The sequence below is a fragment of the Capsicum annuum genome, chromosome 7 (assembly GCF_002878395.1).
Source record: "Capsicum annuum cultivar UCD-10X-F1 chromosome 7, UCD10Xv1.1, whole genome shotgun sequence".
NCBI lineage: Eukaryota > Viridiplantae > Streptophyta > Magnoliopsida > Solanales > Solanaceae > Capsicum > Capsicum annuum.
In genome coordinates, this window is record NC_061117.1 from 123641264 (window position 1) to 123713352 (window position 72089).

The window sequence follows — 72089 nt, forward strand, 5'->3', positions numbered from 1 at the left end:
ATTCATTGCGATCGAGGTTTCCTATTTGGAGTTCTAAAGTCCGGGTCTTCTTAAATATTATTATCAATAGAAATTGATTATCGGAAGGTCCATTTCTTTAACCCGTTCTCTTTTCTTTATTTTAATTTTTCGAATTGGCTATGTTTGAGATTGGATGATTTGGTGGATGTTTGATATCATTCATGAGAAATTTGTATGATTACCATGCTTTAATTATTGTTATGTCTATGTTGTTGATATTGGATTCTGAGTTGAAAAAATTAAATCGATAATCGAAACATGTGTTAATCATTGGTTGAGAAGGGAATTTGGGGTGGAATTGTGAGATTGATAAAAAGGGTGGATTTAGTTAATGTTGGCTTGTTGTTATTTTGCTTAATTCAAAATCAATATTAAGTTTGTGAATTCGATAATATCATGACAGGTCGATTCGGATAGGAAAATGTAGGTTCGGGTAGGCAAATTTAGAACTTGTGTCTGGTTGAATGTTTGAATGTGCGTGGAAATATTTCTTTCTAGTTTATCATATTTTATTCAAGTGTATTCATTTGGCCGGAAAATTCCTCGAGTTTTTATGTATTTATTCACTGAGGAATGCCCCGACGTATTATATCTTTGAATGAAGTTCGTGATCAAGGCCCGAGGAATTGGGTAAAGAATTGGAGCTTAGTCTAGGTCTAGTTTAGAATAGGTTTTATATTTTTCGCATTTTTAATTTTGGACTGTATAATTGGACTGGACACTAAATTTTGGATTGTTTTATTTTGTTTGCTTGATTGATTGTTTTGTGAGCTTTGTGTAGTTTATACAATCGTAGTGTCAAAATTATCCGATACATTCCACCAAGCGACTGTGGTCAAACCACAGGATTGAGGGGTGCCTAACAACTTCCACTCGGTCAACAGAATTTCTTAGCCGGAATCTCTGTTCACAAACCAATTTCAAAGAGTCAAAAGGTTTGGAAAAGAATTTTCCAAAGGTGACTTGGCACACGGGATTATGCCAAGTGGCGACTCTGAATAAAAATGTAAATAATTCTTTTTCTAAATGAACTTTTATCTTTTGTCACTTTAATAATAAAAACCCTTTTCAAACTTTAAAATATTAATCTTTTGGTAGAAAAAAGGGTGTGACACTAGTTTATTTCTTTGTACGCATCTTGGTTCCATTCACCAATGGTAATGGTAAGCCTCTGCTCATTAGCTTAGGTAAGCCTTATAGCATGCAAGTTTTCAGGCATTCCTCATACATGTATCAAGCATTTGTTCACTTTTTTTCACGCAGAATATAAATGAGCTCCTTCCTTGTGACAGTCATATCAGCATACAAGTGTTGTTATTTAGTCTTTGGTTGAAAAAGATATCTATGTGAAGTTCTTAGTGCAACTACATAAGTTGATCCACCTTTTAGAGACTCCAACCTTTACTTACTTAGGATCTAGGTGTTTTAAATTATAAAAATGTTCATACTGGTGAAGCCGGATACTGTCCTCGTACCTCATCCTGTTGATATATTTCTTTGTATTGGATTGTGAAATCTGTTATGTTTTCATTTTCTTAAGGTCATCTTTAGGTCATATGTTTTTTTAGCACCCAAGAACTTATTTCAGTAGAATGATTTAGTTTTGGTCCTTTTGAATATACATATAGATGGATCTGTGTCATCCCAGTATCATCGTTTTCGTTTTGACCCTGAAGCAATTCTTCTTATTGTAGCACGTCCCATGAAGGGTTAAATACATAATTAAGCTAATAGATATAATGGTCACATAATTCATTAGGTCTAAGATGTATGCAGCACATCATAAAAGAAGCCACATGCTTGGCCGATGTATCAAATATTTTGCCTACATATGATGGTCACAGAGAAGTAATTAAACAAAACGTTCCTTTTCTTATTGAGACATCATTCAACAACAACCACCTTTGGCCATAATGAATATATTGCTTGTTAGCTAACAGCATATGTAAGAATCCTTTGTGCTATTACAAACCAATAGTGGATTTTGGATTATGTATGTTCTGGAATTTTTTTGAGATATGGGATCAACAATTTTTCTTTGATATTGCTCTTCACATTGCTCATACGTGACCATGAAAGTAATGACATATGTACAACCCCTTGACACCCTACATCTCATTGGGTGCATGTTAGAACATTTATGGAAATTGCTTGCAACAGTTGAGGTAACCTCAAATACAAGCTAGTTTCCAACCAAATTAGTCATTTGTTTCCCCAATTATCAATAGATATCCTTTATGTTTTTGTTCTTGAGTATTGTTTCACTTGCATTTACTTGACTGTTAGTCGCTAGCGTCATATGAAGTGCTGAAATTTCACCCTGAATTTCATTTGGTTAATCTTGGATTGTGAATTGAATCACCACTGAAAACCATATTACTGTTCTTTGCTTGAATTTAGTCAAACGGTGTCCTATTGTTTTTGTTGTAGTTGTTGTCATATTTTAGTCGATCTGCGTATCAATGTACTACTGTCCTTCTGATCTGTGGATTCCCTGCTTTATCTAAATTTATAATGCCTCTTGCCTTCGCTGGAACTTCTTTGAAATTGTTAAACTAAAATTCACCTAGAAACTGGAACTCTTTCTTATTTAAAAGAGTTAAACTCACCAAAAAAACTTGAATGATATTTTCACATAGCATTAATAGATTTCTAATTTCCACATTACATACTAAATGTAGTAGAATATAAAATACTGAATATACATATTTATCTATAAAATGTAAAGGCAGTAAAAGAAACAAAATTCAATCAACCTTTTCTCCATTTGTATTAATTCATTGGTGACAATCAATCCGACTTTCTAAGGAATCTCTGGTGAGATTTTGCCTTTGAGACTAGAACACAAATCTGTTAGACATAGTGAAAATGAGTAAGTGTTTATGTTTTATGATTTGTAAGAAAAACTGTCTTATATGAACTCACCAATGAACTTTATTCTCCCATGAAGATTAGTGACTTTCTACCATGCTAGTCTTGATTCCCCTTTAGATTTGTGGCTCATATATCTGCCTTCTCTAAACCATTGGTTATTTAACGCCCCAAATCTAGTACCCGAGATGTTACACGGTGCTCATGACCCCAAAGGACCACAAGCTAACCCATGACTGATATCTCTAACTGATCACTGAAAAATATACTGTAAATATGCAGAAATATAAACTGAATGGCCATAAGGTTCAAAACTGAATGAACATTTGATAAAAAATGTCTGAAAATGGTATAACAATACCAAAGCAAATCTGAAATAAGTGTCTAACATACATAGTCTAAAAGCATCTAAATTGTCTAAGTAAGGAGTTGATGGGACATGTCCCAAACAACTTCGACTACTAAAATAAATTGAAAATTGAAATAGTAATGTGATCATCATATCCTCGAAGGACGAGGACTCACTGCTAACTCTGATCGCTGAACTAGGATGCTACTGGTTCTTTAGAGCTCATACTTTTAAACCTATGGTATAAGACACCATAGCGCAAATGCATCAGTACTTTGAATATACTGGTATGCAAGTGAGGTAGGCTGAATGCAAATGGTTCATATGCATAAACAATACTAATTGGCTGACTAACATGAATGTGAGAATACATGCATGACTACATAACTGTAACTGAGATTGTGATAGGACTGAATACTGAGTCTACTGAAATTGACCCCAAAGTCACTGATAAGTGAGAAAGACTGATACTATATTACTGAATACTGAGGGACTGATACTACGTTACTGATACATGAATAACTATTTCTAACTATCCTGATAATGAAGAACTAGTTTGGTTGACTGCATCTGATAGTCCTGAAGTCGAATACTAATAACATAAGTTCTGAGAACTAATATAACTGATAACATGAGTGACTGTATTGATAGACCTGAATCTGATGGAACTAGATAAGTTTCGTACTGTATCTGAATTTGACTGTATCTGACAGTCCTGAAATTTGAAGAACTATCTGAGTTTTTTTAATGAGACTGAGATTGTGACTAAGACTGTGGGAGGTAATCATCTAACCGACATGCCCCAGAAATAAACTAGTGGGGTCCAACCTATAACCTCATCTGGAAGGGAGTCAATACCATGCCACGGGTAAAGACCTATTGAGGGTATAACCTCTCTGACAGGGAGTTCTTCCATGAACCCCTCCTAGTAGGTAACCCAAATGAGATGTATATATGTCCCTAAAAACGTAGAGTGCATCTCAACCTATGCTAGCTACGTAGTTCTGAAACTTAGGGATTGCTTCACGGATCTCAGTCCTATCTAGTGGGTGATTCCCCTATCTCAGTCTTATTGGTGTTGAATATACTCCCATCTAAAAAACACTGAATTGATTAATTAAGCTGAACTGATTAACTGAATTCAACTGATTAGCTGAACTCAACTGATTAGCTGAACTGGACTGATTAGCTGAACTGAACTGATACTAGTGGTATAGTTTAGGGGAACTAAACAGAATTTATCGAGTTCCATTGATAGACAGAATATACTGAGTTTTGAGGACTGACTGAGAATACTAAAGTTACTGAGATTGACTGGGAATACTGAGTTTACTGAGTACTGAAATCACTCAGATTACTGAACTACTGAGATTACTGAGATTTCTGAGATTTCCTGAGTCACATAACTTACTGAGTTCTATAGATCATAGCTTGACTGAGGAGATCGTGAAAACATGACATGGCTCTAGGCATACAGCTAAATATTTGGGTACAAGTACCCCCAGGACTCGATGAGAAGAAACTGACATGGCATGGCTTACTTGAACACATGACCAACAACACAATTCATAATTCATATGTTGAAGCACTTTATCAAACATGTGATATGCATAAGCTTGTACATACATGGGATTTCATGATATCATACTAGTTTGGCATTGTTCCTTCATCTAGGCATTTAATCAAACACATGGTAGGCATAACATATGTAGACAACATTATACAATAATTAAGCAGCATGATTCATCTCTAATTTCATCATCTAGGGTTTATTCATAGGTTCACATGAATATACATCTATACAAATCAATTCCACATAAAATTGATCAACCAACATGGATTTGAATTCAACTGATCATTCTCAACATAAACAAACAAACCCAACATGAAATTCATAAAGAAAACCATAGAATTAAACTTGGAAAAGAGATTCTTGGGCTTCATGGACAAAAGGAGTCCATGAATGAACACTATGCATACCTTAGCTTGTGATTCTACGAAGATTGACGGAGAGATTCTTGAAATTTGATGGTGAATTCCCTTGGAATTTAACCTTCTATGAAAACCCTAGGGCTTGTTCTTGAGAGAATAGAGTATATTGTGGTGTAATTAAGGCTCAAATCTGTGTTTCTGAGCTTATATAGGGTAGGGAAATTGACAATTTTAACCCTAGGACATGTTTTTTAATTTTGAGAAAATTTTCCGATTTTCATCCTTGGTGCGACGTGCCACTATCGCGCCAAGTCACTGGAACTAGACAATTGGGAATCTGCTTGGTGGCGCACACGAAGCTATCGTATTGCCACTTTGTATGAGGCCTGGAAGTTTGGTGCGACGTGCCACTATTGCGGAGAAACACTGAAAATTGACAATTGCCATTTAAGCTGGCTCCGCGACACGCTGATGACTCAGGTGATACACTGCCTCACTAAAAAGGCTCTAACTCTTCGACTGGGAGTCGGATTTGGGGCTAATTTGGTATCGATGGAAAGCTTAAGGAATTTCCCACTTGACACAAAGTGAAAATCTTGAAAATACCATATCTATAAAAGTGGATTTATCTTTCAAAGAAAGCTTCTAACATTTTTGGGAAAAAATTTTAAGCTAGGAAAAGTACGAGTATTACAGGTTAGTATTCAACCATTTCTCTATTATTGTACTTTTATGAAAAAGAATTTAGATTGAAAATCAAATGAAATACTCATTTTGATTAATAAGAATCAATGAGCTTGACAAATCTATTAGCAAACCATCTAACACAATAAGAACAAAAGATAACTGAATAGTTTATTTAGTAATTTCTCAAGATAAATAACGAAAATCCTCTTTGTACACTACATTTTTACTTCATTTGTTATTTTTCCATCATCGTCGTAGGCTAAAATCTTTAATCCTTTCTTACTTGTCTCCCCGTGAAAGAGAAACATACAGTTATACATGAGTGAATACTGATTTTTTCAAAAATAACCCAACATGAGACTTTGGCCTTAAGTTTTATTGATGGTCATGGAAAATGAGACAACTATGGGAAATTATCTTTGTTGGAACTTAAAAGGTATTCTCACATCAGATGGTGTCAAACTCATTCTTGGGATAAATACTTTTTGAACTGTCATTTTGCCTAATAAAACCTTAGCTTCAATAACCTAATTTCCAAGTTTTGTAATGATCAGCTTTGTCCCATTACACAGTCCTGATGATTGATCTATGTTTCTCAATAACATTACCAGTACACCTACCTTTAATGTGATCGAGTGATTTAGAATTCCAGAACACTTAATACTGTTTAGGAATTTCGGTGTGTGCACATGCTCCAATACCGTAAAAGAATAAATATGACTTCTCAGAATCATGATTAAGTGATACCATAAATTCAGTGATCGAGTTCTCCATGTCTAGAGTCAGAGAAAAAGTTGCTCTTTGCTGGAGGTAATCTAAGTCGATGGAGTGATTGTAGAGATCAGGATATGTACTATCTACAATTGTCGATATTAGATCGACACAATCATTAATGCTAATATCATCAGGGATTTAAATAGTCTCAGTGCCATCAATGGAGCTTCAATGTTTCCATCACCGATTACCAAAGTCCAATTGGCAAAGTTTCTTAACTCTTTCAAATATATGCCTAACTGATTTTCTTTCAATCTCATATTCCTTGCTAGCTTTAGGACTTGAAAATACCTCCATAAATCTAAAGAATTTAAAGTGACACTAATAATCTTTTGCCTAGATCATTTTGTTATGACTGGCAAAATCTGTTTGAAGTCACCACCTAGAACAATTGTTACCCTCCAAAAGGTTTATCTAAACTGAAAGCGTTTTTAAATCTAAGAATATCTCAAAAAGTATGATCAAAAGCGTTAAAACAATATCTATGCATCATTGGTGCCTCATATCAGATTATCACCTTTGTCTTGACAATCAGATTTGCTAGAGGACTACCTTGCTTTATATTGCATGTTGCATCTTCAGTTGGATTAAGAGGAATTGCAAATTGCGAATGAGTTGTTCGACCTCCCGATAATAAAAGAGATGCAATGCCACTTGATGTAACAGTTAACACAATATCTCCTCTAGATCATATGCCAGAAGACAAAGTCGTCCAAATAAAAGTCTTTCCAGTTCCTCCATGACCATATAAGAAAATAATCCACATTTGTATTTATTCACTGCTACCATTATTTTTTTATACACTGACTTTTGTTCAGTTGTCAAATTCATTACTAATTGTTGGTGTTCAACCAACAAAGAGCGCATGTTATAATGTAATTTTTCATGTATTAATCTATTGGTATTGTCCACTTGTTCCTCATTGTAAATAAGTCTTGGCATAGTCGAAAAATCCTGAAAACTTTTTCCGCAACCTTTCATATTTTTTCAACCTTTGCAAATATTGATTTCTCAATTCATCATCTGTCATCTCTGCCTCTAAAACAAAAAAAATATCACAAAGTTTTACTGGTAATAATATAAAAATATCATATCAATATACATACGAAATATTAGTTATTCTTAACTATAAGTTTGTACCTAAATTAGATAGCAACACTCTTTCTTCATGGAGGATATCTTCTGATAAGAGCTTTCATGTTAATTGCCAAACATATACTGGCCGTGACATCGAATTAGACAATAACAACATTGCAAATAATTGTCTAAGATATGATGGTATTCCCCAATCACTTACATCCTTTATGGCATCAACATACTCTTTGTCATCATCTAATAAGTCAAGTGCATACCATGCATCTGTGAAAGTGGTGTGGTCATAATTGTTGACTTTATTAGGATCCTCATAGATTTTCTCACCTCTAATGACATTCAACAGTAATCTTAGATAATATAACTCTCCGCTTCCAGGCGGAACAAAGAAGATCCTCCCAATAGAAAATGCAGAAGTTTTTATTTTCTCCCATTTCTTTGTCTTTTTTCCATACAAACTTAAGCGGAAATTCTACATAAGTTAATTCTCTAGCTTCAGGGAATTCTTTATTTGTCTCAAACTAACTTAAGAACATTGATTCCTTTGCACTCGGTCTATTAACGACGCCATCAATTGGATCATCATCAGAGAATATAACATTTTGTTCATTTTTAAGATGAAATGCTACTTTTTCTACCGAAGGTTGCCTATAATGAATTGGAAATCCAAGTATTCTCCAAGAAGCTTCACAGGATGATATGTATCGACAATCATAATACATGTTGATTTCATCAACATTTGATGAATCTTCCTCATTTGCACTTTGAGAAAAATCAGCAGTGATCCGATCATTCCCCTTATTAACGTACCTAAATAAGTACTTAATAGATCTGGATATTGCACCATTCCACATTTATATGAGCACCATACTTAAATAATAAAAATTAATTGTGCGGCGCTACCTACCTGTTCCAACTCAATAAGAAAATAAATAAATTATATTTTATTTTTAAGAAGATATTACATTTTCAATTTAAATTTAAAATGGAATATACATTATATAAGCACTCTACAATAGTAATACCAGTCGATTAAGAGGTATCCCATACCTATTGTCCAGGTCAATACCATCTTTCTTGATAGTTATATCATCTTCCCCCCTTCTGCAAATAGGATAACCAACTTCATCAACTGTGGTTGACTGAACAGATTTCTTTGGAAAGTGCTTTATATATCTACCATCCTGCATGCAAAGAGAGTAATTTCTCACAGGTCTATACGGGCCATGCATCATGAAAAACTCCATTGCTTTATAATAGTGAGGATCAATTAATTCATCAGGTATTTCTACTGAAATAATCCTATTGGTATCTGCAGGAGTAGGATATATATTTTGCTCATGAAGAAAAAGTAAGATATGAGAATGAGGCAATTCTCATTTCTGAAATTTAACAGTATAGATCACTGCATCAAAGGAATTTATTAGATGAATAAATAGTAGGAAATCCTTTATTAAGTAATCCAATTTGATTTTGAAGACCTTGGACAATATATTTGGATGATCCTCGGGTTTTAAGCCCCTACTCTCTACAAATCTACAAATATTTGGATACTTTGGATTGCAAGTAAACGTAATGAAAAGATCAGGATAGCCTGCTCACTTGCATATTGCCATAGAATCTTGGTAATTTTAAAGCATATATCGTGCTCCTCCTGTGAAGCTTGATCCCAAAATTACCCTTTTTTTCCTGCGAAGATGGATTAGTTTCTCCACACAAAAATGCGTCTTCTAACCCTTTATAATATGAGCTCTCAATTGTTTTTGATTAAATTAAATATAATCCTATCGGGAAGATTCGATCATTGTATATCCATCAACCAAGAATTGCTGAAATAGTCTTTTGGAAGACAGAATCATTGGAACTTCATTCTTCCTATCTTGAATTTTGTACGCAAAATATTCTCGGATGCTAACACGTTTCCTTCTTTGAGTTATTTCATCACCTCTATTATAATGAATGTCCTCTCTATATCCATCTTTACCATATGGGAATAGTAAAGGATACTGCAAGCTTAAATATGCTACATTTAGTTCATTAATCCGTTGTAACTATCCAGACCGACTTTCAATGACGATATCTTTGTCACCTCTAGATTTTTCAAAATCTCCCACTACCAAAGCAGCTACTTCTGAAACTGTTGGCAGGTTATATCTTCTTCCTTTATTGCCTCTTTTGCCTATTAATCTGAGTCTAACGTTGGATATCCTGTCTTCTTGAAATCTATCTCTTACTATTCTGAATGTCTTAGCTAAAACATTATAGCAATCAAGCATTTCGTTTAGATCATTAACGATATCAGCATGTAGTTTGTTTATATCTTGATAACGTTGGATCTCCTGTCTTCTTGAAATCTATCTCTTACCATTTTGAATGCCTTAGCAAAAACATTATGGCGATCAACAATTTCCTTTAGATCATTAACGATATCAGCATGTAGTTTGTTTATATCTTGACCACGATTGCAAAGAATTAAATTTATAAAATTAACAAATATATCCTGTAGATAATAAAGTATTATATACATATTATTAATCATGAAGGGTAAAACACTAACCTTACAGCATGAATTTTATTCTGAACTTTGTTATTTGTATCATAAATATATAATTGCACAAACTTAGGGATGGATATCTCGAGAGGCAATAAACTTCCAATTTTATGATAATTCTGTCCAGGCAATCCGAATGTTCTTGGTCCTTGGGTTTGATTGACAAATGCATCAACCTTTCCTCCCATAGAAGTAAATGAGAACATAAAATTATAGTTCCTAATATTATCTCAAAAGGGGTTTCTTTAGAACCTGCATAAAGTATAAAATAGAGAATGAAGAATTATATATGTAAGGTTAATATTCTTCAATAATAAGATAAAAATAGATGTTTTCACTAACCAGATCCAAACAACAATTGCCTTAGAATTTGAGGAGGCTCAATTGACTTTGGCATCTTAATATTTTCATGATTATAACACCGAGAAAATATCGACCGTTTAGACTTAATCTTCTTGTTGATTCTTTCTTCATAACAAAGACATGCCCCACAATTTTCACATTCATAGGTAGCATCTCCAATATCCCAGTATTCTATTAGTGATCAAAATATGTAGGGTTAGAGTCAAATAAACTTAATTATTTTATGAATTTTTACTTGATTACTCTTATGTATATAAAAATTAAATACCTCATACTTTCATTACTAACGTTCCCACAAACATCATCCTCTAAAAATAAAAAAAATTAATAGAAAAATAAATTAAGTGGTAATCAAGATAAGTTTTAACTATCAGTACCAAACTAAAAATAATTGATAACCAACTTAGACACTAAGTACATACCTTCACAAGTATCTTCATTTTCTTGACCTTTATTGCACGGAGCATAATTTAAATCAGGCAAATGATCTTGACTTTGGGCACCTATGATAAATAATTGTTAGCCATTAATAACTAAAAGTTTTAAAATACAAAATGATTTTGGTGTCTATTGATACTTAAATTTAGTAATAATTTCTTATTCATGACGATTTGAGCAACACACAAAAATAACTTGGATGATATTGTGGCGTAGCATTATTGCATCTCAAATTTCACTTTGCATATTGAAAATACTTGAAATAGTAGTTTCATTCACCAGAATGCCTTTATCCTTCCTCTGCCTTGTATTTTGGAAAAAAATATTTTCAAAATCTGCCATTAATAAAAGATAAAAGATATTTTTAACAAACAAGTGCTAAAAATGATTAAAAAAAATATATTGATACCTTTATAATATATATGGTGAAAATGTGAGGAGATTCAAATTTTACCATCATTAGCTAGAACATAACTTAAATCAGGCAGTGTATCTTGCCTGAAATCTGTAATCACATTAATTAATATGCTTTTTGCCGCCTTCTGCTTTGTGGACAAATGACTTTCAAAATCTGTCATTGGCGAATTGAGATTTTCAAATAAAAATAAAAATCTATATCTTTCAAATAAATTTAAATAGTAATTTGATACAAATTTAAAATTTGTCCCCAAAGAACGACTAACCATTGTTCAAATCTCGTAGAGGAAGGGACTTTGAATAATGTATTTAATGTGTAGGAGGTTGTGATGAAGAAATATTTCCAAGTATCATCATCAGTACACTGATTGGTGGTGTACAATTTTGATATGATGGAATTGGTACTACAACTTGTCCCTTTGTTTTATATCCATTAGCTATATGCATTCCAAACATTCTATTATCACTACTCAATTCCGAGTTATTGGAATTATTTTGTAATGTTCCCAAACATACAGTTCTATCAATTGACATATTTAAGGTTGATATATTCTTTTATTTTCTCGATTCATTGGCATTATCTCTTAGAAAACACCTCTTATTTCTCAGTTGAGTTACTATCCCTAGACATGTTCAATTAAGGTAAGCATATTATATAGGCTGAACGATATAAAAAAATATATTATATATATTAAAAATGACCATTTGTTGTATCACATAGAGGTTGAGTAACTCTTTCATGTTGTTCAATAACATTTACTTCATCATATGTTGGGTCAATATTCTCTGTAAAGAAAATGACATTGTTTTAAAAATAAGATAGAAAAAAAATAGGAACAACTTAAAAAGTTTAATATAATATGATTATAATGACTCTATATATATATATATATATATATATATATATATATATATATATATATATATATATATATATATATCCATCTCATTCGATAAGAATGTAGTTTGTTTTTTATTTTGTAGGATTCTTCTATTTAGTCTGGCTAATTTTGTCCCCTGATTTTTCATTTGTATACCTTCCTGAATCTGAATTTCATATGAGAAATTGAAAGTCAGTTGGATGAGAGACAATGAGAGAAGAGAGAGAAAATGACTGAGGGAGAGAGAAAGTAGTCGCTCTTTTTTTGTTATACGTATATAACAAGAATTATGTTTAAGTTTTATTCAAGAATAATTTTATTTCATCTTGAATGTTTTGGCATTTTCAGTCTTTATATTATTTTTATATTTTTTTAATTTTTTCACTGGCAAATTTCTTATCAGATGAGCATCATCATCTTTCTATCTCATTTTTTGCTTGTGCCTTTCTACAATTTTTCTTGAGCATTAATATTGTCATTTCACTAAAAGTAGGTTGGTATCAGAAAAAATCCTTTGGAAAAAATTCACAAAAAACCTATTTATTTAATTTTCTTCTCATAAAGTCAAAACCTTATACTTTATGATCAATTGATCACATGATATAATGGGGGTTGAGACTGGATTTGCAAAGTTATTAACAACTTTCTAAAAAACTTTTGGGTTAGTATTATGATTGTTTGAATTCTAGGCATGACAATGTATTTTGGGTTAGGAAATGTCTCATCGAAGAGTGATTTTCAGTTGGTATCCTAATTGCATTGATCTGTGAAGGACTGTATTTGTGGATGGGAGAAATATGAGGTAAAAGGTGGTGCTATCTGTCATATCTTTGGAGTAGTAATTGATTGAAACCTGTAGGCTGTGACATAAATTATTCTTCATCAAATAATCCATTTCAAACATAGGCTAAGATTATAGAATTCTTAATTCTTCACATTGCATCTGAACTGGATCTGATTACGCGTTGATTCTGATCACCTTGTCTTGTTTTTGTATTCACTTTTATTTGTTGGTTTCATTTTAGTATTTTGTGTAGCTAATGCAGTGTTCACATGTATAGGAAACCCCAGGTCATGGTGACGTTTTTCCTTTGATGAATAATAGAAAGCTTGATGCCCTTTTACCTCAATTTGTTGTAGATTGTAGATCTTTCACTCTAAGGCCATAAGAGGTAAACCCATGCTCATGTTTCACACTGAGAATTGATATGTTGTTCTTTTAAAAGATAAATACTGGTATTGAGTAGAGAAAATATATCGGGTTTCAAGTATTGGTCTTTGTGAACTCAAAAGCCTCTTCCTCCCCCCTTCATCTTTTGTTATCTACTCAAGATATGCTCAATAAATTGAAATAAAGTCCTGATTAAGAATTAAACTCCCGAGTCCATTTTACTTGGCCCTAGAGATAGAATTGCTTTGGTAAATAATTTATCATTTATTCTTCTATTACTAATACAATCGCAATTTAAATAAATCTAATATTTATAATGATGTTTCTTTACTTTCTGCTGTCTAGGATAAGAGCTTGCTAGGTCTACTGTCGGCCAATGCTATTGCAACAGTTGATGCTTTAGAAGGGAAGGTCAGTTACCATTTTTCTCTTGTTACATTAGTGTACATATTAAATTAATTGAATAACATAGAGCTATTTTTCTTTTCCTTTTTGATGTTTGTATAAGAATTGACGTAGAGATTTCAAAGAGGCATGGTATATTTATTTGATAAAGAGAGGGAGTATCTCTATGTTTTTTGCTGGTTGTTGATATATGATAGGTATGTAGTGCTACTCTTAGTGCTAGATCATTGTCCTTTATGCCCTAGATTAGAATATTTCTTTTATACCGGGTGCTCAAGATCGTAACATAATTTAGCCTCCAATTAAATATTGAAACAACACTATTTTTGTATAACAATTGACATAGAAATTTCAGGCAGACATGGTATATCCATTTACTGAAAAGAGGGAGTATCCCAATGCTTCATGTTGGTCGCTGATATGTGAAATATTTACAAGTACTGCTCGTGATGCTAGACCATTATTCTTTTGTGGCTTCAGATTTTAATATTTGTTTCATGTCGGGTGATTAAGATTATAACTTAATTTAATCTCCAAATAAATATCAAAACATCACCAACTTAAAGATATTCCTACCTCTAATATCTTCCTAATTTTTTATTACACTTCTTGATTCCCCATTTTTCACAAAAATGCTTGTGTCGGCTTGGTTAAAAGGAAAAAGTATAGTGACCTATGCTGTTTTGGAACACTGTCAGCTTTTCATTGAAGCATTATTATGCGGAGCTGTTGTAACAAATCAATTTGAAACAAATAGTCCAGAATATACACAAAGGTATAGCTCTCCCTATTTGCTTCAAATCTTTAGGTATTCATACACTTTCAGTGTTATATAATATGTTAAATCATCAGTGAAATCCTACCTATACTTTAATTAGTGAAATCATGCCTATACCTTGCCCTATTGGAAGTTGGACACTTAGCTTTCACTATTCAAACTTGCTCATTAATGTCATAGAACATTGCAATATACTGGAGGTTATTAAAGTCAAGATCAAATGACCTGGATCAAGTAGGTGAAATCTAAAAGTGCACATCTATAATCGAGATGAAAACGTGAACTTCAGCATTGGCTTGGTGATATTTTGTTGAGGAAATGCATCAACTGTCCGCACAAGATAGTAAAACTATTTTTTAAGTTCTTACATATTATGCAAGTCATGCCCTAATTTATAATGATGTTTCTTTGCTTTCTGTTGTCTAGGCTAAGAGCATGCCAGGTCTACTGTAGGCCAAGGCTATTGCAATAGTTGAAACTTTAGAACAGAAGGCCAGTTATTATTTTCCTCTGGTGACAGTGTAGCATCTATGAATTTTGTGATGGTATACATATAGGCTAGGGCAGATCCACTCTGTTGTTTCTCTGCAGCTCCCAGAGTAAGCAAAGAGCTCGAAAAAAATCTTCATCATATTACAAAGGAGAAGAACGAAGCTGTTCATCGTCAAGATTTTGAAAAGGTACTGAGTTTGTTATGTACATCTAAAGACCCACTTAAAATTGGTTGTTATCTTAGTTTGTGACTTGGTTTAAAAAAATCTTAGGACACTTGGCAAGAAAAATTAACTGAGTTGTATCTTGGCGGGGCAACACACAAATTAATCTGAGGTTTGCATCCATGGCGTGGTCTTCATTCTCTTTAATTTTTCAACACATCGGAGCTTAAATTTTACTTTTATAGCTCTTATTTAGAAATGGTTGTTACCTATTGTATTGTATTGGTATTCTAAAAGGGTGTCTCAAGTTGGGAATTTTTGTAACACCCCGATTCGCTGAACCGAAATGCTACACGGTGCTCATGACCCTGAGGGACCACAAGCTAATCCATGACTGATATCTATACCTGTAAACTGCATAATATCTCATAAAAAATGCGGAAACATAAACTGTAAGGCGATAAGGTTCAATACTGATACATATCTAAAAAATATGGTATAACAATACCAAAAAGAAATATAAATACTAAAGTCTGAACATCTAATCTGACATCTAGTCTGAAAGCCTCTAACTGAACTGAATAAGGAGTTGATGGGACATGTCCCCAACTAACTCTAACTACTGAAATAAATTGAAAACTAAAATAGAAATGAAATTATCATTCCTCAAAGAATGACGACTCACGTCTAACTCTGACTGCTGATCCTGGAATCTACTGCTGATATGGAGCTCATGTCTCTGAACCTATGGTGTAACATAAGAGAAAGCACCATAGCGCAAATGTGTCAGTACGTCTGAATGTACTGAGTATACGAGTGAGGTAGGATAAATGCAAAGGGTTATATGCATGAAAAATACTGACTGATATGAACATGAGAGTACATGCATGTATACGTAACTATAACTGAACTTGTGGAGATACTAACTACTGAGTCTGAATACTGACAACATGAGTGTACTAATAATGAGATTCTGAAAGACTGAGCTTACTGATATTGATATGTAAATCACTAATAAGTGATGGATCAGATACTGTATTACTGAATACTGGGAGACTGATACTATATTACTGATAAAGAAATGATTGTTTCTGACAGTTCGAATTATGAAGAACTGGTCTGATTGATTGTATCTCATAGTCCTAAGGCTGAGTACTGATAACATGAGTTCTAATAACTATTGTGATTTATAGCATAAGTGACTGTATCAGACAGTCCATAAATCTGAAAGAAACTATCTGAGTTCAATTCTATTTCTGAGTTGACTGTATCTGACAATCTAGATATACAAAAATCTAAAGAACTATTTGAGTTCTTTACTGAGACTGGGTAGCTATAGCTGACCGTTTGAAATCTATAACTGAAACTGTGGGAAGTAGTTATCTAACCGACATACCCCAAATACGCTATAATAGCTAAGCTAGGGTCCAATCTCTGCCCCGACTGGAGGGGTGTCAATACCGCGCCACTGGTAAGGACAGCTGTGAGAACCCTATACTGGAAGGTACTCAATGAGAATGGTGGGAACCCTAAACTGACGGGTTAAGCCACCTCATCAACCCTAATCTGACGGGTTAAGATGTCTCAACCTACGTTGTCTATGTAGTTCTGGAACAAAAGAATGACTACTAAGAATCACACCCTGAACTGGCGGGTGATTTCCCATCCTTGGATTCACTCGGTGCTAACTTCTACTCCCATGTGAAAGACACTAAACTGAATAACTAAGCTGAACTAAATAACTGAACTGAACTAATTAGCTGAACTGATACTGATTAACTGGACTGATAATAGTGTTATTATTTAGCAGAGCTAAACTAAGTTTACTGGATTCCAATGAATGAAGGAATGTACTGAGTTCTGAGGACTGGTTGAGAGTACTGAAGTTACTGATATTGACTGTGAATACTGAGGTTGCTGAGGTTACTGAGTGCTGAGATTACTGAGATTACTGGACTACTGAGATTACTGAGATTTCTGAGTTTTCCTGAGTCACATGACTGACTGAATTCTATAGATCACATGGCTATAGGCACACAGCTATATTTTTTGGGTATAAGTACCCCCAGGACTCGATGGAAGGAAACTAACACAACTTGAATTTCTTTAGTACAGGACCATCAATAAAAATCCATAATACATGAGTGGGGGATTTCATGAAGTACATGGTCATCATAATATCTATCATGAATAGGAATGCTTATAATCAAGTCATAAATCTCATATTCTAATATCATAGGCATTCCGACAATATATACTATTCATAGCAATCGCATGGAAACCATTCAAGCGTAAGGGAACGGCAACATGTAACGTTTAGTTCATATTGTAATGATTTAGGATATTATACTTCATGTAGTTATTCAACATCTCAAACATGGTAGGGAAAGCATGGATATATCTTGTGTACATAATTTATATCTCCATTATCATACATGCTTTATACCACAACAATAACAACACATAATTTGCATGGAAATTCATATTGGAGTGTATGACTAACATGAACTTGTTATTTAGATATCATGAAATAATGTAACTATGAAGTTCTAACATACTAGGGATTTTATCGAAAACCTTGCATGCATTCTTTAAGGCATAGGTGGATTTCATACTTGCATTCTATCAATCCATCTAAAGATCATATTTTTCAACTAACAATATAACTTTCATGAGGTATACAGTCACAATACTATTATATATAAAAACAAACAAGTATCAACATGGTATGATCATATCACCACAATCAACCAAGTTTTTGTATTTTAAAGATTGATTGTTGAACTCCACGGACGAAAGGAATCCGTGGATGAACACCACGCATACCTTGGAAGGGAGGTTCTTGATGATTGACGGAGGAATTTCCTTGAAATTTGATCTTCAAGCTTGATTGTGCAACCCTAGTTGTTTTTATCCTATGGTGCTCTTGGATGATGAACTTTGAGATGTTAATAGGGTTTTAATGTGTTTAGAAGTTATATATTTCGTAGGGTTAAGTTTAGGGACGTGTAAGGAGTGTTAAAAAACTCAATTACCCTTAAAATAACTCAAAACAGAATGTTTTTGGCACCTGAAACTGACTTAGGCGGTGCCCAAGTGATTGCCTAAGCTACGTTAGGCGGCGCCTAACCAATCGCCTATGCTTACTGTCTCTCACAAAAATGGGCATAACTTTTCGTTCGAGTATTGGATTAAGGCAAAATTGGTATCTTTGGAAAGCTAATTCAATTATCTACAATTTGGTGGGTCTAAATCAGCCAAAATACCATATTAACATCGAGTTATACTCATTCAAAGATGACCTTTGCAAAAAAATCAAACACTAAAACTTGATGGATTCAGAAACTCTTAGCTTGTATTACCTTAAGTGACTCATATGAACATGCTTAATGTATCATAAGCTATATTATTGTTAGGATACTCATTGTAAGTTATGCACTAAAATGCTACTCACATGATAGGAGGTTTCATACATAGGAAAAATGGTTCGTCTCCTAGCTTAGAAACATATGGGGTATTACAATATCTCCCCCTTAGAAACATTCGTCCTCAAATGGAAATTAACTGAAGCGGGAGAGATGATAAGATGAAGTACGTACAAGACATACACTACTGAAATATGGGTTCATGACTGGCATGACTGAAAGCTGAGCTCAATATACTGAACATGCGTATCTGATGCATGGGAAGCTGATTCATGAATATAAGACTGAGGATTCTAATAAAGTGAGTTTTCTCAAAATGAGAATGCATATCTGATGCACAACTAAAAGGATGAATCCATGCATATCTAATGCATTATTATATGACTGACATGATACATGAATGCATGACTGAAAGTATTGATGAGCTGGTCACGCATATCTGATGCGTGAATTCATGACTAAACTTACTCATGAACATGCAATGGTAAAGGTATCAAGTTTGAACTGAAAACCGAGCATGGAATTGAATACCAAGTTTGGTACTGAAATATGAACATGAGAACAAGTAATTTTAAGGAAAACTATTACCTTGAACTAATAATACCGATAAGTTTGAGATTAATTACTCCATATGCATGATCGGAAACATGAGAACATAACTGAGTCTGGGATGTGGTAGATATACTGAATATCATGATCTGAACTAAATCTTGAAAACATGGCATACGACTGAAGTTGGAGTTTGAGGGTTAACTTATGAGTACCCCTTCTCCAAACTGGATTCATCAAAAGAAAATAGAGCAGCATGTTTATGTCATGAAATTTTGGGGGTATGATGTATCACCCCCTTGGGACACTATGTCCCTCAAAGAATACTGACTTGGATGAGCTACTGAGGGAAATTGAGGCGATTCGCAAGACACCTAGGAACTGAGTCATGACTGAATAACTAGGATCTGAAACTGAGACATGATACATGAACTGAGCTGAACATGAGTGCATAAATATACTAACTTATCTGATTAACTGAATAACTAATAGTTGAATACTGGATCTGCAAATCTAAACTGTACTTAGTCTGAATAGCTAGGCTGAGATTTTTTTTAGTTTTATGAATAGGATATAAGGATTAACTGAGTAGAATGACGTATTTGAGCATGTATTCATGAAGTCTGTATTATTTGTGAATGCGAGATCAAGCGTATAACATGGCTCTAAGGTATTCTATAAACTGGGGTACTAAAACACTGATAACTGAGTACTAACAACCTGAATGCTATGGTCAAGCATGTCTGGAACTGAACTGAGTTTCAAATCTGGTTACTGAACTAAAAATGACGTTATAACTAAGCCTATAGCTAGTATAAAAGTACTGAATTCAAGGACTGAACACTGATCACTGAGTGCTGGATACTGAAACTATAATTAAGTTAGCAACTGAGTTTTTAATGGCTACTTGCTGGGGACTCACATAAGTCAAGGATCTAAATGTACACTTACACTTTGTACTTTCCCAACTTCTAAATACAACCCCTTTCTAGATGCTTACTTGCACATATATCATGACATTCAAGCCTATTTTTACAACTACACCCTCATGCAAAGTAAGCATGTAACAATCTTTTCTTATCTAAACAACTGCTCATCACTACACTATTCCATAGGGAGAGCTAACTGGAGGAGTAAATCAGGAGGACCTGAAACATGAATAGATACAAACTAAACTTGACACATGACTGAAACTTGAGGAATAAAATATCAATAGTTTGGATTTACCAATAAGGTCTAAACTGAGGATATACATGACATAGTCTAAATGTATCTGATCTATAGAGTCATAGCATGAGTCATGGAAGCTAAGTATACTAGAAAGCATGATATGCGTACATGATTCATGAGCTTCATGACCTGAGTCTAGAGTTTCTGCACTCGTGGGACATAATTCGTAATACTGAGGGAGCTGGAACTGAATCCCTTATACTGGGAACTGAAGGCGCACATGATCCCGTGGAAAGTGCGTGACAGTATATTGTGCTCATGAAATATGACTCGTACTGCAGAGTAAAAGGGACTCCTTATGCTGGAAATTGAATTCATACATGATAATAGTTCATGACCATAGAGTTGGTATGTAATGCCTGAGTTAGTTTCGTGATAGTTGAAGTGAAAAACTCTGTACTGAGATGAGAATGGGTCTGGAATTGTCTTCTCTTACTGCTTTCTATACATACTGGCTCTACTACTGAAATTTGAGGGCCTGGCTTAGGTACTTGATCTACCATCACATACCTACATTATGTTCAACACCGGTCTGTCTTACTAAATACATTATCTGATTCTATTTCCTCATATACTGCTAATATCACATTCATTCCTTCATGCTTAATTTTGAGTCAATAAACTTAAGTGTTTAGTTCGCACTGTTCAAGCCTACTAATCTAAACCCCATGAATACATAATCTGATCAAATAGAATAATACTATCCCAACTCTACTACTGCTAAACTTCTGGGTTCAAGAATGAGTTCTCATGATCATGAATAAAATCTGTACGACCTTGGAACAATAATGAACTGGTGGGATACTGTTTGAGTCTGTGGATAATCCCATAACTGACTGTAGGGACTGTTTGAGAAAGCCCAATCTTTAGGACTTTGACTATACTATTTTTGTTACCTTAAAAGTAAGGTAAAGTAAACATGAGGGGTGCATAATATGAATTTACATGGGTTCCTTAGAGAAAATTGCCATAGAACGATCTTGAGACATGAAAGAAGGGAAACTGTTCCTAAAACATCTCATAGCCTCCTGCACATAAGTGTGGTGCACAACACGCCCATGTACTAGACAATACTTAATGCAGCTTTCAGACTTTCTAGGACACTGTTGAACCATAGGCTCTGATACCAAGTTTGTAACACCCCAATTTGCTGAACCAGAATGCTACACGGTGCTCATGACCCCGAGGGACCACAAGCTAACCCATGACTGATATCTGTACCTTTAAACTGCATAATATCTCATAAAATATGTGGAAACATGAACTGTAAGGCCATAAGGTTCAATACTAATACATATCTAAAAAATATAGTATAACAATACCAAAAAGAAACGTAAATACTAAAGTCTGAACATCTAATCTGACATCTAGTCTGAAAGCCTCTAACTGAACTAAATAAGGAGTTGATGGGACATATCCCCAACTAACTCCAACAACTGAAATAAACTAAAAACTGAAATAGAAATGACATTATCATGTCCTCGAAGAATGAGGACTCACGTCTAACTCTGACTACTGATCCTGGAATCTACTGCTGATTTGGAGCTCATGCCTCTGAACCTATGGTGTAACATAAGAGAAAGCACCATAGCACAAATGCATCAGCACGTCTGAATGTACTGAGTATACGAGTGAGGTAGGCTAAATACAAAGAGTTATATTCATGAAAAATACTGACTGATATGAACGTGAGAGTACATGCATGCATACGTAACTGTAACTGAACTCGTGGAGATATTGACTACTGAGTCTGAATACTGACAACATGAGTGTACTGATAATGAGATTCTAAAAGACTGAGTTTACTGATATTGATATGTAAATCAGTAATAAGTGATGGATCTGATACTGTATTACTGAATACTGGGAGACTGATACTATATTACTGATAAAGGAATGATTGTTTCTGATAGTTCGAATTATGAAAAATTGGTCTAATTGACTGTATCTGATAGTCCTGAAGTTGAGTACTGATAGCATGAGTTCTGATAACTTTTGTGATTGATAACATAAATGACTGTATCTGACAGTCCATAAATCTGAAAGAAACTATCTGAGTTCAATTTTATTCCTGAGTTGACAGTATCTGACAGTCTTAATATACTGAAATCTGAAGAACTATCTGAGTTCTTTACTGAGACTGGGTAGCTATAGCTGATAGTCCTAAAATCTGTAACTAAAACTGTGGGAAGTATTTATCTAACCGATATACCCCAAATATGCTATAATAGCTAAGCTGGGGTCCAATCTCTGCCCCAACTGGAGGGGTGTCAATACCGCGCCACTGGTAAGGACAGCTTTGAGAACCCTATACTGACAGGTACTCAATGAGAATGGTGGGAACCCTAAACTAACGAGTTAACACACCTCATCATCCCTAATCTGACGGGTTAAGATGTCTCAACCTACGCTGGCTATGTAGTTCTGGAACACAAGGATGACTACTAAGAATCACACCCTGACCTGGCGGGTGAGTTCCCATCCTTGGGTTCACTCGTTGCTAACTTCTACTCCCATCTGAAGGACACTGAACTGAATAACTACGCTGAACTGAATAACTGAACTGAACTAATTAGCTAAACTGATACTGATTAACTGGACTGATACTAGTGGTATTGTTTTGCAGAGCTAAACTAAGTTTACTAGATTCCAATGACTGAAGGAATATACTAAGTTCTAAGGACTAGTTGAGAGTACTGAAGTTACTGATATTGACTGTTAATACTGAGGTTGCTGAGGTTACTGAGCGCTGAGATTACTGAGATTACTGGACTACTGAGATTACTGAGATTTCTGAGTTTTCCTGAGTCACATGACTAACTGAATTCTATAGATCGGGTCTTGACTTAGAGTATCGTGAAAACATGACATGGCTATAGGCACACAGCTATATTTTTTGGGTAGTACCCCCAGGACTCGATGGAAGGAAACTGACACAACTTGAATTTCTTGAGTACACGACCATCAATAAAAATCCATAATACATGAGTGGGGGATTTCATGAAGTACATGGTCATCATAATATCTATCATGAATAGGAATGCTTATAATCAAGTCATAAATCTCATATTCTAATATCATGGGCATTCCGACAATATATACTATTCATAGCAATCGCATGGAAACCATTCAAGCGTAAGAGAACGGCAACATGTAACGTTTAGTTCATATTGTAATGATTTTGGGATATTATACTTCATGTATTTATTCAACATCTCAAACATGGTAGGGAAAGCATGGATATATCTTGTGTACATAATTTATATCTCCATTATCATACATGCTTTATACCACAACAATAACAACACATAATTTGCATGGAAATTTATATTGGAGTGTATGACTAACATGAACTTGTTATTTAGATATCATGAAATCATGTAAATATGAAGTTCTAACATACTAGGGATTTTATCAAACACCTTGCATGCATTCTTTAAGGCAGAGGTGGATTTCATACTTGCATTCTATCAATCTATCTAAAGATCATATTTTTCAACTAACAATATAACTTTCATGAGATATACAGTCATAATACTATTATATAGAAAAACAAAAAAGTATCAACATGGGTATGATCATATCACCACAATCAACCAAGATTTTGTATTTTAAAGATTGATTCTTGAACTCCACGGATGAGAGGAATTCGTGGATAAACACTATGCATACCTTGGAAGGGAGGTTCTTGATGATTGATGGAGAAATTTCCTTGAAATTTTATCTTCAAGCTTGATTGTGCAACCCTAGTTGTTTTTATCCTATGGTGCTCTTGGATGATGAGCTTTGAGATGTTAATAGGGTTTTAATGTGTTTAGAAGCTATATATTTCGTAGGGCTAAGTTTAGGGATGTATAAGGAGTGTTAAAAGACTTAATTACCCTTAAAATAACTCAAAACGGAGTGTTTTTGGCACCTGGAACTGAATTAGGCGGCGCCCAAGTGATTGCCTAAGCTAGGTTAGGCGGGGCCTAACCAATCGCCTATGCTTACTGTCTCTCATAAAAATGGGCATAACTTTTCGCTCGGATATTGAATTAAGGCAAAATTGGTATCATTGGAAAGATAATTTGATTCTCTACAATTTGGTGGGTTTAAATCAGCCAAAATAACATATTAACATCTAGTTATACTCATTCAAACATAACCCTTGCAAAATCAAACACTAAAACTTGATGGATTCAAAAACTCTTAGAATGTATTACATTAAGTGACTCATATGAACATGCTTAATGTATCATAAGATATCTTATTACTAGGATACTCATTGTAAGTCATGCACTAAAATGCTACTCACGGGATAGGAGGTTTCATACGTAGGAAAAATGGTTCGTCTCCTAGCTTAGAAACATATGGGGTATTACAATTTTTCAGGTGAGAGCCAAGTATTTTCCTAAAAAAAGTATCAGCCTAGAAGGAGAAATGAGGTTAATGGAGAGAAGGGGTTTTCTATTAATGGTGGTTTCTCCTTTCTGTGGTGCCAATGATTTTGTTTTTAGCAACTAAAGCACCAACCCTTGTTCATGAAATAGACAAACAACATTGGTCAGTAGCTATGACAATTGAAAAATATGCATAGATTTTCTATAATATATGGATTAAGCCATAGATCTCACTTTTTGTGCATATTTTCATCCTTTTTGAGTAATGGTACAAAAAAGTTTGTGATGATAATGTTTTATTTTCTGTTCTAATAAAATTGAGCATTGAGGACAGTCCGACCTGTTTATTGACGTGGCATGTCCCATGACGGACTGCAACTAAGGCCTCCCCTTTTGCATGTAACTGGTGATTTTGTAGCCATGGTATGGTTGATTTTTCAATTGGTAATTGAAGTTTTGAATTAATTTATAGGATACCAACAAAAGGTTAATCTTTCGAGAGATATTCGTAACATCCGAGAGCTTGAACTTGTAAGGTTAATATTTATTTCTTTCTAACTGTAATGTGAAGTCTATATTATTGTTCTTGGTGTCCATTATCCACTATCTGGGAGAATGGTACTGAACCATGAGGTTTGCAACAACGACATTGTCTTTATTCTCTTTATTTTTTCAACACATCGGAGCTTAAATTTTACTCTCGTATCTCTTCTTTAGAAATAGTTGTTACCTATTGTATTGTATTGATATTCTAAAAAGTGTCTCAAATTGGGAATTTTTCAGGTGAGAGCCAAGAATTTTCCAAAATAAAGTATTAGCCCAAAAGGAGAATTGAGGTAAATGGAGAGAAGGGGTTTTCTGTTACGGGTGGTTGCTCCTCTCTGTTGTGCCAATGATCTTCTTTATAGCAACTAAAGCAGCAGCCCTTGTTCATGAAATAGACAAACAACATTGGTCAACAACTATTATAGTTGAAACATATGCATGGATTTTCTTTAATCTATGGCTTAAGCCATAAATCTAACCGTATATGCATTTTTTCCTCCTTTCTGAGTAATTGTACAAAAGAGGTTGTGATAATGATAATGTTTTACTTTATGTGGTAACAAAATTAGGGAGTGAGGACAGTCTGACCCATATATTGGTGTGGCATGTCCCAAGATGGATTGCAACTGAGGCGATCTCTTTTGCATGCAACTGGTGATTTTGCAGCCATAGCGTGGTTCATTTTTAACTGGTAATTAAAGTTCTTAAATTTATTTGCAATTTAACAACAAAATGTTTAACCTTCTGAAGGATATTCGCAGCATCCGAGAGCTTGAACTTGTAAGTTTAATATTTATTTATTTCAAACTGTAATATTAGTCTATATTACTGTTCTTGATGTCCTCTATCTAGGAGAATGATACTGAACCATGAGCTTTAAGTAGTGTCTTGGTTGAAAATTATCACAATAAGACAATATTATTATTGAGCAGAGAAAATATATCGCAATAAGACAATATTAAAACATGAATAACTTGTAATTGGCACCATCAAAATATTTTGTCCATAATAAAACTTAGATGCTGAAATTAAAATAGAAAATATGACATCCCACTGGATGTATCTTATTCAAGTCTCCTAAATGAGCTGAGACTCATGTGATTTTCTTCCTTTTTACGACTCTTTTGGCCTTACTGCTTGAAAGTTGTGCATTGGGATCATCATCAACTTCTACAACAGATGATTCACTTTCGGATATACCTCTCTTTGCTGGGGTATTTGAAATAGAGATCACATCCTTCTCAGCTACAGAATCCTATATATATATATGTATGTATGTATGTATATATATGTATGTATGTATGCATATATATATGTATATATGTATATATATGTATGTATGTATATATATGTATGTATGTATATGTATGTATGTATATATATATGTATGTATGTATATAAAATAAGTACATGCTATCACCTTTAATTCGTCATCTCCAGATGCAAGATGTTCATGGTTGAACTCTGGATACTATGAAAGAAAAATAATACTATCAGCAACAATTTATATTTTGAGGTGATAAATTTTAACATTAATAAAATAATTTCAGTTAGTCTGAAATTCATGTGACTAATATAACATACAGTGCATGTATCTTCACTTGGTGGAGGACGATATTGGTTGATGAAATTTTTATCATCACCAAAATTAAGAAGAGTGCAAACCTAGTCATATTTGTTGATGTTGTCTTTCTTGACGTCAACTTTAAATATAACCTCTCTATCCAAAATATAATCCAACTCCAATGGATATGATGGCGTACCAGCAACATCAACATTCTAAAATAAATAGTGATATTAGAAATGATATACTAAATAAAAAGATTCAAATATTTTTTTTTTACCTTGACTAATTCTTTGATTAATTCATTGACAGTCTTCCCTATAAGTTTCATTGCATTTTGGTCCCAAAGCAACAAAGCAATAAAGCCAGTGTCATATATTATTCTCAGGAATAATTTATACCTGCAAGACACATTTTTTTAATTTTATATTTCATGTTGCTATTATCAAATGTAATTATGATATTTATCATACCTGTGATTTGCAGAATTCTCAAGCATTTGACACGTTTTTCAGTAAAACTTATTGCCAAGTTTTTTCATCCTTCCTATTACAGTCCTTGCAACTCAAGTATGACCACTTTTTATCAAGATCTAGTGTATTATGGTCGCAACAACACAAAAGCTCCCTTCCTATATTTTATTAAAAATAACACATTTAAAAAATATTCATCTGTCAAACTATAAATTATTAATGAAGTAGTGTTACTCACATTCATGAACTCAATTAATTGCTTGATAGTTTTAACTTCAATTGATCCAGAAGATAACCCATCTGAAATAGAAGAGTTATTTTGGGAGGACATTTGACTAATTCTCTCGAATTTATCTCCATGCACATCTTCCATTCTATATGTGTTGAAGTTTGCTAAAATCTATATCATATAACAAATTATCTAAGTTACTAAAAAGAAATTAAGAGTATAGGATTATATAAATCTGGAGATAAATTCGGCGACTTCAAGCAGTTCAGGATTAATCCATAGTTTTGAAGCAGTCTAAGAATTACGCTCATAATATTTGCCTGTAGTTGTGAGTATATTTGTTTTCACATGATGATAAATATATTCAATATAAATATTTCAAATGTACAGGAAAAGTTGAATACCTTTAAATTTATGCGCTTGTACCAATTGCATCACCATAATGACGGGCTTATTGATAGATCCCTCCAAGTGCAAACGAATTTGAAGAATGAATTCCCCTCGGAAAGTAGCTTCAATTATTTTATTCCTTAAAAAAATATATAATTTAATAATATAAAAAATTAGACAGCTTCAATCATATCACCAACTCATATAATTATGCTTGTGGTCTTACTCGTAATCCTATAGTTTCACATTCATAAAGACACTGAACTTATCGCCTTGTTTGTATTCTTGTACAGGTCCATAAGCAATGATCTCTCCTCCAATATCTTTTCAGAGATAAAAGGTAGTATGAGATAAGAGTTAATGAAACGTTCTGAATATATAAATTTTGAAAAGAATAATTATCGAATAATTTATTCAAATGGGCAAAATTTGAAGATGGTTTGAACAAACCATGAATCATCTATTTTCTGTATGCTTGTTCTGTGGGTAAACAAAAATTTTATTGTGTGATTTTTGGTTTTGATTTTAGACTTATTTGGTACAACAATAAAAATTTTTATAAAATATAATCCTTGTTCCTGAATTTCCTTGGTGAGCTTAGTGAAAACGGAGGTTCCAATGGAAACCTGAATACGATCACCCTACAAACAAATAATAACCCATAAGTTGAGCATATTATAAAGAAAATAAAATTATTATAATAAAATATGCATCAAGTATGTATACCTTTTCGTCTCGCAAAAGCATTTCTAACGATAACAGCTTATCGGGATTTTCATATTCTAAAACATGTCACAATCGTACTATGCGAACTTTCAAGTTCCATTGCATCTTAGTATTTGATATCTCATGAATGAAGTTATTTTTAGTAGATAATTTTTACTGGATATTGGCAACTGTGTATTTTTGGGGATGAATTTGAAAGTAGTGGTATATGTATTTATAGTGATGCTTTAGTTTTTGTACTGCATAGTTGAGATAAAGATAAAAGTTGGATTAACACAATTTATAGTTCTAATTCAAATTAAATCAAGATAAAGACTAAGAGCTGAGATAAGAATAAAAATCTAAAATCAGGGAGAAAATTATAATCAAATTAAATTCAAATTTATTGTGGATAAGATGTGTTTTTAGTTATATAGTAATAGGATCTGTGTAAACAAAACATCTTAGACCTCAAAATATGTAACTATTTAAATTATTATTATTATTATTATTATTATTATTATTATTATTATTATTATTGACAATTTTTAATCTGATAATTGATGACAATTGAATTGTCCCATTAGCTTTGCCTTTTTGATTCTTCATAGAACATATATTCTCCAATAGTATTTTTTTCTGATGATGAATTTGAAATACATCGATATATATTTATAGTATTATTGTAGTTTTTGAATTACAAAGAGATAATTATAAAAGAGTTGAGATAACATTATTCAGAATTCAAATTCAAATTAATTCATTATAAACACTAAGAGTTTACATAAAATTAAAACTCTAAAGTTATAGAGTTAGTTATAATCAGTAAAATTTAAAATTGTTATCTGGTTAAAATGTATTTTTAATTTCTTAAAGTTAGGATTATTTGGGTTAAAAAGCTTTTTGTAACTTGCCGAAAGTTATGCCTCTTTTTAGGTTACACCTCTTTTTACTTGCTGAAAGTGTTGCAAGTTCAAGTTTAGAAGCTTAGTTAGGACTCTTTTTTTTTGCCTTCTTTTATTTTCAAATTTAAATTTTTAATATTCTTTAATACCAAGTTTTTATTACAACACTTAATAGTTTTGTGCTAAGAATTGCCACGTGGCTCAACAATAGCTTGCCATGTGGCTTATTCTGGTGTATAGATAGAAGTATAGATACCCGCGCAATGCGCGAAACACTTTTTTTTTATAAAATATTAATTAAATAATATTATCTTATTCACTTTTAAATTTTAAGGTTAATTTCATTGCATTACATTGACATATTTCAAAATTCAATCATTTAAAAAATAATTAGTATATTCTTTAATCATATTTCGATCAATTGACTAATTTTTAAAAAATAAAAAAATAAAATATAAATTAATTATTAATTTTGTTATTGGACTTTTACCTTTGTAATTTTAATCAATTAAGACATGTAATTATATTACTTACCTTCTATTTCAAGTTCATTTTTTTTAGTCTATCAATAAGCTCAACAATAACTACACTTTAAAAAAAAACTATCTTTAAATTCTATTTCAAACACTAAAAGTATTTAATTGCATCAATTATAAAAAATTTAAGTTCAAAATTTAAATTTCACAACTTTCGGATCAAAATTAAGCACATAGAATTTATTTTTTCCTTTTAAACTTTCAAACTTTATTCTATTGTTCATAATTTTTCATTGTCTGTTCCATCATTAATATCTTTAAGTATTTTGTTTGTACTTATGTCTAGGGGTGTTCATGGGTCGGTTTGAGTCGATTATTGGTCAAAATCATAACTAAACCAACTTAGTCGATTTTTAAATTTCTAAAACCAAACCAAACCAAACAAAAAAATAACCGTCGGTTTGATTCTTGTCGGTTTAGTTCAGTTTGGTTCGATTTTTTCAGTTTATAACTTTAGCTAATGATAAAATTTGAAAATTAAAAAACAAATCCAATCTAACATATGAGATGTTAACCGAGTGTTGTATCTTAATCTTGAAACTAAGATGTCAACTGAGTGTTATACTTCGGCAAAGCTATGAACAACACTATATGAACGCTTCTAAAAAAATATTTTAAAACTACATTTAACAGAATTCTATGATAAATCTCCCAAAAGGTGAACGCATACACTTCTTGCTCTACAAGGTTCAAAAAGAAAGTTAAATTAATGATGTCTATAGTCAAATGAATCTCAGCTATGAATTTTAATATACAACAAGATATTATTTTCACAAGTAGTATCTTTTGTCATTCAAAGTGCGAAATTACTTAGAATCTCATAAGGTTCTATCAACTAGATGAAGCAATGACTTAATGTGTGTAATACCCCGTACTTTTCCTAGCTTGAAAAGTTTCTCCAAGAATATTAGAAACTTTATTTGAAAGATGAATCTACTTTTGTACACGTGATATTTTCAATATTTTTACTTTTAATCACGTGGAGAATCAAATAAGCTTTCCATCGATACCAAATTCGCCCAAATCCGACATCCGGGTGAAGAGTTAGAGCCTTTTTAGTGAGACAGTGTATCACCTGAGCCTTCAGCGCATCGCGGAGATAGCTCAAATGGCAATTGTCAATTTTCAGTATTGCTCCATGATAGTGGTACGTCACGTCAAACTTTTAGATCACAGACAAGGTGGCAACGTGATAGCTCCGCATCGCATCGTCGTGCAATTTCCCATTTGTCACTTTCCAGTGACTTAGTGCGATAGTGGTGCGTTGCGCCAAGTATGAAAATCAAGAAATTTTCTCAGAAATTAAATACGTATCCTAGGGTTAAAAGGGTCAATTTCCCACCCTATATAAGCCTTATAACATGAGATTTTGGCCATAATTGAGCAACTTATACTCAATTACTCTCAAAAACTCTCTAGAAATAAGCCCTAGGGTTTTCATAGAAGGTTCAATTCCAAGGGAATTCACCATCAAATTTCAAGAATCTCTCTGTCAATCTTTGTAGAATCACAAGCTAAGGTATGCGTAGTTTTCATTCATGGACTCCTTTCGCCCATAAAGCCCAAGAATCTCTTTTCTAAATTCAAGTTATAGATTTTCTTTATGAATTTCATGATTGGATTGCTCTTGTTCATGTTGATAATGACTAATTGCATTCTAATCCATGTTTGGTGATAAATTGCATATGTAATCGATTAGTAATGATGTAGATTCATGTAAACCTAGGATTAAAACCCTTGGATGATGAAATTAGATATGAATCATGATGTTTGATTGTTGTATAATGTTGTCGACATGTACCATGCCTGTCATATGTATAATTAAATGCCTAGATGAAGGAACAATGCCCCAATAGTATGATATCATGAAATCCCCATATATGTACAAGCTTATCCACATCACATGTTTGATAAAGTGCTTCAATATATGAATTATGAATTGTGTTATTGGTCATTTGTTCAAGTAATCCATGCTATGTCAGTTTCTTCTCATCGAGTCTTGGGGGTACTTGTACCCGAATATTTAGCTGTGTGCCTAGAGTCATGTCATGTTTTCACGATCTCCTTAGTCAAGCTATGATCCATAGAACTCTGTCAGTCATGTGACTCAGGAAATCTCAGAAATCTCAGCAATCTCAGTAGTTCAGTAATCTCAGTGATCTCAGTAACCTCAGTATTCCTAGTCAGTCTCAATAACTTCAGTATTCTCAGTCGGTCCTCAGAACTCAGTACATTCCATCAGTCAATGGAACTCAGTAAATTCAGTTTAGTTCTACTAAACAATACCACTAGCATTAGTTCAGTTCAGCTAATCAGCTCAGTTCAGCTAATCAACTCAGTTCAGTTAATCAGTTCAGTGTCTTTTAGATGGGAGTAGGATTCAGCATCGAGCGAGCCTAGGGATGGGGACTGACCCGCTAGATAGGACTAAGATCCCTAAAAGCAATCCCTAAGTTCCAGAACTACGTAGCCAACGTAGGTATGAGATGTCACCCGTTAGATAGGACTGACATACTCAGGGATCACTCGTTAGCGCATTTAAATGTATAGGACTGATCCCAGGGGTCACCCGCTAGATTAGGACTGACTCCACAGCAGTTGTCTTTATCAGTGGTGCGGTACTGATACCCTTCCAGCTGGGGTTACAGGTTGAACCCCAATTAGCTTAGTATGGGGTATGTCGGTTAGATGAATATATCCCACAGTTTTAGTTATAGAATCAGGACTGTCAGATACAGTCAATTCAGCTCAGTAGTACATATTTAGGACTATCAGATACAGTCACTCCTTATCATTATAAATAGACTTCAAGATCGCCCATTAGATAGGGCTGATCTCAACTATGGTCAATCAGTATCAGTATCATCAAATTTAGAGATCACCCGCTAGATAGGAAATATCTCAGATTCAATTACTCAGATATAGTATAAAACTCAGCTAGTTCCATCAGATTCAGGACTATCAGATACAGTCACTCATGTTATCAGTATTTAGCTTCAGGACTGTTAGATACAGTCAACCAGACCAGTTCTTCATAATTAGAACTGTCAAACACAGTTATTCATGTATCAGTAACATATTATCAGTCCCTCAATATTCAGTAATACAGTATCAGTCTTTCTCACTCATCAGTGACTCAGATGTCTATATCAGTAAACTCAGTAGTTAGAACTCAGTATTCAGTCCTATCACAATCTCAGTTACAGTTACGTAGTCATGCATGTATTCTGACGTTCATGTTAGTCAGTCAATTAGTATTGTTCATGCATATGAACCATTTGTATCCAGCCTACCTCACTTGCATACTAGTACATGCAAAGTACTGACGCATTTATCACTTTTCAATTCACTAAATTTGAATATATTTCACATGACAAATTTTATTAGGCAATTTCAATTGAAACATTCCACTAAATATCTTACCTTCATAGATCTTTTAGAATTAATGTTCATACATTCATTTAAGATCTCTAAATTATGTAGTTTGACCAATTCAACATGCTGTTTTTTTAGAAAGAATAATCAAATTTATATAACTTTTTATAAATCTAAATTTATTTGTTTACAATCAAATTTTTTTCTAAAATTATTAAAAAGAAAACTCAAGTAAAGTAAAATGGACCTATATATTGATTTATGAGTTTTCTTCTAAAAACAGTAATACATTTAATACATACACAAACTGATATCAATTGTGAGAAATAAAAACTTTGTCTATCAAATAGTTCACATCTGCTCTACCTACTTTTGAGTTTTGATCCTATCTTGCACTTGTTTTCTATTCAAAGTTATTTGAGATACATTGGGATAAAAAATATATACAAAGATTAAGATTAAATATTTATAATACGATTTTAAAAATACTATCACAAAGTATAAATTCAAGAAATTGTTATGAACTTTAACAAAAATATACGCAACCGAACATGATGGTGAAGGAGATACATGTTGGATTATGATGAATAAAAAAATAGCAAAAATAATTTATTTTTTTAAATAAAATCATTGTAAACAAAATAACCTGAATATTAAGATAAAGATGAAAATTCATGCATCTACATATAAAAAATAAAAATATTAAATTATTATTATTTTTTTTAAAATGATGAATATGAAAAATTCAGGAATAAAGTTAATGATTAACAACAACAATAAATAGAAAGAAAGTTTAACATTATATGAATGTAACCTGTAGTGTGTGTGTGTGTATATATATATATATATATATATATATATATATATACAAAGGTTCAAAAGTTGGAGTGGTATAGTAAGAAAGGTTTAAAAGATAGAATTTCATTCTAATTCAAATTCTATTTAAATTTAAATTTAAATCTCTTATCAATTTGCTAAAATATTTTTTTTATTCCTCTTTATCCTTGCTTTTTACAAACATCATGCATATTTATCTTATACAATCTATAGATTTAATTGATAGAAATTTTTGAAATCTATTCAAACATTTTTAATAGTAAATAATGAAAAATAAACGAAGACTAATCTATCCCTACGTGTTCTTTCTTTTTTTCCCCTTTACCTTTTTTCTTTTTTTCTTTATTTCTTTTGTTTGCTTGTAAAAGAAATTATTTTTTTATAATATATATATATATATATATATATATATATATATAATTTAGATTAAAAAAATTCTAAGATAATTGCATTTAGGGATGAGATTTGGATATATATATATATATATCCAACAACAACAACAATAACAATAAACCCAGTGTACTCCCACAAAGTGGGGTCTGGGGAGGGTAAAATGTCCGCAGTCCATACCGCTACCTCCAAAGAAGTAGAGAGGTTGTTTCCGATAAACCCCCGACTCCACGTAGTGAATAGTAACCATAGTGTAGTGAAGCATGATGGATGACATAACATAAAAAGGAATAAGACATATTAAAATAAAAATAAAATAAAGTATAAATCCAAGCAATACTAAATAAGATAAATAGGCGCAATAAATAAGAGATAAACGATAGGGCATCCAGAATACGACACCCCCTAGTAGTAATAAACATTCACAGACCAGGGACACTTGGGCCCTCCTGAATAGTGGATCCAACCTACTTGCTACAACTCACACACTCATCCTAGCCTTCTACCCTTATCCGCAACTTCCACGTAACACACCTCAAATCCTATTGAGGCGGACTGGCGCCCGTAACCGAGGAGGCCTGGGAGAACTATCTCATAACCTTATACTTCTCAGCATACCTCTATGACAACTTGAGATTCGGACAGCATCATGTCGCATATAAAAGGAAATAATCACCTGTATAAGCTCGAGCACACATATATATGTATATACAATACTTGGTCGTTGGAGCCATCACATCTATTAACAAAACACCACCTTGACTGTACATTAGGTCTACAAAGCCTCTAGACAATACACAGAGTTTAACTAAGGTCGGGACACACCCCGCCATATAACTAACTTCTATACAATACCAAAAGTGGCTGGATATGACACGAAAAGCCCGAAGCAAACTGGAGCTCACCAAAAGCAGCTGGGTATCCTGGCTTTTACTTGTGCGGTGTATGAGCTGAGGTACCTGTGCCTGCAGCATGAAATGCAGGTCCCCCGTGGGGGACGTCAGTACGAAATATGTACTGATTATGTAAAGCTGTAGATAATCACATATGATATAGGAGCTCAATAGAAATCAGAAACAAGTGAATAAATTGTAATAGGAGTGGACCACACTTACTAGAACTTGTGACAACCTGTACATTGTATTTATTCAATCACTTTACCTTCGTTCTTATCATCTTTGTAATCTTACTGTAATGTACTGTGACCATTAGGCTGCCTCCAGTACATATCAACTGGGATCGACCCATGCTAGGCCTATGCCCCTAGGATACCACCCATAAACACATAAATAGGGATTAATCCATGATAGGCTTATGCCCCTGGGATACCACCCGATAAGAGAGAACTTTCATCACTTAGTTCAATTAATCTTTGAGATTGTTATTTCGGCCGCCACCACATTTTTGATACTTTGAAATAATGATACATCAATAAGAGAGATATAAATAGACCATCAATGCAATAACAATGAAGTAAGAACTCATTGACACATCAATGAAGTATTTTGGAGTCATCAATGCCATAACAATGAAGTAGGAACTTATTGGTATATCAATGAAACGTTTTGGAGTCATTAATAGCACATGGATCTTGTTTGAGTAACCGGATACCTTCTGACATTCATTAGTTCAATAAACATGTAAGATTTGGAAAACAAGTAAGTATTGGAATGTCTTGACATCTTGTAGGGTGGAAACAAGTTCATTAGTAACGTAGGACATCATACAAAATCATTATGGATCATATGTTACTGAATAACTTTGGAAACTTTCTTAATAGAACAATTGTTCACTTTCATGCCAAAGATATGGTATAGAGTATGCTTTCCATACCTGACTATCAACCTTCAATACTAGTCTCAAATGGACTTCCCATCTTTTCGGATTACTTATCTACAATGAACATATATAGCAATCTAGTATTAGCGACCAAATGTCACAATTCAATTATTTGAATTCACCAAACTAGTGGTTAAGTAGTAAGCCTTAATTACACCATAAAGGGTGTCACTTTAACCCTCCTATACTCCAATTACATTCACATGCCATGCATATTCATACAACATCCTCCAATATCAAGTTTAGATTCATTTATCCTTCCAACCAATCCATTAAACCAAATTGAGCCATAGACATAAATAATCATCAATTCAATAGTATATCACCATATCCACCTTCCATAACTCAATTACCATATCCACCTTCCACAATTCAATACAACCAAACCATGCAAAATAGTCCATAACCCTATTTTCATCACCTTTCAATAACAACCAATACATATAATCCTTTATCACACATATACATATAGAAGAGAACAAAGGCAAACAATATTCATACCTTAGAATTCACCTCTTGATTATGCAATCTTGTTTGCACAAATAATAGGTGCCGTTTGAAGCTCTTGAGATGACAAACGCAGTTATCGGATTACTTTGGAATTTCTACGGTTGAATCGAAAGTAATTTAAAGGTCAAATTTGGCTAAGGTTTGTTCTTTCTCAATGATTGATGATGAAAATGAGTTTTTGAACTCATATACACGTATATATACACATATTCCCGTCCATAATATCATAGGGAATGAGCAAAGTGCCTTTAAAATTTAAATAATGTCAAATCTGTCCTTTGGTGGACTGTTTTGATAAGCTAAAGTAGATCGACCATAACTCTTTGCTCCGATATCGGATTTGGGTGAAATTGGTATCGTTGGAAATATAATTCAAAGGGATTTCATTTCATATAAAGTAGGCCACCCAGTTCGTCCTGTACAAGGAGTTATAGTCGTTTGAAGTTGACCCTAAAAATCTGTTTTGAGAGGCTGAAGTAAAATGAGTATAACTCCTTACTCAGACGTTGGATTTGGATGAACCAATTGCATTGGAAAGAAGACTCAAAGATATTTCTTTTCATATGTCACAGATCTCCCAGTTCATTATATTAAGGGAGTTATAATCGTTCAAATTTGACCCAAAAAATTGGCTGGCCTCAGTAGTTTGTGTGCAGGAAATTTTCCTGCACATTTACTATTCCCAATATCCCGGCCACCGTTTTATAGTTTCGAACGTGCTCGATTATATCTGAAACCTATCCATTTTTGGAAATCTTTATATCGTTGGAAAGCTTATTCAATAACCTTCGTATGGAACCATCGACGGGCAAATTCCGGTATAAATAAAATAAAAAAATTAATTCCATATAAATAAGACCAATACACGTACTTGAATACGCCAATATATGTACTTGAATATGGGGTGTTATATCCTTCCCCCCTTTAGGACATTCGTCCTCGAATATTAGCATAGTTATTCAATCGAAACAAGTTCAAGTCCATCATTAACATTCACATCATCACATAAATACTATGCATATATAAAAAAAACTTACTTGTTAATGTTCTAACTCCGTTTCTTGAACTCCCTCTTCATCTTTGAACAAATGAGGGTACTTAGATTTCATTGCTTCCTCAGCTTCCCATGTAATCTCTTTCCTTTGACGATTTCTCCAACGTACTTTCACCGATGCTATCTCTTTATTTCTCATCTTCTTAACTTGGCGATCTAGAATAGCAATAGGCACTTCCTCATAGGTAAGATCTTCCGTAATTTGCACATCCTCAGTAGAAGTGATATGTGATGGATCTCCGATGCACTTTCGAAGCATTGACACATGAAATACCAAATGTACTAATGAGAGCTCTTGGGGTAGCTTTAATTCATATGCTACTTGTCCAAACCTTCGAGTGATCTTATATGGGCTTATATAACGTGGAATCAACTTCCCTTTCTTGCCAAATCTCATTACCCCTTTTATTGGTGATACCTTCAAAAATACCCAATCACCTATAGAAAACTCTAGCCCTCTCCTTCTACTATCCGCATATGACTTGTGTCGACTTTGGGCTGTTTTCAGTCGTTGCTGAATTACTTTAACCTTCTCTATGGCTTGATAAACAAGATCCGGTCCGAACAAAAGAGTTTCACCCACTTCGAACCATCCTATTGGTGCTCTACACTTCCTTCCATATAAAGCTTCATATGGTGCCATTTTGATACTTGAATGATAGCTATTATTGTAGGCAAACTCAATAAGAGGTAAATGATCATCCCAGTTGCCCTTAAAATCTATTACACAAGCTCATAGCATATCTTCAAATGTTTGGATGGTACATTCTGCTTGTCCATCTGTTTGAGGGTGAAAAGTTGTACTCAACTTCATTTGTGTTCCCAAACACCTCTGAAAAGACTTCCAAAAGTTTGCGGTAAATTGGGTTCCCCGATCTGATATAATAGAGATTGACACTCCATGTAATCGGACTATCTCTTTAATGTACAGCTTCGCATACTCTTCAACTGTGTAAGTGGTCCTATCTGGTAGGAAATGTGCGAATTTGGTAAGCCTATCAACAATCACCCATATAGAATCAAACTTTTGGGATGTACGAGGCAAACCAATAATGAAATCCATGTTGATTGTGTCCCACTTCCAGGTTGGAAGATCAATGCATTGCATATAACCTCCGGGTTTTTGGTGCTCAACTTTAACTCTTTGACAATTTGGACATTCAGCTACAAATTCTGCAATGCTCTTCTTCATGTCATTCCACCAATACACATCTTTCAAATCTTGATACATTTTGGTTTATCCTGGATGAATGGAATACCTTGAAAAATGTGCCTCTGTCATAATCTTCTTTCTTAGCCCGTCTACATCCGGCACACACAATCGGTTTTGGAACTGAAGTACTCCTTCTCGCGTAAGCTCAAATGCCTTGGTCGCACCACTCTGAACGTTCTCCTTAAGCTGTAATAAAATAGGATCTGCATATTGCTTCTCTTTCACTTTAGCTACTAATCAAGATTCCGCAGCATTATGTACGATAAGCTCTTTATTCGGAGTTTCAAGAAGGCAAACTCCCAAACTAGCTAACTGGTGAAGATCTTTAACCATCCCTTGCCTTTCTATAGGCGCCATCATAGCCTTACAACTTAACGCATCAGCTACCACATTTGCTTTTCCTGGATGGTACAAGATATCAATATCGTAGTCCTTTAATAGTTCAAGCCATCTCTGCTGCCTTAAATTTAGATCCTTTTGATTAAAAATATATTGCAAGCTCTTATGGTCAATATATATATCAACATGAACCCCATATAAGTAGTGGCATCATATCTTTAAAGCAAAAATAATTGCTGCCAGCTCAAGATCGTGTGTAGGATAATTTTTCTCATGTGGCCGCAATTGTCTAGAAGCATATGCTATTACCTTACCATGCTGTATCAATACACATCCTAAACCAATTATGGAAGCATCATAATACACTGTATACCCTTCGGTGCCTTCTGGAAGTACCAACACGGGTGTAGAAATCAACTTGTTCTTTAAATCTTGAAAACTCTTCTCACAGGCATCATTCCATTGGAATTTGGATGCTTTATGGGTTAGCTTGGTTAAGGGTGCTGAAATGGAAGAAAATCCTTTAACAAACCTTCTATAATAACCGGCCAACCCGAGAAAACTACGAATCTCCGTAGGCGTTGTGGGCCTTGGCCAGTTCTTCACATTACATATAATATAACCTTGCATAAATAGTCTACAAAACAACACAAAACTCGTAAAAATAGTCCATGAAACAACATACTTTCTGCATAAATAGTCCTTAAAACAGTCTAAAGTTACCAAAATAGTCCATAAAATATTTGAGTCACTAAAACAATCCATAAACAGCCTACGGCGTATGCGAATTTGATGTTAAATGTTAATTGTGAATGTGAATTACTAAATATTATATATATATATATATATATATATAACATTATGTTATATATTAATATAATATAATATTGTATTATATATATATATATATATATTATATATATATAATAATATATATATATATATATATAGATATATTATTTATAAAATTTTGATTTTTCGGTTTAAACCAAATTTTTTTTAAAAACCTAATCGAAAAATCAAAATTCTAAAATTACAAACCGAATTCGATTCGAAAAAATGAAAAACCGAAACCAAAATTAAATTTTGATTTGGTTTTTCTGTTTTTTCGGTTTAAATCAAAATATGTCCACCCCTAATTAATGCTATTTAGGCCGTTACATCCAATAAATCATGCTAATCTATTTAATTATTTCTTTTATCTATAGGATGTATCTAATACATGCCATATGTATCTTCAGAGCATAAAAGTTGGGACTTTTTATGAAATTTTGAAAATAGTTGGGATTTTTGGTAAATACTGATAAACATGTTGTTATATATGTAGTTTTTTTATATATATTATTTAGTTATTTATTTATATTATTATTATTATTATTATTATATTTTATTATTATTAGTATACTACCACCATCACACGTATGTACCACTATTATTACTACTAATGTTATTTATTTATAGATTATTATTATTATAAAATATTTAGTGTTTATTTAGGACTCTTCAACTATGAATTTCTAATTTTAAGCTAATGAAAATTTCTTTTTCTTCTAAAAGCCTAATATTTCTAAATTCAAATAATTTCATATAATTTATTACAATATTATAAGTTGTCCTAAAAATTGCCAAGTGACTTATTCTTGTGTTGCCACTTGACTTCTTCTGGTACTTCGTTCTCTGCTTTATAATATATATAGATTTGTAACTTAAAAAGGTGACAAATAACTAAAAATAGAGGGAGTATAAATTTCAAAATAAAAGAGGTGGTTCAAGTTTTAATGGATTAAATTTATATTTATTGGAACTATAAAAATTAAGTTAATTTATTTTATTAAAATTTAAGTCAATGAGTTCAATGCAGCTCTTTTCAAGAGCTCTCATGTGTTCAAACAGTGGAAACAACCTCCGCACATATGCAAGGTAAGCTTCATACAACAAACACTTGTAGTCCGATCCTTTTTCAAATCTCATGCATAATATGAATTTTAGTGCACCGAACTAGCCTTTTTAAGTCAAATGAGTTCTTCATGAAGAAACCTGAAACGACCAAGTATTATTGCCCAATATTTTTGATGATCATACATTTTTAGGAGGTCCAACTCATCCTACAATTGTAAAATACTTCCTCCGTTTCGGAATAAGTAAATTATTGAGTTATTTATTGGTGTTTCAAAATAAGTGAATCATTGAATTTTTTTTCAAATTTGCCCCTATAATTTAACAACCAATTAACTTTTAAAAATATATTACAAGATCAACTTTTTTTTTTTTTTTTGGGAGGACGGGGAATGAAAAATTGTATTAAATCTATGTCTTTAATGTTTTTTTTCTTAATATGTGTGCCAAAATCCAACAATTAATTTATTATGAAAAGGACGAAGTAGCTTTTAATGATTCTTGATTTAATGACGAATATGCAAAGCATGGCTCCGTTGCGAAGATTTGTCCAAACCGATGCTCAAACATATATCACCAATATCCGAACTCAATTAATGAGCGAGTTTTCATATTAAAAATGCCACCTAGTGAAGTTTCTATGACTTCTATGACCACAAATACATCAATGACATTACACTCAGAAACCTTGGTTTATCTGGAGCCTTCATCAGAAATGAAGCGCACACACTTGATTGTCTGGTTATACATTGAGATTGTGCAGCATCTCAGCTTAAATGAAACAAAATTCCAGGATAAACTTCAAATATGTGCTAATTGATGAAAGCAAAATCAGTTTTAGCTGAGACTATTAGTGCACTTGAGAGAGAGCAGTATCTGATTCCTCCATGTTATTAAAGGCAAATGGTGTTGTCCCACTGATCTGCTTCCTGCAAATCCAAAAAAGTACATCGGAAACATAATCTAAACTCTCATGGTACTACAGCTCATTGACACAGAAAATTAATGGAATCTGATCAAATATCATTCAGAACCTGCCGTTCCTTTAATTCTATCTATTCATTTGGTGAATCTACATATATCTGCCTAGCCAGTTTATTCAAAACTGGTGAAATAATAGCAACTAACTGTGTCACATGGAAGTGAGATAGATAAAAGAGCAGTTACAGAGACACGAATTGACTAACAAAAGAACATATACCAAGAGAAGCAGAAGAAAGATTGGATACCTTTGTGGAATGGTAGATTCTTGTGATAATGCCTTCTCTAGTCTCTCTTCAAATGGTGTTGCATGCCAACTTACTTTCTGATCCTGCTAAGTCTCAAAGTCATCAGCTTTAAAGTTATTGAGTTATGCAGCTCAGAGTTGGGATGTCAACAGAAAATAAGGATAAAAGAGAGGGCTAAAAAACTAAGCAGGACAAACCTCCTTATACTTGTTAGTTGAGTTAGGAATCCCGTTTCCATCCCACCATTTAGGAGATATCTGAGAATTTTCATCTTCTTTCCAGTGAGCAGCAACCAGTCCAAGTATAGGCCTATCTCCAGGTGTTCTGCCATAATGAACATGGTTACTGTAAACAGAACTATTGTGCTGCTTACCCTCATTTTGATTGATTGAAGATGGTTTCAGCCGCGAAGACAAGCTGGCTTCTACTTTTGAATCTTTATCAGCTGAAGCTTCTCTTGATGCAAACATTCCCAGTTCAGATGAAAAGCTTGCTTCATTTGGCAGTTCACCAGATTCTGTCATGTTACTGGACCATAATTTGGAATTAGAATCTTCATCAGACAACTCCTTCAGCTGTGATGCTCTATCCACCGGGTTTAAAACTGGATAAACATATTGAGACCTGATCCGAGCAGTTTTTCCTTTTGCAATGTTGTCTAAATATGTTGGAAAAACAGTTCCTGGTGTTTGCATTTCATCACTTAGTTTTAGTGGGGTTGGGTAGGGAGAATTCTTCAATGCATAGTAATTGCCAGAAAACTCGGCCTGCTTTGACTTTTCACTGTCAGATGCAGATGAAGTACTTTTGGATGAGACTGCAGACAGATCAGACTTACAATCAAAGCGAACAATTTTGTTCGTGTACTGGGCACTGGGAGCAGAGGCTGGAGAAACTTCAGAAGCTGCGTCTCTATGAGCTTGATTAGAACTAACCTCAATGGATGTCGGGGTTTGAGGATACCCACTACCATGAATAGAATTCTTCGGCAAACTTACATCACTTTGTCCATCCGCCGTGCAACTACAGCGACATAAGACAACATGAGATGTAAAAAATATAGACACACTTGCTAAATGAATACTTCCCATTAAAATAGCAAGGGACATTTAAAATGGAATTTTATCCATAAGTAACTTCTTTACACCATAATTATAGGGATTGGCTGAAGACATGCTATATGTAAATTGACCAGCGTCTTTTTAGACCAAATTCTACCTGCTAGATGTATGAGCCAAGGAACCAGATTGTTTTTCCCGTCCATTGCTTTTAATAGGTGTAATAGGGTGATCAGGTAGCAAATCCAGGTTGAGCTTTTCAACAGCAACATCAGAGAGCCAAGACTTGAATTTTAAAGGTTCATCTCCTTTTGAAGCTGATAGATCTTTGCATTTAGCCAAGCCTTTTCGAATTTCAGCAGGAGTCTCAGGTAAAGTTCCACAAGTTTTAAGAAACTTGGCCTGCATAATAACTAGACAAATTTAGACAATGCAAAAATCATCACAAAATAGGCGGGGAACCCTCAAACTGGAGGTAACCGGACTTGATGGTTACTATCTTAAGGAAGTTGCAGAAATTATCAATGTCCAAAACTATAAGAAATACGAGATAGTCTGTTAATCACAAGTCACAACAATTAGCAAATCTAAGAAGTACAAGAATGCTGCATTACTCAAGCCTCTAAATGACTAATCACATCATACATAGTATTGGATCTAAATTCACAAACCTTCAATGCATTTCGGTAAAACCTTTATACTGTACTTTCCAAAGTGTGAAGTGATATAAATCCAAACAGAGGTAATAAAAAACATGCAAAGGTCATAATGATCAACAAGCTTCATAAAAATATTCAAAAGGATGGTAAAGATTGACAATTCATTGAACGTAAACCAAATTGCACAACAATCAATAGAAACAGCTATAACTCCATTAACAAATGTTAGATCTAAGAGAAAATTCATTCAAGAATAAATAAAAATGAATTCACTTTCAGTAATTGGAGGCAGACTAGGGGCTGGCAGGCATGCCCCCGGCTCCTTAATTTTGAAATTGGAAGATATAACAGCTAGTAGGATGAAATATGATTCAGAAAAAAACTAAAGGGAGAGTAGATAGTAACCAAGAACAAATATTGATTTCTCTATTGGTTTGATTCACCACTAGGTTGAACTAGACCATCGGCACCCCATTGTTGCCTGATTACCTATATCAGTTGCATTAAACTTTATTATCTGCACAAAGGAGCAGTTGCTATCCTACATAATTAAAAATGTCTTCTTTCTATATACAGATTTCTGCATCTACTCTGACTGGAAATTTTGATGTGCTACCTAATGCGCACTGTTTAACTTTCACAAAACCATATCTCCAAGAAACTGAACATAAAAATGACTCCCAAACTCTATTCAAATTTCACAAGAGTGGAGGTGTTTCAATATGAGGAAAATATCAGGTGCTAAGAAATGAACATCTCTACCATTTGAAGAATACAAATAATAGGCAGTTGAATAACTTCTATATTATCATCTTTCTTATAGTTGGTCGATTTGAAATGGTTAACTTAGTTAGCTGCTTTAGAGTATGAAAAGGATGCCTTCTTGTTCTATCTTGACAAGTGTATTAACTCTTCAAATCTTGCATTATCTTGCCAATTGTATTAAATTATCGAAGGATCGGATGCCTTCTTGTACCATATATATCTGTTATATTTCAGCACTTAGCTCTTATATATGAAATATACCTACATTTCCGCATAAGAACAGAACTCCTAAGCTCACTAACATGGAAATTAAAACATGAAAATTAGTGGAAATTATCTACTTTATGCGTGCAGCTTACTTAAGTTTACGTTACAAGTAGTTGATTTTATGTACCCTATCCTCTTAAAGTAAGAGGAGAATAGCAAGGAATTTCATCTTTTCTCTGCTTTTATCAAATCCCACATACATATGGAATTGTTGCAACTTAAATTTTATAACGGAGAAAGGCTTGTTTAATCATTAAACTTGGGAAAATGAACCTGATCCCTGAGCTCTGTCGAGACCAGCTCAGACTTAGGTGTTCCTCCATCTTGATTAGCCCTTTCTGTTTCATGCAAATCATCATCCTCGCCTTTTTCTGACATCATCAGCATAGAAACTTATGAGCATGAAAATATTTAATGAATCGACAAGAGGAAGGCAAAATCAGTTCAATTTGGCTAATACTGTGATAACAGATAAGATTTCTAAGACATAAAAATAAACAATAAGCTACCTTCAGAGTTGAAAAGTGAAGATAATGGACTCCTATTGCGAAACGCCACAGGTTCCTGATCAAATAACAAAAATAGCAATGTGAGGAATTTTGGATTTCTTCCATATCTAGCAGATTTACCACAATCCGGTAGCTATAGTCTATAGATAGAATGATCAGAAATTCATTGTTATATAAAGCAGCTTTAAACAGAAAATTCATCCTTATTAGCCACTGAGAAATCAATCGACAGAAAGAAAGACAAACATTATAGTAAATAGCACTCACTTTGTCCCAATTCCTGTGACACAACTAGAATTTCGAGATTCAAATTTCTAATCTTTTAACAATGATTCAAACATAGAACCTTTAAGATTGTTGAAATAAAACTTATGTATTTGTAAGAAAAACATAAAAAGTACTACAAATCATAATAATCAACAACTTAAAATATCTAATTACATGCAAGGAAATTCTGGGCAAAGAAAAACTTAGTTAACTTTCCAAATTCCAACTTTGTCACGTAAATTGAGATGGAAAGAATATCTTTTTCATTCTCCTTTACTAAAATTTCTTCAGCAATCAAACTAAAAAAAGTAGAATTTTGGTCACAGATCATCTAGATCGACTCATTTTCTTTTTCATTTTCATCAAAATTTCACCAGTAAAAATCACAAAAAATGCGTAAATAAAGACGTATATACGACCTTAGGAGCTATCGACTGGGAAACTAGATGAGATTTGGAATCAACACAATGAGGAGCACGAGGAAGAGATCCATCTCTGATACGGAAACATCCAAAGAGACATCCCATGGCAGCGACAACCAGCACTCTAAACACTCCAAGGATATCCCGATTATTATTCGTATTGTTGATCTCTTCGAAAGGTAACCTAGACCATAACATATTTCTCAGATTATTATCTCATTCTCCGATTACCAGCACAATTGATTTGATTTGATTTGATTTGATTGATAGATAGAGACGGAGTTTCTCTTCGAGTTTATCCGTCAATCACCATGAAAGTGAAAACCCTAGCTAAGCTTTCTGAAATTCAGAAATATAAAGAGATGGCAAAATTATTATTGGTGGGCTGAGGAGTCCCTCTATTGAGAGCCCCCTTTTGGATTTTGAATTTCAAAAACGGAGGGAAAATAAAAAAAAGGCTTTTCCTTTTCTCTGGATATTTTGTCCTCACTTGCGACTTGCGAATATACAGTGGGTGAAACTCGCTCTGGTTAAGTGACGCGTGTGCCGATCGGATGCATCTGCAAGTTAAGCTTGTGCTTATCGCGTGATTAGTTTAATTTGTTAGGGACTAATTTGATTAGGACAGTAATCCTTTCTATTACTAAGTTTTAGCTGTCCAAAATATTTCAAACTTCCAAAAAAAAAAAGAAGTTGGAAGAAAAAGAAAGTTCATTGAAGTTACACCCTCTGCCTAATGTTTGATTCACAAGTAGGTTTTAACTTAGAAGTTGGTTTAGATAAGCTGAAAAAAAGTGATAGAAAAAAAACTCTTTAAAAGTACTGAACTTATTTTTAAAATAAACAGTTAAGTGTTTGGATAAAAGTGTTGAAACTGAAAAAAATAAATTATTAATATGTTTGGTAAATAGTAATTTTTTAAGCATTTTTTTAATCAAAATGACTGAAATACCCCTATAGCTGTTAATAATATATAGAATTGATTATTATTAATTTTTCATACTAAAATGATTTAAATTAAAATTAATATATATTTTAATATATATATATATATTAATTATGCATTAGCAAACTTTGTAGAAAGAAAGCACCACCAAATTTTTCTATTGTCTACGTGCTCAATATGCATTAGCATAACCAATAATTACTTGATTAAGGCAAAACCAATAACTAACTTTGACAAGCATAAGAAAATCATAAGGGCAACAAGAGGACAATTTTGAAATAAGCAAAAATTATAAGGGCAAAAAAGTTATTTAATTGGTCAATGGAGAATAGATTATAAGTTGAAAAAAAACAAGCTCCCATTTGCAACTTATTGTTTTTAACTTAAAAAAAAGTCAAAAACAAATTTTTTTAAGCCATTTTGAAATTTGCCAAAAAGAGATTATAATCTATTTTGACTAGATTATCATCTCTTCCAAACGGGCACTAGGTCCTATTTGACCATAAAAATCATAATTTTTTGAAATTGAAATTGAAGTTAAAGTTGAAGTTGTAGTTGTAGTTGTGTTTAACCATGAATATAAATTAAAATTATTTTTGAAATTTTGTGAGAGAAGTATAAGTGAAAACAAGTAAAACTAGTTTTCACTTTTCCAAATATAATCTCAAAATTGTATTTGAAATTTTCATGACCAAACACATCTTATTTTCACTTTTTTCATTAAAATAAAATAATTTTTCAAAAAAAAAAAAATCATGGTAAAACGACTACTTCGAAGCTAATGATAAAAAACTACAGTTACACATAAGGATGATGATAAATAAAGTAGCTGGACAGAGGGAGTATAAATTTGATTTGCTGAAAAAGAAGATGACAATTGAGTGAAAATTGAACATATTGCATCTCAGCTATTAGGAGCCGTTTGATCATGAATATTATTTATTTTTTTTAGACAATTATTTCACTTTATTTGAAAAATAATATTTGGCCTTGAAAATTTCAATTAAACTTAAGTTATAATTAAAATTTAAAAAACAACTAAAACCTTATTTTTACTTTTATTTTTTTTCACTTTTTAAATTATTATCTTTTCAAAAGATACTAAATTTTTTATTTTCATAAAATAACTTCATTTAAATTACATAGAAAGAAGTTATAAAACTTCATTATCCTCTCTAGACGCACGTTAGGGTGACTTGCTATCATACGCCGGTGGTCGGAGATGGCGAGAGGACGACCAAGGAAAATTCTAGTACATGAGCAGACTAAAGGAAGAGTAATACTAGAAAAGTGGGAATAATCAGATCCAACCACTACTAAAAATTATCCTTATTGCAACGAACTTTTTGGTAACAGTTCCAAAAACATTGTAATAGACCCTCTATTATAACGGTTACAATCATTACAAAAAAAAATTATCCTGTTAAAATTAATTTGTGATATAACTATTGATATTGTTGAAGAACCGTTGCAATAGAGTATATTATAGCAACAGTTTCATGAACGCTTTATTTGAAAAAAGATAATATTGCAACGCTTTTATTTATTTTCCTCCCCAAAATTTCACTAAGTGCGCCAAAAAAACAGTGTCCCCAATTTCACTGATATTTCATTGAGCTCCGACCCAATTTCACTATGTTCCGACTGTATTTCTCTGAGCTCCGATCGAATTTCACTGTGCTTCGGCCGATTTCTCTCAAATCGGCCATTGTACAACTGCTCCGACCACTGTTCAGGAGCTGACGTTTGTGTAAAGCGATGGCCGCTGCTGACAATTGCTATTAAGGTCATTGATACTTCTCTTAGATTATAGTCTTTAGGACATGAAACACAAGCTGTTGTTTTCCCCAGGAACAGTTTTGACCTTTTATTTTTATAGGGAACTTCTGCAAATGTATGTTGTATACACCCTCATTTAGTTGTTTAACAGATGAATTTGGGTTTAGCGACATCCTGTGGGTATGGAGTGGTAGGCGTGATGTCCATTGTTGGGTTTGTGATAGAAAACCAAGAAGGTACTGTTCCAGATGTGTATTCTATGACTGTTGTTAGGGGTGTATAAATCGAACCATTAAGTCAAACCGAACCGATAAATCAAACCAAATTGAGGAAAAAAATTGACTTATGGTTTGGTTTGATTGGTTTGGTGTTGGCAAAAAAAAACTCTATCATTCTTGGTTTGATCTGGTATTAGCAAAAATAAAATCAAACCGAACCCAAACCGAACCGACATAATACATATATACTTTTAATTGTTTATACGTAAAAAAATATTACTTATAATCGACTTTCTAATTACTTTTATTACTTTTTTATATTCTGAAAATAGATATATATTCTTGGGCCGTTAATTATAATATTTATCCATTAGTAACAAATTAATACAAAGCCCAATACTAATATAAAAACCTAAAACTCTTCAATTGCTTCACTTTACATTTTACTTTCTAAATTTTTAGAGAGTACTCATTATTTCCCCATCTTACTTTCATCTTTACTTTTCTCAAATTCCTCGATCGTCAAGTTGTGATTTAGGTTTGTTTCTTTTTTTTTTTATGGAATTATGTAATAGTTAATTACTTTATGGAGTTACGTTTTTAATAAGTTGTCTCCAATTCTTCATTCTCTTATATGCTCACATTTTATGCGATGAGAACTTTCAGACAAGCTACTGTGACTAGTGACTTAGAAATTGAACCACTGGGTACCCACATAATATTACTTTGAGAGATAATAGTTTAGACGTCTTAGTAATTTGCCAACTTAATTTTAATTGAAACTACTATATGACCATTGTTTTTTTATTGTTTTAGTGAAAACATTTAATTTTTTTCTTCAATCACATTATAATTGTAAAAAAACCGAGAAAATCATAAAACCTAGAAAATTGAAAAAATCCGACTAAAACTGAAATAAAAAAACCAATTGTATATTGGTTTGATTTGGTTTATAGATTTAGAAAACCGACATTATTGGTTTGATTATATTTTAATGAAAAACCAAACCAACCCGACCTATGTACACCCCTAACTGATGTTTATTCTATTTACCGATATGGTCGATAAGTCATACGAAAAGCACTTCCAGTTTGAATAAGTGCAGGAGCTTGCTGCTAAAGGACTTGCATCCAAGGCACATTTAGATAACTTCGGTAGATCTGTGGGATAAATAATACTTCATTAGTTGATTAATCCTTTTGCTTCTTTTCATTAAACTTTTAACTAGAATATGCCCGGAACTTATTAATAATCACTCTAAATTGTTTTTCATCAATTACTTTTAGCCGAGGTTCTATCTGAAATAGCCTTTACTTTCACAAGGTAGGGGTAAGACTGCATGCACACTATCCTCCCCAAACCTCACTTGTGGGATTACACTAAGTATGTTGGTGTTTATTTACTTTTGGAAGATGCAAGCTATATATTAATTTTAACTTAAAATATGATTGGACTCGTGCTTCTGATGAAGCACAATGTATGTGATGTGTAAGTCAACTGATGAGATATCTGAGTATGAAGTTCTAATTATTGGTCGTCTTGTAATTAACTCCTTGCTGATTAATGCCTTTGCAGATCATCCCCCTCTCATTTCTAAAACAAACTTTGATAAGGTGCTTGCTCGTCAGCGACCAACAGTTAGTAAGTTAGACCTTGATGTGCATGAAAGATTCACCAAGGAGTTTGGAGAAGAAGGTTGAAGAAAAACTGATGACCATGGTCACGTCCATTCATGCAGTTGCCATGATTTGTATGTTACTTTTGTTTTGCCAGAAAAACACACTAATCTGTTCAAGTGCCATTTTTAAAATTGGAAAGTTGACGTTATTTACCCTTTCCTTCTGGGGGTGTCAGTTTTACATTTCATGTAGTTATCATTTTCCGTTCTGCAAATCTTATCGCAACCAATTGAGCAACTACAAGAACCAATTTTTATGTGATTTCCTCTCTTCTTTATGTTCATAGTTATTTTGCAAAATCTGAACTTGCCTTTTTTTATGAATGTCATTATACTTAGGATCCAACTTTTCATATGGTTGATTTATCAAAGGTGATCTTAGCTAGATAAGCTTTATATGACAAAAAATTTTCCAAGTACAACCTGCATTAACCTGCGTGCTTTTCGTATGACTTATCGATGATAAGTGATAGAGAATAAGGGCCTTCAGTTTTTTCTCATATATTAAATTTGAATAAGCGCCTTTAGTTTCCGTTATCGTGGTTCTATTTTTCATTTTTTGGGCCAGGGTCTTCGTAGATGCATCGAAGAAATTGTTTTTTCTTTTACCTATCAAAGGCTTGATAAGGAAGTTTGTGCTATTTCCAATTTTCCACCTATTTGGAGCCTTAGAACAACTTATATGGAGTGTAACATTACTTTTAAAACCCAGAGGAATAAAAAGTCTGGAGAGAAACAAGTACAATAGGACTTGATTATATTCCTTACATGTTTTAATGCATAAATTCCAACTGAAGGTTTACTTTTTCAATGTCTCAGGTCTCAAAGCACAGGAATCACTTATTGAAGGCTCATTTCTGTGTGCACCCCAAAATAAATTCACTTCTTCTATGCTTGAACCACAATGCATAACAAAGATACTTGAATTGTTGCAACTCCTTATCATTGGATATGCTTTCATTTATGGTCGATGTATTTTAACAGAATTTACTCTTTTTGGCAGGCCTGGTTTGTATTCCTATTAATCCCAAGAACTGCGATGAATTTGATCCTTCTGCTGTTCCAACCCTTTCCCAGGTGAACGATGCTCGATGAATTTGTCTTTAGCATTTTTAAGATATCATTGATTTGATTTCAATTGGTTGAAGAGTCTTGCTTTACCTATTACTTATGATAGAAAAAATTAACTTTTGTAATGTCATTTAGGAGACAATATAGAAATATGTATTTAGTACTATTATCATGTATGATCAAAATGAATTTTTCAAAACCAAATTAGCTAAGCTTGTCTATTGCCAAGATTTTCATTACCAAATTTTCAATTCTGAAGCAAATGGTTTCCTCGTAATCAAATTGCTGCTTTGCTGCCTCTTCTGATTGGTATTTTCTTAAATGTTCAATTGGTCAAGGTTAGTTGTAGTTCTTAGAGCAAAAGGGTGCTGAACCTGATCAAAGGAATATCTATCCTGTTTAGTCAAGATCATAATATTATTCTCTTCCAGTTTCAATAGATACTTCTGAATTTGGCATAATGCTCTCAGCTATTCTATCCATCATCTAGTTGAAGCATGACTGAGCTCCTCTGGGATAAGCTAACCATCATCATTTCCATGTTTTTCTGAGTGAACTCTCTAACCTTATCATGTGAATAGTTTTAACCAAATGCCAGCAAAGCAGTCATTTGTCAATTTTTTCCAGTTAATAATTTCAATAAGAAATTTGAGCAAATAGGACATTATAAACTACTTCAGAAGTTAGGTAATATGTACCAAAATTAGTACAATAGCACCATACTCAGAGTGTGCGCTGTCATCACCTCTACCTCAGAGGTAGAGAGACTATTTTCGATAAACCCTTAGTGTAAGATAAACAGTCCAAATCACCCTTGAAAAGCAGTTATAGGAGTGCAAGAATTGTACAAAAATTAGCATTGTTAGAGTTTGTGTACGGTCGTCATCTTCATGTTCATCATGCTCTCCTTGTTCTTCTACTACCACTCTTTTTCTTCCTCCTCTCAAGGTATATCAATTACTTTCCTTATTCCTCTATTTCCGTTTGTGTACAGTTGAATTTTGTGTTTTTCATTAGCTTTACCATGTGCAGATTTCGGGCTTCTTTGGAACTCAAGTGAGGCGTAATCCATCATCCCGCTCTGTTCATAGAGATTCACAACAACACGGTGTGCTTTTTGTTTCCTTTACCTTCATCAATACTATTTCATTAATTTGAAATTAAAATTTGAATTTGTTTTATTTGGGAATCTAATGATATGATGCCTATTTGGCTTCTGTTTCCTATTGTAGTTGGAAATTGGGCTTAATCGCCAATAAAGGATATGGCTAATCATTGAAATGATTAAGCAAAATTGTTATTTTGTTGAAATATAATACTTGGCTGGTACCTGAAGATATTGGGATTAGTTCTCTTGTTATCTGTTTTAGTTTGAAATTTGCTTAAATCGTTTTTATGGTCAGAAACGATATGTTAAGAGGTATTAGCCTTTTGGAACATAATTTAACTGTTATATTATTGAAATTGCTTACCGTGGTGTGCCAGGGTCGGGGGTTCGAAACGCCCCTCCAGCGAAGCTGGGGTGAGGGTGCGTAGGTCAGGCCCGGAGTGGTCCCCCCCCTCCCCGACACCTACGGAGTAGGTATGAACCGGGTCGTCGCATTATTGAAATTGATTAGTTTGTAATAAATTTTTCGATAATCAGAAACAGTCTCAGAAACCAAAAGGTACAGGAAAGGATTACAAAGGTTCTTATTAGCTTAGCCTGTTGGGTTTTAAGGTTAGATCACAATGATTCTGCTATTTATTTGATGGAATACGTGTAGTAGTTTCAACCTAGCTAATAAGTGTTTTCTGACTTTGTGTTGGATTGATTTGCTTGTTGGATTTTGGTGCAATTGTAAAGGCTGTTCCAAATTCAGCAGTAAGGTTACCACTTACTGCAGAAAATATTGAGAGTGTGCTGGATGAAATTCGACTATATCTAATTTTAGACAGAGGAAACGTTGTATTGCATGAAATTGATGGCAATTATTCGGCTCTCAACTGCCCATGACAAGCTGAAGTTGAGAAGACAGGTGAGAAATTTTTTGATTCGAAGTCTTGTATAAAAATATTGAAGTTATCCATGTATGACCTCTTAGGACTAAAGGTTCACTGAGTTTGTTCTAGTTTCATACTTTCTGTGGGCTGGTTATCTGCAATGAATCGATTTTCTTTTGCTTAATTTTTTCAATATCTTTTCTGTAAGGTTTTGAAGTCTTATGTTGAAACAGCTCTTCAAGTTCTACATTTTGCCATATATAATCAAGAACTGACTGAGATGGAGAAATGTGAGCAAGAAAGAGAAAAGGAATTGAGGAAGAATAGCAGCACTGACCATGATGCTGGCAGTAATGTTTCATCTCATAAACGCAGAGCTGAGAGTGATGCTGGTGATGAACCAACTCATCATGAAGCTGGGGGAGTTGGGGGAGTTACTAACTAAATTTTACATGCTTCAGCTGCTATCTGTTTTTTGTCTTGGGAATATTTTGTTTATCTGCTACAGGTACGTTTTTTGGTAAGTGGTTTTCTGATAACTGAAGTTTTCTCATCAAGCAAACAAAAGTGTATTGCAACTCCTTCACTATTAATTCCTTTGATGATCTATCTATATGGTGTTAGTTCGTTTTATCTATTTCGATGTTTCCTTCTAATATTAATGTTTCTAAAGTGTTCATTTGCATTCTTCTGGTAAAGTGGCAGTGAAGTAATGGAAACTGATGATACTCCTGCAGCTGAAATCAGCATATCTCCCGAGACGTCTGTGTAATTGACTAATTGATTATTGCATTCATTTATTTGTACTCTATGGTAGATGTCAATTATGGAATCCAACAAATATGAACTTGCAGATTGCAAGCATTCAATGAAGCACTTGGTAGGCACAGGAACTTACAACACGTGGAACAAATTCTAGTTGCCGATGTGGAGAGTGGTGTCAACAATGGGGCGACTGTACCTTACTTAAAGGAGGAGATAGAGAAATTATTACAGGTATGCAAGTTTCTGATTACAAATTTCTTCGACTTCTGAGTTCCAAATGAATGTGTAGATTAGCTCTTTTTTCACTAGTAGGCAACACTGAAATATGTATTACTTGGATACCACAGTTTTTGAAGGTCAAATAGCTAAAAAAAAAAAGGTAGCCCAGTGCACTAAAGCTACCGCTATGTGCGGTGTCCGGGGAAGGGACCCACCACAAGTGTGCATCGTACGCAGCCTTACCTTGTATTTCTGCCAGAGGCTGTTTTCAAGGCTTGAACCCGTGACCTCCTGGTCACATGGCATGACCAGCAACTGGTAGCCTTACCTTGCATTTCTGCCAGCGGCTGTTTTCAAGGCTTGAACCCGTGACCTCCTGGTCACATGGCAACAACTTTACCAATTACTCCAAGGCTCCCCATCGAAGGTCAAAATAGCTAATATTGGAAAATGATTTAATGTGCAGATGATGCAAGAGAACGACCAGTTGTGGATACACAGTGATACCAATGTAGTTTACTTCATGTAAACCTGTCCAGTTGGAGCTCCAAGTGCAGTTTGTCTCCTCTCTGATAGAATGTCCAAGCCTACGTATATGCGGGATACTAGAATGTCCAAGCCTACGTATATGCGGGATACCATCTGTCCAAGCCTACGTATTAGTAGTAGTATGACATACCTCTATTTATCCCCCACTTTGACACTCAGTTGTAGATCGATGAAGCGTATGAATCTTACCTTTCCTGTTTTACTGAAACCAGATGGGTACTGCATTATGTATTTCAATTTATGATGACCATCAGCTATTTAGCTTTAAATAGAAGTTGTCTCCTTGATAGAAAAGCAGAATAGATACTTACTAACTCTATTGGGTGACTATTTCATAAAAACTGTCAATTGGTATTAGAAGCAGCTGCAATAGCTGACAAAAACCGTTGCAATAGCTAATTAAAATAGTTGCAATAGGTAGAAAAAAAATGTTGCAATAGATTTGAAAACTGTTGTAATAGGTGTCAAAAATCGTTGCCATAGGTAGTGAAAAATCGTTGCAATAGGGTTATTGCAATGCTTCTCCTTCGTTGCAATATAGTATATTGCAACGGTTCTTAACCGTTGCTATAGACAACACAAACCATCTCAATAGGAGATAAAAAACCGTTGCAATAGATAGACCTATTGCAACAGTTGTTGTAACCGCTGCAAAAGTCGTTGTGATAGATCTATCGCAACGCTCATATATACAACGCTTGTAAAAAAATTGTGATACCTCTATGACAACGGTTTCTATATCTATTGCAATGGTTTTTGAACCGTTGCCATAGGGGTAATTTCTAGTAGTGAACAGGTACGAGGGGTAAGTATTGGCCCTAGGAGAACTCTAACAGGGATGGAAATGGGGTTAAGGCTTAGCGGCGCCGGAGTTAATTCAGCAAAGAAGTTGGGCTTGACTAAGCTCGAAGGCGATATAGTATCGAGCGTGAAGGGGGTCTATGATAAAACAAGCGATGATGGTGAGGAGACCCATGAGGAAGTGACCTTGACTAGCCCGACCTGGCCATCCTTGGCTGAAGGTTCGAAAGATCAAACCAGACACAGGGAAAACAACCTACCCCTGAGGTTGAAGGAAATGAGATAGTTCGGGAGCAAACTGAAGGAATAGCAAACCTGGGCAAATATGACTTTGGGGCTAAAATTAGGGGCTAGAGGAATGAACCTCAGTTTTGTGGAGCCTGTAATTATTGAAGGCGAAAGAATCTACAGTGATGAAATAGCTATAGAGATTCCAAAATGGAAGAAAGTAGTGATTCTATATGTTGTTGGTGATTCATCATCAATGGGAGCAATTACGAGGTTTATCGGAACAACTTGGAGCTTTGTTTCCAAACCACACATTTATTACCATAATGATGGCTATTTCGTGATGCTATTCAGTAGTATTGATGACAAGGAAGAGGTATTGTACTCAAGACCCACACAATTAACAGTAAACCCATTATTCTGAGGGCGTGGAACCCTGATTTCAACTTTGGGGAGAAAATATTGAGAACTATACCATTCTGGGTTTGTTTCCCGAACTTGCTAATGAATTGCTAGGAAAAATAAACTCTGAGCAGAATCGGGAGTGTGTTGGGATGCCCAATATATGCCGATGAATGCACCACAAGCATTGAAAGGATATTTTATGCAAGGATATTAGTGGAGACGGATGTGACCAAGGCTCTACCCAGCTCTATCAAGATCCAAGATCTTGAGGGAAAAATGTTTGATTAAGATGTGGAGTATGACTGGAAACCGAGCTTCTACCCTAAATGTCTTAAATTTGGCCATGTGTGTGGCAATCATGCTAATGTTGATGATAAAGAAAAAGGGGCTAGACCAAGAATGGTGCAACAATGGCAAAAACAAGCTAAGGAGAAACAAGTGACTGAACAACCTATATCTAGCAAAGAGATCCCCAATACTCCCCAAAAAAAGTCAAAATGATCAAGTGGAAAATGTGCGTGAGGAGGTTGGATCCTAATGGCAAACTGCTAAGCACACTACCCTAGTTTGGCTGCCACCAAAAGTGAAAGGTGTAGTGGTAGGCAGTGCTAGTATCTTTAGTCCACTGGCTAACATGATCTTTAGTGAGCTCCTAGATACTGCTGGATTGGCTGATAAGGCGCAGATGAGTAAAGGTGTAAGCAATCCTACTAATATTCCTATTTATCCAGATGAAGGTGGTTTATATAAAACATTAGGGGATTCAACCAAGGATATAAGAATAACGAGGTAAATAAGTTTCTGAAGACAAATAAAGTTGGTCTGATAGCTCTTTTAGAGCATAGAGTTCTTAAAAAGTCAGCTCAACAAATTATAAATAAGACAACCAAGGGTTGGAAAGCTGAATATAATTATATAAATGATGAAAGAGGTTGAATTTGGGTGCTTTGGAACCTAAAATGTGGTGATTTCAGAGTAGTACATGTCCGTGAGCAGTTTGTACATGGCATAGTGAGTGCGTATGAAACTAATAAACAATTTTACTTTACAGTAGTGTATGGTAAGCATACGATCACTGATAGAAAACCTTTATGGGAATCCTTGAAGAATCTAGCAGTTGGTATTGATTTCCCCTGGGCCCTGACTGGTCAAGGGGATTTCAATGCCATGTTACATACTGAGGATTGAATAGTGGGGAGTCCTATACAGGTGCATGAAACAACTAATTTTGCTGAATTTATACAAGTAACAAACCTAATGGAGCTCAAAGTAGTTGGCAGGGAATTCACTTGGACAAATAAGCATGCCTTTGGCAGGATTGATAGGGGTCTGGTGAATCCAATATGGGTGCAAACTGTTCAGTTATGGAAGTGGTAATCATGAGCCCAAACATCTCTGATCATTCACCTCTTAGCGTAAATGTGTCTGAACGACAACATAGAGCTTCTAAAGCTTTCAAGTCCTTTAATTGCCTTGCTGACCATCCAGGATTCTAACAGATAGTAAGACAAAGAGTGAAGCTTGGGAAGAAAGTGTAGATCACTGAAGGATGTATGGTATAAGCTCAAAAGACTGAAGACTGTTTTGAAACAAATAAACACTAAGAATTTCTAAGGTTTTAATAAGAAGATTTCTATGGCTCAAGTGCAACTCAATGATTTGCAGTCTCACATGCACAGTCCTTATGATAATCAGGAACTAACTGATTTACAACAGAATACAAAACAAGAACTGGAAAAGTGGCATAAACTACAAAAGAGTGTACTCAAGTGAAAAGCAAGAGTCAGCCGGTTGAAACTGGGAGATTCTAATTCAGTTTACGTCCATGCTTGCCTTAGAAATAGAGTGGCTCAGAATCACATCAGAAGTCTTAACACAACTGCAGGGAAATTAATCCAAACTCAGGAAAAGGTGCATAAGAAAATAACCAATTTTTATAAAATGTTGTTAGGTTATTCTGCAACACACTCCCTATTGTTAAGAGGGATATTATGCAAGTTGGTACAATGCTAAATAGAGTTCAACAACTCAGCCTAGTGTGCACAATGACTAGAGAGAAAATCATACATGCAGTTAAAGATATAGACGATAGCAAGGCCCAGTTCAAGATGGGTACAATGCTCTATTCTTTAATAAGGGTTGGCCTAACATTAGTGAAGACATCATAGTGGCAGTCACTGAGTTCTTTAATACTAATAAACTCTACCAACCAGTGAACTACACATATGTTACACTCTGAGTCATCCCATTTCTATCAAAGAGTACCGGCCTATCTCTTGCTGTACTGTCCTTTATAAGATCATTGCTAAAGTGCTAACCAAGAGAATGCGTGGATTCATGAAATGCTTAGTAGATGGGAGTCAGGCCACTTTTGTTCCAGTCTAATACATGATAATATAGTGCTTAGCCATGAGCTAGTGAAAGGCTACAACAGGAATAATATCTCACCAAGATGCATGTTGAACATTGACTTGCAGAAAGCATACGACCTTATTGAATGGGTATACTTAGAGCAAGTATTGGCCAACTTGCACTTTCCTGATATCTTTGTAATATGGTTCCCGACTTGTGTGACCTCAGTGACCTACTCTATTCAAATCAATGGTGCATATGCAACACCTTTTAAAGCTGACATGGCCTGGACCAGGGCCTTGACGTAATGGGCATCCCATGTCCAACACGGACCGGAGACCACCTCGGTTACCCAGCCCAACCTCCAGCTGCCTACCCTGAGTTGGCTGAATTTTGTACATTTAACAAGATAGCTTAATTGTCCAAATCCAAACTCTGGGATTGGTCTATGACCAAGACCAACCCAAACGAGTCCAACCGTCCAAACCCAATCGAACCATACCACAACCCAAAATCGAAACCAAACCAAATGATAACCAAGTTTTTATCCATAAAATAATATAAAATGATGGAGCAATAATAAATCCAGTTCAACGGTATCAGCCCCAATACCAATGCCAATACTAAGGCTGACACCAATATCGATCCCGCTCATTTCAACCTATAGTAGTCACACAAAAGTCTCTAACCAAAAGAAAACCAATATCCGATTGGGATATGCTCCAATCATAGCTAAAACCAATATCCATAAAGTATCCAAAGTATGTAAAGACGTCCATGAAATAATGAGGCCTTCCGAAATATGAAAGCTCACCACTTCAATCCAATAGCCGATCTCAAAGTCCGATCATTATACATGAGAGGTAGAATGACCGGTTCCTACATCGCGTGGGAATACAGTCGCCCGAAGATGGGCTAGCAGGTGAACGCTAGCAAGAAACTCAAGATAAGGATAAAATAATGCCATCCAATCAAACCAAGTAAACCAACCATATGTATACAAACCATACATACACAGACACACACACAGACACACACACACACACACACACATATATATATATATAACCATACCGGAAAAGGGAATTGGGTTTAATATGTATTTAAAATCATTAACCTGGATATGTGTAGTTTAACCATCCTAGAATTACCCACGAGCTATATGGGTCCATTGTAACCTCCTGGACAGGCCTCGATGTGTGTATCCACATGAACCGGAGATACCATAAGAGTAGGGGATTCCCAAGTACCCTTTTCTCTCCATGATACATAAATACGATGTACTAAGAGGATTCCCATGTACCTCATAGTATCATATATGGTCGCTATGACTAACTCCTCATGTCGGCAAGCATGAGTTTCCAGTGCCCATCCAATAGACTCGCACTTTCACATTTAGCTATCACACCCCGCCATATCGCCCAATTAAAACTATTAGTCCATTATTATTAACCAATACTATAAGTAGTGGTATCTTCATATCGTCTATAGCTTGCAAGCAATGTCCTTAGCCATCTTTTTTATGTAAAGGGATTTCCATGTACCCATAGATTACATTATCAAGTTAACCTGGGGGAATCCCGTGCACCTCACAAGTGTTCCATTATCAAGTTTGCTTGGGAGAATTTTGTATACCCCACAAGGATGTTTATTTAACCATAACAATGACCACCAAACCTTACTATTTAACCATTCCAAACCATTTAAACTATTTACATCATTTAGGGTTCCATTATCAAACCATACCATGCAATAGTTCCATTAAAAGTCCAATAATATAGTAAAAACATTCTCATAGGCATTTTATCAAACATGTTGGGGGCTTAGTGTTTCCAAAACCAATTCCTACCAATTAACCATTCCCATGCAACCAATTGTCCAAACAACCATTAAAGCATGTAAAAACATAATTAAAGCAAGGAAAAACCATAACCAAACATTTAGTACCAAAACCCCAACACATATTTAAAACCCCCCAAACCATACAATAATCATGCCATAAAAACATTGTTTAAAACATGCCTTTAGTTGGAACTAACAATGAGGGAGGAGTAGCTTTCCTTAGATTATAAAGATGATGTAGAGAAATCACTTAAGCAAGCCCCAAATTGCTCATCTAGATGAAACCCTAGCCTTCCTTTACCCAAGAGCTTTAAAGAGTGTTTCTAAGTGTTTTAGATTAGAATAATAAGGTAAATAATGTCCCAAGTATGATATAAGTCATAGGGTCATAATTGGTTAAGAGGGAAAATATCTAGATTACCCCTAACTTAATTGCATAAAATCCCCGCAGGTGGGTACGACTCAACCATACCGGTCGTACCTTCTAATATAAGTGGTACCCGCCATTTGTACCCTAGACCTCCCTTAGACCCCTCACACTGGTCAATATACGAACATTCAATGCAAATCGTATCCAAGGATATGACTAGTACCCTTAACCTGCACCCACAACAGAACCAAAAGAAGTTGGCAATGTCCCATATACGAGTTGGATAATACGATTCATACCCCATATCACGACCCATGGTAAGCCACTCGTACTCAGATCTAAGTTACTTTACAAAGTCTCAAATAAGTGAAGGAAAAACCCAAACCAAATGACCTGTATCCAACTATACGACTCGTACCAACCCAAGTCGTACTCATCCCAGAAATCAATTCAACCCACCAACCATCACTGGTTAGCATACAATCAAGGCATACCACTCGTACCCCACTATACGACTCATACCCACCATTCGTATGTTGTCCAGGACCCATAAATCTAGAAAATTTTCTAAGGATCAAAACGTAGGGTGTTTCTGTCTTCCCCACTAGGATCATTCATCCCCGAATTACGGACAAGGTAGTACACACACGACTTACACCCTTAGATGCCTCTACTCTTACCTTTAAGACAGAAAACAAAGATGCAAGAAAATCAACTTTTCCTTAAATAAACTCAAAAAATTGAGATGTGATCAAGAACACATACTTTCTGCACAAATATTCGGAGTAGAAAACAAATGTGGATATTTGAACTTCATGTCCTCTTCCACTTTCCATGTAGCTTCTTCCACCTTGTGGTTCCACCATAAAATCTTAATTGAAGCTACATCCTTGGTCCGTAACCGACGAACCTGCTAATCCAGAATCTCAACCGGTATTTGTTCATAAGACAGAGAATTCGAGATACCCAATCCTTCCAAAGGAACAACCGATGAAGGGTCACTTATACACTTTCTCAACATGGAGACATGAAATACCAGACGAATGGAGCTTGAACTAGAAGGCAACTCCAACTCATACACCACTTTACCAACCCTCCACAAAACTGTAACATCCCAAAATTTAAGCTCCTGGGATGCCACACGGTGCTCCAAACTACAAGTAGTCCTGAGATAACCCTGGCTATTTCTTACTAAGTCTGGATATAAAACATGATAAGTGCGGAAGTCTTATCTGAAACAAACTATTCTCACAAGTCTTGGTAAAACAATACTGAAAATCTGAATACTAAATCAGAAGTCTAAAACGGAATTTAGTAGTCCGACAAGCCTATACTAACTGAGTCTAGAGAGTCACTGGGATAGGCCCCAGCTGACTCAAACTATCTGAAATGAATAATGAAATATCTACTAATAAACCGAAAATCTGAATAGCTAAGTCCCCAAACTATGAGGACTCACCAACTGCAGAAATGTAGATGAGATGCTCAAAAATCATTCACGCTGCTGAGACTGAGCACCTGAACCTACATTATGAGACAATGTAGCACATAGACGTATATGTGGATCAGTACTTTGATGATGTACTGAGTATATGGAGGTGAATGCAATAAGTAAGCAATATCATCACAATTTATAAAATCATGCATGCTAAATATAAATGACTCACATCGGCTTGAGAAATCTGAAATCTGAAGATCATAAATCATGAATAGTAAAGCACATAATATAACTCTTGTGAGTCATAACACTTAGTTCTAAAATTTGTATTTCTATTCTATTCTCAAATCATATAGGCTAAGTGAAAAAGGGCTCACCATTTTATGTCTGAAACTAAAAGCTGTAATTCTGTAATCTACAATCTTAAGTAAAATAATGTTTGAGTAAGTTTGTGAGCCTTTACACTTAGTTTTTCTAAAAGCTTTTCTATTAATCTTTTCTGTTAGCTAGCAGGGAGGTCCTCTTAACCGACATAAACCATGTGAGCATTCATAGAGTCCAACGTTCTTGTCTCTCTAAGGAGGAATCCTCACGTTGGGGAGAGGAGTCATACTCTTGCCAAGGAGTATAACCTATCTTAGTGATCACATATCTGTCATCCACGTAGTAGTAGGAATAATCTAAATCCTACGTTGGAACATAGTTTCGGGGTATGAAACAGTAGTAATGTACCCATCTCGGTGCTAAATACTACTCCCATTAAATCTGTATGCTCATTCTAAAGAAAATTCACTTTAAAATAGTCTAATGGTTTGTAATAAAAACCAACTGTATATCTATAAAGCTAAATCTGTAATCTGAAGCTGTAAAGTGGATTTCATATCTATTCTGAGATCAAAAGGTCAAATCTTTATCAATAATCTGAAAGAAATCTAATCATAGGTGCTTATATCACAACAATTCTTGAAATAGCAATCTTAAATTAGGGCTTAATGACCCATGTATCAATCTCATGTTAAAACATCAAAATATACATGCTTGATAATGTAAACATTGATAATTTAATTCAAAATTTGGAAATTTTTGCAATATGCATGAAAATATAAACATAATCATGTAATTCAACTTCTAAATCATTGGAAATCTCATAAGCTTGTAAATAACATTAATGGGTATAAACCCTAACTTCAATTTTATGGAAAATCATATAAAATTCACAATTAAAATAAGTTTTGGGCACAAGGATGAAAAGAGTATCCCTTGTTCATAACCCCACATACCTCAATTGATAAACTAGATGCTAGAACTTGAATCTTGGATCTCTATTGTTGCTTTGGAGATGAAGTCTTAGAGTTCTTGAATTGAGGATTCTTAATCTTGAATTTCCTTGGAGAATTAGTGGAGGAATTTGGATTTCTTGGGGAGAAAGTTTGTTGAACTAGGGTTTTGATTGAGATAGATTTTATGAAAAGTGGATGTAAAGTGCTTTGAAGGGGTTTAATTCATTATTTAAGACGGATTAGGGGCTGGGAGAATGACCAAAGTACCCCCTTTAATCTTTGAAACGGAACTGGAAAAACTAGCTTTTTGCGAAATGGGTGGCCACTGCGATGCGCCACTATCACGGTGGCTCACTGGAAATGAACTAGTGGGAACTGGGCTTTTACCACGATGCGCTACAATCGCGGAGCCCCTTTAGTTTGTCATTTTGGCCACTGGTGCGATGAGCCAGTATCGTGAGGTCTCATTGGAAATTATCAAACGGGAAACTGGGCCTCTCCGCGATACGCCAAAATTGCTGAGTCTCACTGGAAATTGACAATTATCATTTAAACCGTCTCCGTGACGCGCTAAGGATCCAAATCACTGTGTTTTACTATTGAAGCTTAAAATAGCCCTAACTTCTCACTTGGTCATCAGATTTAGGCGACTCTTATATCATTGGAAATATTAAACTTTCCACACAACGGGAGGTCTAAATTTTGAAAATTCCACCCGAAATAATTATTCTTCATTTTGGACGGTATCCTTTAACATTCTAGGGGTAATTTTAACTAGAAAAAGAATGGGGTATTATAATATCTCCCCCTTGGGAATATTCACTTCGAATGTGGCTAGATAAACTGAGAATACTGAGGAATCTGAGACTATAAGCTATCATACACAACTGAAATAAACTGAACAACTGAATCTAAATCTTTCTGAGCTTCAGAGTAATTCTGTGAGTGCATGAACTTACATGAGGGCAACTATATAACTGAATATATGATTAGAAAAGAACTGAATCAAGGAGGAGTATTACCTTCGACTAAATCTGAGTTTGCGGAGAAAAGGTGAGGGTACTTGGCTTACATATCTGCTTCTTCTTCCCAAGTGGCACCCTCAACAGACTGATTCGGCCAAAAAGCTTTGATCAAGGAAACTTCTTTGTTCCTTAGTCTACAGATCAGATGATCTAAAATCTCAATTGGAATCTCTTCGTATAAAAGACCATTCTGAATATCTGAGCTTTCTAAAGGAACTACTATAGTGGAGTCATCGATGCACTTTTTAAGATAGAGACGTGGAAGACATGATGAACAATTGACAAGTATGCGGGCAAATCAAGTTTATAAGCTACTTTCCTAACACGACTCAGAATTCTATAAGGGCCAACATACCGGGGACTAAGCTTCCCATTTTTCCCAAATCTCTTTACCCCTTTCATAGGTGAAATTTTTAAATACACTAAATCACCAACCTCAAACTCAAGGTCCCTTCTTCTCACGTCTGCATATGATTTCTGATGACTCTGGGCTATTTTCAATTTTTCTCTAATCAGCTTAACTTTCTCCATAGCTTCAAACACTGCATCAGGCCCAAGCAAACTGGCCTCACCCACTTTAAACCAACCTATGGGTGATCTACATCTCCTCCCATAAAGAGCCTCAAATGGGTCCATCTGAATGCTAGAATAGTAACTATTATTATAAGCAAACTCAATCAATGGCAAATGCTCATCCCAACTACCTTTGAAATCAAGAGCACATGCCCTCAGCATATCTTCAAGAGTTTGGATGGTCCTCTCTGCTTGACCATCTGTTTGAGGGTGGAAAGCTGAACTAAGATGAACTTGGGTACCAAGACCCTTCTGAAAAGCTCTCCAAAACTGGGAAGTAAAATGAGTACCCCTATCTGAGATGATAGATAAGGAAACTACATGCAATCTGACTAACCCTCGGATATACAACTTAGCATAATCCTCAGCTGTATAAGACGTGTGAATTGGCAAGAAATGAGCTGACTTAGTCAATCTATCTACAATAACCCAAATCGAGTCATGATGACGATGCGAATGGGGTAAACCAGTCACAAAATCCATATTCACCTCTTCCCACTTCCAAGTGGGGATACTAAACTCTTGCAACATACCACCAGATCTTTGGTGCTCTACCTTAAACTGTTGACAAGTTGCACACATAGCTACAAACTCCGCTATATCTCTTTTTATACCATTCCACTAATAGATTTTCCGTAAGTCACGGTACATCTTGGTAGCACCTGGATGAATAGAATAACGCGCACTATATGCTTCAACCATAATTCTCCATCTCAACTCATCAACACAAGACACACACAATCTATTTTGGTATCTCAACACGCCATCTTCCCTTTGGGACAAACTTCTACCTTTTGGTCCATAACTGACTCTCAGTTTGACCAAACTAGAATCCATGTCTTGTTTCTCCTTCACTTTCAAAACTAGGAAAGATTCGAAACTACTCTGAACCCAAACATTCCCTTCAGCAGAGTCAACCAACCAACACCCAATCTAGCTAATCGATGAACTTCTTGAGCTAACTCTTTCTTATTATTCTTCACATGAGCAACACTGTCCATAGACAATCTACTAAGGGCGTCTGCCACTACATTGGCCTTGCCTGGATGATACAACACACTCATGTCATAATCTTTCAACAATTCTAACCACCTTCTCTGCCAGAGATTCAACTCCTCCGAGTAAACACATATTGCAAGCTTTTGTTGTTTGTGAACATATCAACATGCACACCATACAGATAGTGCCTCGAGATTTTCAACACAAACACCATAACAGCTAATTCAAAATTATGGGTTAGGTAATTCTTTTCGTGAATCTTCAACTGTTTAGAGGCATAGGCTATAACCTTACCTCTCTGCATTAACACACAACCCAAACTAACTCTAGAGGCATCACAATATACCACAAAGCCATATGTACCATCAGGTAATGCTAGAATTGGGGCTGAAGTGAGTCGGGTCTTCAACTCCTAAAAACTCTTCTCGCAGGAATCTGACCATAGAAACTTAACTTTCTTTTGAGTCAGTATAGACATAGGGGATGCAATAGATGAGAAAACTTCAACAAAATGACGGTAATAACCAACTAGGCCCAAGAAAATCCTAATATCTGACGGAGAGATGGGTTTAGGCTAATTTCTTATGGTTTTCGTCTTTTGGGGATCAACTTTAATGCCATCGGCGGAAATAATATGACTGAGAAAGGCTTCTAATCTTAGCCAAAATTCACACTTGCTGAATTTGGCGGATAATTGATGATCCCTAAGAGTTTGCAAGACAATTCTAAGATGATCTACATGGTAATCCTCACTACGAGAGTATACAAGGATATCATCTATGAATACTATGACAAACATGTCTAGATACTGTTTGAACATCCGGTTCATGAGGTCCTGAAAGATGCTAGAGCATTGGTTAGCCCGAAAGACATAACTAAAAACTCAAAATAACCGTAATGGGTCCTGAATGCTATCTTTGGGATATCACATTCCCTTACTTTAAGCTGGTGATAGCCAGATCTAAGGTCTATCTTTGAGAAATAACTTGCACCTTGGAGTTGATCAAATAAGTCATCAATTCTAGGAAGAGGATATTTGTTCTTAACTGTGACCTTAGCTGACGATAGTCAATGCACATTCACTAGGAACCATCTTTCTTTTGCACGAGTAGGACGGGAGTGCCCCATGGAGAAATACTAGGACTTATGAAGCCTTTATCTAAAAGATCTTTGAGTTGTTCTTTCAACTCCTTAAGCTCTGCAGGAGCTATACGATATGAAGGGATAGAAATAAGCTGAGTATCTGGGAAAAGGTCAATACCGAATTCTATCTCTTTATCGGAAGGTACCCCTGGGAGATCTTCTAGAAAAATATCAGGAAACTCATTAACTACACTGACTGACTGCATTGTTAGAGTCTCAGACTTTATGTCTTTGACTCGAACTAGGTGGTAAATGCAACCTTTGGATATCAACTTTTTAGCTTTAAGGTAAGATATGTAATCACTTTTGGGAGACACTGAATTACCTGACCACTCAAAGACTGGCTCATCTGGGAATTGAAACTTTACCACATATCTACAGAAGCATAACAAGAATGGAGCCAATCCATACTAAGAATAAGTTTAAAATCAACCATATCTAACTCTATCAAGTCTGCTAACATGAATTTTTGAAGGATAGTGATAGGACACTTTTTATAGATTTGTTTAGGAACAACTGACTCACCTACTAGGGTAGAAACCAAGAAAGGCTCAGGGATATTTTTAGAACTTATCTCAAAATTCACAGCAACTAATGGGGTCACATAAGAAAAACTCGACCCAGGGTCTAACAACACATAAACATCAAGATGAAAGACACGAAGCATACCAGTAACAACATCTGGTGAATCTTCTTGCTCCTGGCGAGATAGTAAAGCATAGAACCGATTTTGGCATTGACCGCCACAGGTACTGGATGATGCGCCCTGAGGAGGGGCTGGGCGACCTAGAGGAGCTGGTGCACTGTTATCCTGAGTTTGAGGATGAACATCGCTGTTTCCCTGTCTAGCATGCGGGCACTCTTTGTTTTCGTGACTTATCTGGCCACAACCATAACAACCTTTCTGACCCCACAAATATTGACCTGCATGATTCTTGCCACACTTAGCATATGGGGGATTATTGGGCTTCCCACTTACACTATTCTAAGATCTAGACATAGAAAACTTACCCCACTGTTCCTACCTATTTCTAGGTGTGGGAGCACTGACTGAGAAAGGTGCGGGCATAGATGACCAATTCTGAAACTGCAAATGATTTCCCCCTCCAGTTTTATTCTGACCATAATCAAACTACCCAGTTCTAGCCATCTTATTTACTCTCTCTCTTTCCTTCAACTTCTCTGCCTCAATCTGCTGAGCATGCATCGTCAGCCTAGCAAGATCCATGTCTCCCTTGAGCATAGCAGTCCTACACTTCTTAACTACCAACCCAGACACACCAGTCATAAACTTACTCATGCTTGACCTAGGGTCAGCCATCTGATCAGGGGCATACTTAGACAACTAGTTGAACATGAGACAATACTCCTTCACTGTCATTGAGCCTCGCCTCAGGTTCATGAACTCTTCCATCTTAGCTTTCCTCATCTCATATGGGAAGAACTTGTCTAAGAACACATCCTGAAACATCTACCAAGTTATGGGAGTTGCATTCTCCCCTCTACTTTTCTTCCATATCACTGCCTAATCATACGCAACATCCTTCAGCCTATAAGATGCCAATTCTACACTCTCATCCTCAGAAATATGTATAATTTGGGTGATTTTCTTCAGCTCATCTAGATAAAATTGAGGGTCCTCACCTACCTTTGACCTAAAGAACTTTGGCGGGTTCATTCTCATAAATCTCAAATTCTGGCTGCGGCTAAGTCCCCATCTTACTGGGGTGGGACTGCAGCCTGACGGTTACCCTGAACATTAGCTGTCACAGCTTCGGCTAGTGCCTGAAAGGCAACCCAAAACTTTACATGTGACACATTCTCATTCAAAGGATCAGCAGGCTGAGGTGGCTGGTTATTATTTTTGTGTGCATTAGCTCGATGGGAGGCATTTTCTGTCATGTGAAAGCACAAATTAGAAGTAGATAGAGACACTGAATGCATGATAGATCATGAAAGAAAGAGATGATTTCTTTAGAACATTCCATAGCCTCTTGCTCATAGATATGACGCGCTTCATACCGATGATCAAGACTCTATGTAACGCGGCTTATCTGACTCCCTAGGACTCTCTAAACCTTAGGCTTTGATACCAAGTTTGTAACGCCCCAAAATCTGAGCTCCTGGGACGCCATACGGTGCTCCAAATTATAAGTAGTCCTGATATAACCCTGGCTATTTTCTACTAAGTCTGGATATAAAATATGATAAATGCGGAAGTCTTATATGAAACAAAATATTCTCACAAGTCTTGGTAAAACAATATCGAGAATCTGAATACTAAATCAAAAGTCTAAAACTGAATCTAGTGGTCCAACAAGCCTCTACTGACTGAGTCTAGAGAATTGCTGGGACAGGCCCCAACTGACTCAAACTGTCTGAAATGAATAATGAAACATCTACTAATAAATTGGAAATCTGAATAGCTAAGTCCCCGAACTATGAGGACTCACAACTGCAGGGATGTAGATAAGATGCTCGAAAATCACTCACGCTGCTGAGACTGAGCACCTGAACCTACATTATGAGACAATGTAGCACATAGACGTATATGTGGATCAATACTTTGATGATGTACTGAATATATGGGGTGAATGCAATAAGTAAGCAATATCATCACAATTTATAAAATTATGCATGCTAAATGTAAATGACCCACATCGGCTTGAGTAATCTGAAATCTGAAGATCATAAATCATAAATAGTAAAGCACATAATATAACTCTTGTGAGTCAAAACACTTAGTTCTAAAATTTGTATTTCTATTCTATTCTCAAATCATATAGGCTAAGTGAAAAAGGGCTCACTATTTTATGTCTGAAACTAAAAGTTGTAATTCTATAATCTAAAATCTTAAGTAAAATAATGTCTGAGTAAGTTTGTGAGCCTTTACACTTAGTTTTTCTAAAAGCTTTTCTGTTAATATTTTTTGTTAGCTAGCAAGGAGGTTCTCTTAACCGCCATAAACCATGTGAGAATTCATGGAGTCCAACGTTCTTGTCCCCCTAAGAAGGAATCCTTACGTTGGGGAGAAGAATCATACTCTTGCTAGGGAGTATAACCTATCTAAGTGATCACATGTCTGTCATCCATGTAGTAGTAGGAATAATCTAAATCCTATATTGGCACGTAGTTCTAGGGTATAAAACCGTAGTAATGTACCATCTCGGTGCTAAATACTACTCTCATTAAATCTGTATGCTCATTCTAAAGAAAATCCACTTTAAAATAGTATAATGGTTTGTAATAAAAACCAACTGTATATCTGTAAAGCTAAATTTGTAATCTGAAGCTATAAAGTGGATTTCATATCTATTATGAGATCAAAAGGTCAAATATTTATCAATAATATGAAAGGAATCTAATCATAGGGTGCTTATAGTACAACAATTCTTGAAATAACAATCTTAAATTAGGGCTTAGTGACCAATGTATCAATCTGATGTTAAAACATCAAAATATCCATGCTTGATAAT

At 34.7% G+C, this 72089-nt stretch overlaps 2 protein-coding genes across 21 annotated transcripts; one reads left to right on the top strand and one right to left on the bottom strand.

Moving 5' to 3' along the window:
* Positions 1-42344: 42344 nt before the first annotated feature.
* On the bottom strand, positions 42345-47581 carry LOC107878016 (protein JASON). The gene is made up of 7 exons (XM_016724867.2): positions 46947-47581; positions 46261-46315; positions 46025-46122; positions 44221-44462; positions 43200-44025; positions 43003-43085; positions 42345-42702 (listed from the first exon to the last, which is right to left on the bottom strand). The coding sequence occupies exons 1-7, from the start codon at positions 47145-47147 to the stop codon at positions 42624-42626; spliced, it is 1584 nt and encodes a 527-aa protein (XP_016580353.2). The 5' UTR covers positions 47148-47581; the 3' UTR covers positions 42345-42623.
* Positions 47582-49112: 1531 nt separating this feature from the next.
* Positions 49113-56451, top strand: LOC107878014. Of its 20 annotated transcripts, XR_007042919.1 has the most exons (10): positions 49155-49681; positions 49826-49910; positions 51468-51642; positions 52390-52647; positions 53674-53749; positions 54488-54659; positions 54858-55132; positions 55324-55392; positions 55479-55620; positions 56075-56451. XR_007042919.1 is itself a non-coding variant. In XM_047393693.1 (9 exons), exons 6-9 carry the CDS (start codon positions 54963-54965, stop codon positions 56135-56137), a joined length of 438 nt encoding a protein of 145 aa, XP_047249649.1. In that variant the 5' UTR covers positions 49321-49681; positions 51468-51642; positions 52390-52647; positions 53674-53749; positions 54488-54659; positions 54833-54962; the 3' UTR covers positions 56138-56451. The 20 variants fall into 20 exon arrangements, 11 of the variants coding, with proteins under 11 accessions (XP_047249650.1, XP_047249649.1, XP_047249648.1 ...); XM_047393693.1 differs by lacking the exon at positions 49826-49910 and having other exon boundaries at positions 49321-49681; positions 54833-55132; positions 55324-55386; XM_016724863.2 differs by lacking the exon at positions 49826-49910 and having other exon boundaries at positions 49328-49681; positions 54833-55132.
* Positions 56452-72089: the final 15638 nt, after the last annotated feature.

What these genes read in the sequence shown, in the direction of transcription:
- LOC107878014 (XM_047393692.1), top strand. Translation starts at nt 54,963, where the DNA reads ATGATGCTGGCAGTAATGTTTCATCTCATAAACGCAGAGCTGAGAGTG. An exon ending in ATATCTCCCGAGACGTCTGT is followed by an intron (nt 55,393 to 55,478) that starts GTAATTGACTAA and finishes ATGAACTTGCAG; the next exon opens with ATTGCAAGCATTCAATGAAG. An exon ending in AGATAGAGAAATTATTACAG is followed by an intron (nt 55,621 to 56,074) that starts GTATGCAAGTTT and finishes TTTAATGTGCAG; the next exon opens with ATGATGCAAGAGAACGACCA.
- LOC107878016 (XM_016724867.2), bottom strand. Translation starts at nt 47,147, where the DNA reads ATGTTATGGTCTAGGTTACCTTTCGAAGAGATCAACAATACGAATAAT. An exon ending in CCCAGTCGATAGCTCCTAAG is followed by an intron (nt 46,316 to 46,946) that starts GTCGTATATACG and finishes TTATTTGATCAG; the next exon opens with GAACCTGTGGCGTTTCGCAA. An exon ending in TTGGCTCATACATCTAGCAG is followed by an intron (nt 44,026 to 44,220) that starts GTAGAATTTGGT and finishes ATGTCGCTGTAG; the next exon opens with TTGCACGGCGGATGGACAAA.